This window comes from Schistocerca piceifrons, chromosome 7, assembly GCF_021461385.2.
Source record: "Schistocerca piceifrons isolate TAMUIC-IGC-003096 chromosome 7, iqSchPice1.1, whole genome shotgun sequence".
Classification (NCBI taxonomy): domain Eukaryota; kingdom Metazoa; phylum Arthropoda; class Insecta; order Orthoptera; family Acrididae; genus Schistocerca; species Schistocerca piceifrons.
In genome coordinates this window covers 163110157-163182245 of record NC_060144.1, presented here as the reverse complement: position 1 = coordinate 163182245, position 72089 = coordinate 163110157, and positions in this window count along the sequence as shown.

Sequence of the window (72089 nt, the reverse complement as noted above, 5' to 3'; positions counted from 1 at the left end):
AGACCATTCTTCAAAATTTATCAGACTTTAGATCACCACCAAGAAACTCATGGTAAATATGATTTAGATTCATATTACCTTGTCTAAGTATAGTTAAAAAATTTGATTAGCTCTTAGTAATTGTTTTGATTTCTTTATATATATATATATATATATATATATATATATATATATATATATATATATATACGAGCTAAATAATAGCAATATATCCATCACGTCTGTATCCATTGAAATGTTCCCTAACTGCATCCTGATTTTCAAGAATGAAGTTATCGAGTACTACAGATAAATTATCTCGATATTGATGTAGTGGATTAATTTCTTCGTTATTTTCCAAAAAAATTATAATATTCTCATTATTTAGAACACAGTCAGAATACAACTTAGTCTGTCACTTGGATTCCAGTTTTTAGTATATTTTTATAAATTGTTGGTAATTGTCTGATCTAAACTTTTAGAGTAAATATGTCGACAATTGATTTCATTTCCCTTCAAGCATCCTAGAGTCAAACGATTATGGTCAGTCATTAATACTGTGTTCCTACATCTGTTTGACTCTGTCATTGTACGTTGAATAGAATTGGGCCAGAGCCTGATAGAATTCTTCTCTGAAATTGTTAATTTTGGGTCCCAATTGGTTTCCATCTAATTAATAATATTTTCAATAGTAGTAAGCTTTAAATGGTTCATCTGTTTCAGCTGAGTGGTAAGACATCTGCTGTCAAGAAAACATTTACTGATCCTATACGACTAGGCTATGCTAATGTCACACCAGTAGGTTTTCATACAAAATATTAACTCCAAATATTTCATAGGAAAATAATAACTTGTGGTGTGATGGAGAGGCAATAGGAATATTGTTCAGTTTACTTTGAAGTGCTAACAAATATTTACTCATTAAGTAAAAACAAGTATTCACATAGAGTTGTTACTGAAAGTGATGTTAAATTCCACATCGGTATATGAACTGACTGATGCTCATGATGGTCCTAAAATTTTTCCATTTGAATTAAGCAGGATAAATTTTAACCTAGGTGATGGGATGTTTGTGAAACATACTGATCACTTACATTAGGAAACTAATATTTCAGTTTAATTCAAGCCAAATTCTGAATTTTGTTGATCACTAATTGATGAACCTCATTATCCTGTACATATCCCATTTCTTAGCACTATTGAGTCTTTAGAAATAACTGTAACTTATGATAATGATAATTTAACTAACTTCATTGCTGCTTGTGTGACAGTTGTTTTAGTAAAAGCACAATAAAATTAGATTGTTATTAAAAGAAAAAGATTGAGGCTTACAAATGTTATTCATTCCCTGCGAATGAGAAAAGTGGATATTACACAAATGTTCCTAACAAGGTTAGTGAAATTTACAATCATAGATGAGATGGATACCTTCACCCCAGTCACACCCAGTTGTCCATGAGCCCAGATTTTTAATGCTTGTGGATCAGATTACCCAACACATGATAGGAAATACAAAAAAAAAAGAATTCAATCGAAATTTATCTGGAAAAGCTATCTAATTTTATAATAATAAAGAAAGAAAATAATATTTAATTTTGAACTGAAATTCCCTTTATTTAATCATTAGTTTTGCTGCATTTAACTTCACCTCTTGCTAATACAATAAGCATGGAAGGTCATGACAATGGAAAAATATGTAGCAATAAAAAAAGGCGCTTAATGCATTTGGAATACTAGGTCGATATTAAAAAAAGTATAAGGAGGTCATGTTTGAGGACTACACTCCTGGAAATGGAAAAAAGAACACATTGACACCGGTGTGTCACACCCACCATACTTGCTCCGGACACTGCGAGAGGGCTGTACAAACAATGATCACACGCACGGCACAGCGGACACACCAGGAACCGCGGTGTTGGCCGTCGAATGGCGCTAGCTGCGCAGCATTTGTGCACCGCCGCCGTCAGTGTCAGCCAGTTTGCCGTGGCATACGGAGCTCCATCGCAGTCTTTAACACTGGTAGCATGCCGCGACAGCGTGGACGTGAACCGTATGTGCAGTTGACGGGCTTTAAGCGAGGGCGTATAGTGGGCATGCGGGAGGCCGGGTGGACGTACCGCCGAATTGCTCAACACGTGGGGCGTGAGGTCTCCACAGTACATCGATGTTGTCGCCAGTGGTCGGCGGAAGGTGCACGTGCCCGTCGACCTGGGACTGGACCGCAGCGACGCACGGATGCACGCCAAGACCGTAGGATCCTACGCAGTGCCGTGGGGGACCGCACCGCCACTTCCCAGCAAATTTGGGACACTGTTGCTCCTGGGATATCGGCGAGGATCATTCGCAACCGTCTCCATGAAGCTGGGCTACGGTCCCGCGCACCGTTAGGCCGTCTTCCGCTCACGCCCCAACATCGTGCAGCCCGCCTCCAGTGGTGTCGCGACAGGCGTGAATGGAGGGACGAATGGAGACGTGTCGTCTTCAGCGATGAGAGTCGCTTCTGCCTTGGTGCCAATGATGGTCGTATGCGTGTTTGGCGCCGTGCAGGTGAGCGCCACAATCAGGACTGTATACGACCGAGGCACACAGGGCCAACACCCGGCATCATGGTGTGGGGAGCGATCTCCTACACTGGCTGTACACCACTGGTGATCGTCGAGGGGACACTGAATAGTGCACGGTACATCCAAACCGTCATCGAACCCATCGTTCTACCATTCCTAGACCGGCAAGGGAACTTGCTGTTCCAACAGGACAATGCACGTCCTTATGTATCCCGTGCCACCCAACGTGCTCTAGAAGGTGTAAGTCAACTACCCTGGCCAGCAAGATCTCCGGATCTGTCCCCCATTGAGCATGTTTGGGACTGGATGAAGCGTCGTCTCACGCGGTCTGCACGTCCAGCACGAACGCTGGTCCAACTGAGACGCCAGGTGGAAATTGCATGGCAAGCCGTTCCACAGGACTACATCCAGCATCTCTACGATCGTCTCCATGGGAGAATAGCAGCCTGCATTGCTGCGAAAGGTGGATATACACTGTACTAGTGCCGACATTGTGCATGCTCTGTTGCCTGTGTCTATGTGCCTGTGGTTCTGTCAGTGTGATCATGTGATGTATTTGACCCCAGGAATGTGTCAATAAAGTTTGCCCTTCCTGGGACAATGAATTCACGGTGTTCTTATTTCAATTTCCAGGAGTGTATCTTCCTGTAATTATTCTTAGATGGACTCATGGAAACGATTCTGAACTGAAGAAAGATGTAATCTCCCAAGTGCAGGTAGAATTTCTGTACAGCCCATGGAAATTTGTGTGCCTATAGTGAAATATGAACACAGTTATGAGCTCGAGATGGCTGATATATATGTAAGAAGTACAAACTGGGGATCTCTTGCATTTAGTGGTACAAAGATTTTTGGGTTAAATATTGTGACTTCCTATAACTCACCAGTCCGCAGCTCTTGGTCTCTCGATGGCGTTCTCTATTCCCGAGCACGAGGTTCCAGGTTGGATTCCCAGTGGGGTCAGAGGATTTTTCCTGCCTCGACATGACTGGGTGGTGTAGTGTCTTCTTCATCATCATCATTCATCCCCATGACTGTCAGAGGAAGGCAATGGCAAATCACCTCCACTAGGACCTTTGAAACTCTACCCCTTGTTTATTATGCTGATTATTTGTCATGTAAGAACTATCTCCCATTAAAATAAGCAGACGCAGTGCTCCAAGGTTCCCATTTCTACTGCTATGTGTTTAATTCTTTCAATTAGGCCCGATGAATTGAGATATGGGTAATCAATCCTGCTAGGAAAAATAGTATTCTAATTTAAAAATGAAACAACGGGTAACACGACATTGGTGAATGGCCATGGAACAATATGTGCACATTAGGGACGGTAAGACATTCTTTTTTTTGGTACTATGAATTCAGTTAGTCGCATAAAGTTCATAATGCATACAATGGATACGCCTGGATTGACAATTCATAGAATATAGTCATTATCTCAGTGGTATGGATGAAGGATACTGAATAATGCTAAGAGAGAATTTCAATCATCATTCTGATTTATTTCGATAATATTTAAGAAAGCTATTACCCTCTGTGGCAAAACATACATGAAATCTATTATAATTAAGAAAACGACCACTCTCAGTGACAAAACCATCATGAAGCACTCATTATGTCTAGCAACTCGTCATACCGGAAACATAGACAACACTTCGCCGCCAGTTACATCTAGTAATGATTGAAATGAGTAAAAATGAATGTTACTCAATGATGGCCACATAACACCATTTAGTTATTGTCACACCTATTTAACGCGTAGAGTAGGGAAGGATATCACCTATCACTCTCTGAAACATTACTTGGGTTACTACACATGCAGTACCATGCGGATAAGTTCTAGCTGAAACCGCGTATTACGCAACTGTAATGCAACGTGAGCAAACCAGCCCAGACTTCATGACTCCAGATTATTCATGCTATGATTAACGAAAGGCAAGTCCAGTGACTACCGTTATGAATGCTGTAAACACGTGCCCAAGTTCGACGATAAAGAAACGAGTAAAGTCAACTGTTGAATCATGAAAATTTTATATTGCTTATATCCAGTACTAAACTATGCAACAAGTTAAACTTTAATGAACCTATCCCCTATTGACCTAAGAACAAGAACCGTTGATTCATGCCCGCAATCATCTCGCACCCATTTCTGCTAGTTGAAACACGTTAATGTAAAAAATTTCTACAAACAAAATATCGCTGAACGTTTCCTGGTATTAATTAACACCCAAACATGTTTCATAATAAATGTTACCCCAAAAACTCTACGTAATGAATAACTTTTCTCACCATCCATGACGAGCACCGCCCCCCGTGTCTGTCTCGTTCAATCGGCGGCCCCAGAGTCGTCACATGGCACGTTCCAGGACCAACCGCCAACCGTTCAAAAAAACTGGTGGTGGGCGTAGGACCTCAGTGAGAACCAACCTCACAAACTCTGCTCTGCACATCCCCACTATCTTTGCAATCACGAACTCTCTGCCGAATCAAATCACATTCTTATGTTGGTGCTAAACTACTCTACTGCTACCATCTTTGACTAACCCAGATTATTATATTCCATGCATAATTACGTTTATCCATTCACATACATTACGTGATCACAGGATGAGAGAGGAGGTGAGACACCAACAGAAGAAAAAATATACACGGAAGCATTCTTGAATCCACATGTTAATTAGCTCGATGAAACAATGAATGGACGCTCTCGGTGTAAAATGAATTATTAAACATGTAGGAATTAATCAGCTAGTTAAATGAAGTGTAAATCTGTGACCTTTCACCTTGCCTAGTAAGGCGACGTGGGTGTCCCCCGTCGTTCCCCTTCACTCTGTAACGAGGTATGGGACTTTATCATCATCATCATAACTCACCAGTATTTGATATGTCTTACTGTGTATTTGTTACATTTCAGGCAAATCGAAAAAATAGTGAGCTGTTAGATTCATCATTACTAGACCATGTTAAACTAGGCACACTTCATCTTATGAATGAAGGAAGTGAGTTACTTCCTTAAGAAATGTGGAACTTTGATCCACCAAATAATTATTTGAAGGCCTACAATTCTTTTCTGGATTTTAAATACGTAACACACCTGAAAGATTATGTTTTGATAACTCCATATAATTTGATAACCAGTTATCTAAATCACATGATAATATGACCTATAGAAGAATATAGTTAACATGCGAAAAACAATGAAACTTCGTGCAACATTTAATAATAAGATTTTAGCTTATGTAACATAACTATTAAGTATGACATAAACTAGACTCGCACATGATGCACAGCACAGAATATTAACTGGCAATATTTAAAGAAGATAGATGAGATAGCTTCCTTCACGTAGATAATGCAAACTTTTTGAATTTTTAAAAGCGGTTAATATTTGGCTGAGAAATTCTGGAGATCAGAAGCGGCGACGCATTAAATAGGTCTTGCCTGCGTGAAAGAACTGACTCAGTTGACCTATTCAGGAAGTGGGCATGACTGATGTAATCATCAGTTCCCAACTAGTGCTTTGGTCTGCCTTCTTCTCTCCATCTCGCTTGCTTAGTTCGTTTGCACCAATCATACAGCTGTTGGCAACTTCATTCATAGATAGCAATGAGGTAGATTGTATTCAACGCTGTTTATGAATGTATTTTGTATTTTACATGGAATATTCATATTCAATCTTCAATAAATCATGAAAGCGTCTCAATTTCAATGAAGCTATTCACGTAAATACCAACTACATATACAACCTTGGAGACGCTTTTTTCTGTCATACTTTAAGTGAGTACAACTCCAGAAGGGATTTGGCCATTATCTGATGGAGTCGTAAAAGCATCACATGTGGAGATAGTTTGCCATTTGACAAAAAATTTTCTACCGTCACTTCTATACGATTCATCATCATCCTGGAAAAGGTTTAATACATGTCCTAGAGAGGTGATGACGAGTGACAGCTCACTTTAAAGGAGCGCTCTTTGGTGTGCTGACTCGCGGACTTACAGAGGCTGGAACCTCTGCCTAATCATATCACTGAGTGGAATGTGTTCAAAAGGTAAGGTTAGGAACCTTTTTAGTGTATGGTATGCAGCTCTCTGAATAAAATTTTTTTCTGTATCAATGGAGCATCTACTCAAGCAGCTCGATAACGCGATCAATTTTAATATGTTTAAATAATTAGTGAGCTTCAAGTAAATGCTTTGTAGAACATTACCAGATGCGAATATTTTAATATGACATCTGACAAAAATTGTGTGGATCCTGATAAAGGCTTTAATATTCTTTTACCAGGTAAATATTAGAAATTAATAATTAAATCTGATTTTCAGATTTTTGACTATGGACCCTTACAATGAGGTAAAATGGATTAAAGAAAATGAATAATAATAATAATAAATTTCAGGGTTAGGAAATTTTAGTTTAACTGAAGTTCATTACTTTTTTATTATTATCAATATTACTATGCCTACCTGCCGCTGCACTGGCGTCCATGTCTGCCCACTGTTGAGTTAGAAATAAAAGTAACAGGTAATCTAGATCTTAATTTTTTTTAGTGTTTAATAAAATTTTATTAGGTAGTTATAAAATCTTCAGCGAACAGGCCCAAATCATCTGCAAAAGTGTAATGAATAAAATATATAAGTATATATTACACTTAGATATGTTGATTCCCGTTGTTATTTAGATTTTTATTGTTCTTAGTTTGATGTGAGTGACCTGAAAGAAGATAAGGACAGGTGAATGAGTTTAAAGGAAATTATGTTAGTACATATAATCTGTACATTTAGGATAATTTTATTATAAGAAGAAACAAAGATATCTTGTAAATAGTATAAGAAAATAATTTTTCTTTAGAATGTTTAGAAGACATCTTTACTTTTTCTTATAATAGAATGAGTATGAACCTACGAATTATGTCTGCTGACGTTGACACATATACTGACTCCATTTATACAATCCTCAGCTCCATCAGTTTATGGCAGTTGTTAACTCCAGCATCTGGAACCTGTACATTCTCTATAATACCAAATATGTGATTTGTGTTGACAAATCAACTGTAGGAATGCACATCAATATCCTAAGGTGCGAGGTGGGCTATGTCACCAGCCTTTAGGCCTCCAAGTTAGTGAACACTTTGTCTTCATACGGCGTCCTCATCCAGATAAATTTTTTTCATCTTCAAACAAATATGTCTTACTTGTTTACATATTAACCTCCGATAAGCAGAGATGTAAAATAAATGGTACATAAAAGAACAGTCAGTCTGCTACAATAGTACATTCTCAGTATTCCTGTATTCCATAGATTTAGTAGTTATGGACACAGGACTGGCAGTGGAATGTTACAGAACAGCATTTTGTCCAATACCTATCATACATACTGAAACACCGGAAACAAGCACCATCACTTTTTCTGTAAAGCAAATTGCAATCATTGTGTGATTTTTACTGAATGGAATTACGCCATGATGATCGTAAAATTAACGTAATTGGTAACTCATACCGTGAAGCAAAATATGTTCTTAATTAGAAGAGAACGAATATCTTCTCTACAAAATTGATGAAAGTATTGTAACTGAAATTTAGTGCATAGTTACAGAAAATAGAATGGCTGAAGTATTGCATTCCAACTTTATCGCTGGGGCTCTACTGTGTCATGGCTAGTTAATTAGAATGGCTATTGTTTTCCTTAGGTTTGTAAGGAATATTTTTGCGACCATGGTATACATCTGCTGCGGCAACTGACATGCAGAGAAATGTTCACCTATGTCGACCTAGAATTGTATAAATCTACTTCCTGAATCCCTCTTACTCGTATATGGACTGAAAGATTGGGATACTTGGATGGATACGTTATATTACTGAGTAAAATATTAAGGTCCCTAACAGATGTGTTTTCTCACTGTCTTGTATATCATAAATGTCGTCTTCTCAGTCGTCGCCTCGGTATCCATAGCTTGTTGCAGAATTAATCACTGTACAAACACACAGAATAATATGCTTTCGATCATCTATTGCTTGTAATTTTTGTCATTGTCTACCATAAACACAATATTTATTATTATAGTATTCATTGCGTACCCGAGTGTGAGGCAGGTCTCCATGTTGCTGAAACCCTTACGAATTCCTTTATACCTGCATAACTAATGCAGCCTACTTTAGTTAGCTCCCAATTACTATTAACCACCATTCGTCTTCCAACCCGAATTCTACCTCTCCATTTCGACCCACCAAAGCAACATCTCCCTCCGCTACCAAATGAACTATTCCTTGACGCATCAGGACGTGCACTATCAAGCTACAGTGGTACCAACAGAGCCATTTTGCGTGAAAATCCTTCCTTTACTTTCTTTGTAGTTAAACCATTTACGAAAGGAATCTTAATTTTTCTGCATACGACGTGTCCAATTACTCTTTTGTCCTCTTGTCTGCCTCATTTATCGTCGACGTATCACTTCGGTACAACTGTACACTTCATTAGAGTATGAAAAGAATTTCCTAGCACTCAAAAATACTTTCTCTGTCAACGCATTTCTATTCTTCAAATAAAATTTCGTTTATTACTAGACTGCAAGTTATATTCCCTGTAATTCACACGTTTCGGGTCTTTTTCTGCCCAAATAGTAAAACTCGTCTATTATTTTCAGGTGTCAATTGCCAAATCATTTGCTTCTTCACCACCTGAACTGACCAGACTACAGTTTTATTGCGATGTTAACCTTATAATGTTAAGCTTACAATCTCAGGAATTTTTTTTCCTTCTTTGTGTTTGTGTGTTTTGTGTGTGTGTGTGTGTGTGTGTGTGTGTGTGTGTGTGTGTGTGTGTGTGTGTGTGTGTGCCATTGACAACAATATTAAAATGGTATCGGAAAAACTTCAGACTATAGGAGAGTAAACTACAAGCGCTGTAGAACTTTAAGGCCATTATCATTCAATAGGAAATTTAAGTGAATGTTTTCGTATGCTGCATAATATATATGATAGAATACTACATTGTGGACAGTGTGCTATATAAGAATTACGTCGCTTGGCCAATTAATTCTTCAGTAAGTATAACTACAAGTTCAGTTAAGTGGCATGTAAAACAACATGCGGCAGGGCGTGGTTCTTTTCTCTTTATATTGTTATCACATTCACACGATTCAGTCCACCTACCTCGAAAGGCTTCTTGTCTGCTCGTTCTCTCCTCCTGTGTCGGAGCATTGAGATCGTAGATCTACGAACCATCGGTACAACAGTTATAAATTGTCGTAGTTTTTGCTACAAGTAATTGGTCATGAAGTGAAATTTAAGTGTATATTTCCTGTTACTTAGTATGGGTAGAGGTCATTCTTCGTAACTGCAAAAAAATTATAATCGGATCTTTTTACCGAAGTCCCAACTCAGATGATACAGTTGCTTAAAGGTTCGAAGAAAACTTGAGTCTAATATCAAACACATACCCGAATCATACAATCATAGTTGGTGGTGACTTCAATTTACCGTTCGGGATGTTGGCGGAAACACATGTTTAAATCCAGAAGTATGTTTAATACATCATTTGAAATAGTGCTAAACACATTCACTAAAAGTTATTTCCAGCAGTGAATAGTAAACGGTTGTGGAATCACAATTGACTTCTTAGCACCAAATAATCTTGAGCTAACAACGAGCATAAAAGTGATAGAAGTATTAGTGAAAAAGGGGTTGACGTAGCGAGACAGAGTGTTGTACCTCCAAACCCACCAAAAAGAAAAATCTGACGATATTTCACTTTACGCATTCCTGAGAGGCAATCTCTACGCCTCCCAAATTAACAACGTATCGATAGGTGTAGACCTTATGTGGTTTTAATTCAAAGAAATAGTATCGACAGCAGTGAGACATTTATACCAAATATATTAACAAACGGTGGAGCTGATCTCCGTTGGTACACAAAACAGGTCAGAACAATGTTGCAGTAACAACTAGATATGCCTGCCAAATTTAAACGGGCGCAAAACCTCCAAGACTGCGATCTTCTACAGAAGCTCGAAATTTATTGCGGACTCAAGTGCGAAATGCTTATAACTGGTTCAACAGCTGAACTTTATCTCGAAACCCGCCAGAAAATGCAAAGAGATTCTTGTCTTATGTATAATATGCTAACAGAAAGACACAATCACTCACTCCTCTATGCGATAGCATTGAATATACACTCCTGGAAATTGAAATAAGAACAACGTGAATTCATTGTCCCAGGAAGGGGAAACTTTATTGACACATTCCTGGGGTCATATACATCACATGATCACACTGACAGAACCACAGGCACATAGACACAGGCAACAGAGCATGCACAATGTCGGAACTAGTACAGTGTATATCCACCTTTCGCAGCAATGCAGGCTGCTATTCTCCCATGGAGACGATCGTAGAGATGCTGGATGTAGTCCTGTGGAACGGCTTGCCATCCCATTTCCACCTGGCGCCTCAGTTGGACCAGCGTTCGTGCTGCATGTGCAGACCGCGTGAGACGACGCTTCATCCAGTCCCAAACATGCTCAATGGGGGACAGAACCGGAGATCTTGCTGGCCAGGGTAGTTGACTTACACCTTCTAGAGCACGTTGGGTGGCACGGGATACATAAGGACGTGCATTGTCCTGTTGGAACAGCAAGTTCCCTTGCCGGTCTAGGAATGGTAGAACGATGGGTTCGATGACGGTTTGGATGTACCGTGCACTATTCAGTGTCCCCTCGACGATCACCAGTGGTGTACGGCCAGTGTAGAAGATCGCTCCCCACACCATGATGCCGGGTGTTGGCCCTGTGTGCCTCGGTCGTATGCAGTCCTGATTGTGGCGCTCACCTGCACGGCGCCAAACACGGATACGACCATCATTGGCACCAAGGCAGAAGCGACTCTCATCGCTGAAGACGACACGTCTCCATTCGTCTCTCCATTCACGCCTGCCGCGACACCACTGGAGGCGGGCTGCACGATGTTGGGGCGTGAGCGGAAGACGACCTAACGGTGTGCGGGACCGTAGCCCAGCTTCATGGAGACGGTTGCGAATGGTCCTCGCCGATACCCCAGGAGCAACAGTGTCCCTAATTTGCTGGGAAGAGGCGGTGCGGTCCCCTACGGCACTGCGTAGGATCCTACGGTCTTGGCGTGCATCCGTGCGTCGCTGTGGTCCGGTACCAGGTCGACGAGCACGTGCACCTTCCGCCGACCACTGGCGACAACATCGATGTACTGTGGAGACCTCACGCCCCACGTGTTGAGCAATTCGGCGGTACGTCCACCCGGCCTCCCGCATGCCCACTATACGCCCTCGCTCAAAGTCCGTCAACTGCACATACGGTTCACGTCCACGCTGTCGCGGCATGCTACCAGTGTTAAAGACTGCGATGGAGCTCCGTATGCCACGGCAAACTGGCTGACACTGACGGCGGCGGTGCACAAATGCTGCAGAGCTAGCGCCATTCGACGGCCAACACCGCGGTTCCTGGTGTGTCCGCTGTGCCGTGCGTGTGATCATTTCTTGTACAGCCCTCTCGCAGTGTCCGGAGCAAGTATGGTGGGTGTGACACACCGGTGTCAATGTGTTATTTTTTCCATTTCCAGGAGTGTAGAATTGATTACAGTGCTGCAAAAGCAGAGTTACTAAAGACAGCCTTCCTAAATTCCTTCACCATATAAGCCGAAGTAAATATTCCATAATTTAAACCAAGAACAGTCGCCAGCACGAGTAATTTTAAAGTAGATATACTCGTATTAGTGTAGCAACTTAAATCACATAGTAAAAGGAAATATTCCGGTCTAGATGGTATACAAATTAGATTCCATTGAGAGTATGGTAATGCAATAGCTCTGTACCTCACAATCCTATACATTCACTCGTCTCGACCCAAGATCCGTATCCAAAGATCGAAAAGTTGAACAGGTCACACGAATATTCAAGAAAGGCAGTAGCGGTAATCCACTAAACTACAAGCTCACAACAATAACGTCGGTACGCAGCAGGATTTTATAACATTGTGTTGAACATTATGAATTGCTCCGAAGAGAACGGTCAATTAACGTACAGTTAGCACTAGTTTACAAAACATTGTTCGTGGAAACACAGCTTCCTCTTCACTCACACGAAGTGCTGAGTGCAGTTGACGAGGGATTTGAAATTGATTCCGTTCTTCTAGATTTCCAGAAGACTTTTGACACTACTTCACAAGTGGCATGTAGCCAAACTGCGTGATTATGGAATATCGTATGAGTTATGTAACTGGAATCGTGACATCCTGTCAAAGTTCACAGTTACGGATAGAAAGTCATAGAGCGAAAGAGAAGCGATTTATGTTGTTCCTCAAGGGAGTGTTATAGTCCGTCTGATGTTCCCTATCTATGTAACCGATTTAGGAGACAATCTGAGCAGGCGCCTTGGTTGTTTTCAGATATTGCTATCAGTTATCGTCTAGTAAAGTTGTAAATAGCAGAACGAATTAGAAGAGATATTCGTATGGTGGGAAAATAGACAAATGATCGTAAATAATAGAAAGTGTGAGGTCATCCATTGAGTGCTAAAAGGAATCCTTTATAATTAGATTACACGATAGTACAGACACAACTAAAGGCGGTGATTTCAACTAAGTAGCTAGGAATTACATTTACGAACAACATGAATTGGAGTGAAGACATACAAAATGTTGTGGGGAAGGCGAACCGAAGGCTGTGGTTTATTAGCAAAACGCTTAGGAAATGTAACAGGTCTACTAAAGTGACTGCCTACACGACTCTTGTCCATTATCTTACGGAGTACTGTTGAACGGTGTGGGACCCTTCCCGGGATTAACCGTATACGTCGAGAAGTTTCAGGGAAGCGCAGCACGTCTTGTATCATTGAGAAATAGGGTAGAGAGTGTCACGGATGTGTTACAGGATTTGGAATGGACACCAGTAGAATCAAGGAGTTGTCTTTGCCTCGGAGTCGTCTCACGAAATTTCAGCCACCAATTTGCTCCTCCGAATCCGAAAATATTTTGTTGACACCGACAGATACGAAGAAACGTGTATCATAATAAAACAAGGGAAACCCAAGCTCGTACGGAAAGATATAGGTGTTGGTTTCTTTCGAGCGCTTTTCGAGACTGGAGCAATAGAAAATTAATGTGAAGGTGATTCGATGAACCCTCTGCCAGGCAGGTGTAATATACGGAGTACCCAAGTAGATGTGGGGATACATGTAATTGTAGATGTTGACGTATTCACGTGGTGCAAAACAGCGTTAAACAATTACCATTTAATACCTACAATATGCAGTCCACTAAAATCTATCTAAGAAACAGTTCCTGACAGTTCATGATAAGAATCGGGCGTTCATGGCCTACATTATCGTAGCAAGATGTTCAAAGTTCTATAAGTATTTATTGGCACTATAACTCAAGAAATCGCTGTCAGGTTGGTGTTTACGTCAGCACTAGTAGAGTCTCTTCAAGTTTATAGTTATTAATAAGGGCTACACATAGTCACTTGAAGGTAGCCAGAAATATTGCAAGTTTGTCTCGAATATTATTCACTATCTAAAGAGTCACTGACCCACTTCTTTACGCGGGTTAAACATTCTGTCAGTTCATTGGTTTTCCTTTACAAATGTGCTCGCCACACTATTCCGTCAAGAACGCTAAACATGTGCGCAGTTTTTTTTAAGTTCGACCAGAAGATATAACAACTATCTTTCACACCGAAGCACATAATACAAACGTTCACTAAAATGCTTCTCATTCAAGTTGCTTTCTGTTAGCGACAACCAAATCGAATTAATTTCTGTAATTTTTTATTTTACCTACTATTAACGAAGAGTGATCTAACATTATGTGTTCGGTACAATGGTCGGAAGCCAATCCCAAGGGCAGCGTCCTCGTACAGACAGCGTTCCTCACTCTACACAGGAAGTTCTCAGTTATGATTGGCTGTTGACCTGGATAACCAATTCTTTCTAGATTATTTTCGCGGAAAAATCCTGTCTTATTCAATTGCAATTTAGAAAGTAATTTTATGTAAGCAAACCTTCAGTTTATTACATTAGATGTAATTGTAAACCAAATAAACTATGAAATGTTTCCAAAAGTTAATAAAAAACCTACTCCGTTCCTAACTTCTTTTCCTGCTGCTTTTTACACAGCATGCTGAATCAGACTTATATCTCATGACTTACTGTTCTTCCCAGGAATTTATCCCATGATTTGGATTCCACATCGACCTTCACAAAATAAAATATTTCAAACTTTCATTTGTCTTTCATTCACTGCTCAATCAGTCCTATGCACTGACATAGAGACATATAACTGAATATTAAGTTTAAAATGTTCCAATTTCCCGACAAAAGTATAAATTTTATAAAATGGAAATTCTAGTTACTCGATTTTCAGGAGCGGAACTTTTCATAACAATTAGATATGATGTTGAAAGTTAATCTATTGCCGTTACTAGATCAGTTTTGAAATACAAGAATGGTTTTTTAGTGATTTTGCGTTAAGAGACTTTATCTTAGAAAGCGCAATGATAACGAAATGAAATTATATAAGAAATAACAAATAATATTTGAACAGAATCGGAGAGTAACTGATGTAGTTTAATTAGGTTCATAGGGAGTAAATAGTAGTGGCGTTCTACTGGCAGGCTGTCACTGAAACAGGTGACATCTGATATAGTTGCGTAGCTGCGTTGTAACTAGAATAAATAAATAAATAAAATTAAATGAAATAAAAAGAAAGAATCTCCTGCAGTTGCTGGACCAGAGGCCCTTACCGCTACATACTTTACTGCACATGTGATAACACGGAGTAACTTGCTATGTTGCATACGAACTTTTTGTAACAGATTTTCTTTTCGTATGAGTAACATGAAGCTGGTCTTAAATTGTCCAGACTCAGTTGATGAAGTAAAAGATGGGTAAATTTTTGTAATTGCACAATTCAGTTTGAAAACTACCAAAAGCTGCTTATCACAGCAAACAGAAAACAGTTCTAAGGACTTTTAAACATTCACTATAAAGCGTTGTTTCTTTTTTCTTTTACAGATTTCACTTGAGCTTCGTTTAGCAGTTGCTCTCAGTACAGACTGATTTATAAAGGCGATAGGCTACAACCGTTGTACCGTTCCACCTCTACTACAGAGTCTGTTTCAACTCCTACAACTATAGTAAAAGAGTGATAAGGACATTTTATGCACTCCAGGTACCTTCATTCGACATAGGTCTGTCAGTGCTCTGTCATACTATTCTGCTGGTGCTTTATCTGCCTTCTAATCTTTCTAAAATTCCATTCCTACAGCGTTCTACATAAATAAAAATGCAAATGTTCGTTTGTTCAAAATCTTAAATCTCCGTAAGTTATTCATCGATTGCCTAGAAATTTTGATACAACGTTTAGTTCGAAGACGCAAGTGTTTTTATATACCGACTTGCCACGTTGTGGCATACAGTCAGTTCCACAAGAAAGTGTTCGCCGTTATCTGTATGATATAAAAGACAATATTAAAAATGTATGTTTACGAGAAAATATATGTCATTACTAATTGCACAATTACCTCAAAGTTAATCGAATCGCCTCCATTATCAATTACATTTGGGCACTTTAGTAAATCACTCACGTTTCCAAACTCTATATATCATTTGGCCCATTTCGCAACGAGTGACTTTGACTTCCTAAGAATTTTAGCAGCAGCTGCATATGAAAGTTTTTGTCCCTTTGGATGATTTACAAGGGTAACTGCCTACTGACGCTTCAGATATTTGGCACTCCTTTTAAGCTGGAACCGACAAAACAAAACATTTAACTCTCACACTGTTTATGTATACACTGTGCGAAAGCGAATATAGTACAGATTCGGAACGTCGCTGTGGATATTATATTAAAATTATGGAATACAGTCTCTTGCGGAACTGACTGTAAATACGTATTGAACGTAGAAAGGTGGAATATTGTTACAAAAATCTCAAAAAGTACGTGACTGATGTCCTTCAAATTTTTACTCGATGCTATAATGAACATTCGGATGGACGTAGATCACACACTTTTAATTATATATAATACAGATATACATGACAACACATACAGGGGAAACGTTGGTACCAAAAACCTCGAAATGTTCCTCAGCGATTTACTTGGTATTTTTACATCATACTGTAATGAACGTTGTGACGGATGTATGCTATATTTTTAATAATATGTCAATAAACATGAAATATATGAAGGGGAAATGCTGCTACCAAAAATCTCGTAAAGCTCTTGACCGTTTTAATTCTCATTTTTCCACGTTATTCCAACAAATATTTGTATGGTCACAGACTACATATTTTTAATTACGTAATACGTAAATGTCTGTATATAATACAACAGGAAAACTCTGTTAGGAAATATCTGCCAAAGTTCTTGAACAATTTATTTTAAAATTTTACAGAATCTAACAAGCATTCATACTGGAATAAGCTACATGTTTTTTTTTTAAAACAACGACGTATAAATTGATCACACTTCTACAGCTTTGAATTTGTTGTCTAGCTGTTCCTGCTTTGTTACTTTTCTCTTTCCGTCGTTCTGGGTCTTTAGATTACTGTATACGAACTTTCCTGCTCCTTTTGCCGTATATGTATATACTCCATTACTCGTCAGTCCAGTTCAGTATCTCCTGTGATACCTATAATTTCAGCTGTGTCTCATCTGTTTGTCTACGGAACATCTGCTGTCTTCACTAATTTACCTTCCACAGTATTCGCCTTCTATTTTGTTCCTTACAAATCGATGGTCAAAACTCTTTCTCAAATTTCTTGAATCACCACAGTTCCAAAGAGAGTTCTAATTTTATTGTGTATGCTACTCGCATCCGAATTCGATTAGCTGAGTGGCCACATTTACAGAATGAAGTTCACCCAAAATAGAAACTCATTCCGTCAACTAATATCTGATTATATAGTTCGGTATTAGTTTACTTATAATGTGATAGGAAACACCACTGTACACCTCAAAATAGCTACACTTTAAAAAAATACGGAGTTTAAAGACCGGTAGAATGGTTTTCATGTCGAATGTGATTTAAATGAAATATATTCTCAACAGGAATACTCAGATTATTATCCAGATTTATATTCATGTAAAAAACTAGGCGTACCGCGTATAGCGTGGGACGGCGCATAGTATTTTATTAGTGTTTCTCGAGTTTGTTGCAAAATAGAAGACGTATGTTGTGCTTGGAATAGAGCACAGACATCACTCAACCATTTGCTAGAATTTGAGTGATGTAGCTGGTAATCTTGTGTCACAACTAAATTTCACTTATTTTTGAATTTCGAAGCTGATGAAGGGTGCTGTTTTAAACATCGGTTAGAACTTTAAGATATAAGCAGTAAAATTATAGGTCTAACAGTAATATTTATGCAGACTAATGTAGACTGTATAGTAATAATGAAATTCTGGTTACTGAACTCGGATTATGTTTCTGCATATTTCTTAATGCGAAAGGTCAGTCGAGTGGTGTGGGACGTACCACAGTGCGGTGGCACGTTTGTTTTATTTTTAGAGCACGATAACGAGCTTGATATAAGAAAAAGCAGGCTGACTGTGAAGAGGAATGGTCCGAGACTCTAATAAAGCAAGCAGCTTCAAGTCTTTAGGAAGAAGAAATGAGAGAAAGAAATGCTGCTAGTCGTCTTAATATTCCTAGAACAACACTGCAAAGGACGTTAATATCAGTTGTAGCGAATCTGAAGACAACTTTGACATCTCAGAAAGGTTTTTCATCGAACATTTTCAGAAAATTACGAGTAAGCGCGTAGATGTGCGTCCAAAGGAACTTTGCGTCGTATTCGGAATAAAACAGACAGTGAAATATTCTAACTATCAGCCGACACCGGGGAAGTGACTTTCAAGTAAAATGTCTCGCCTATACGGGAATATACACAATGTATGTACGAGTGTAAGTTATTAACACATGGTTGACGACATACGAAAGTTTGAGTGTGGCGTCTGAGTCATGCACGGATAGCCAAATGTTGAGGTGACCACTTGCGATAAGCGGTAAAACCGGGTTCGAGTCCTGGTCTGGTACAAATTTTCACTGTCGTCTTTCCATTCTACAAGCGATGGTTGTCCATATTCCCAATAGCGAATACATTCAATATATATGTAAATTATCAGTCGCTGATCTGGACTACCGTTTCCGGATGGCAAAACCAGCGTTTTTATTCCATTACCTTATTAATTTGGGAAATACACAGGGAACGACAGTGGTGCTGTAGCTGGTGTTCCGACACGTGATTTCAATTATAATGGGAATAATAATACGTTACCACGATGAATTATAGCATCTGGGGTGGGCACAACAATAATTTGTACACTAGGGAGCAGGATACAGGCCAGCGTAGCTGGGCACACTAAAGAATATCAATAGATAGTGCTGTAATTGAATAGTCACTCACATTTACTTACCATTTGGCAAGGACTCATATAAAACAAAAGCATTTCAAGTCCCAGAAAAAACTCTATTGTCAACTCTACAGTAAACTATCTCTCTACGTGCCCTGGTCCTCGCAGACCTAACTGTAACGTCGGCAGCCGTTGTCCCGTGAAGCTAAGATGTCGAACTGAGGACGCGATCTGCGCTGACGAACTGACGCCCGAGCGTTGTCCTCGTTATCCTTTATACCAGCGCTGGAGAGGGCGCTAGTGTTGTGTAGCTGAGGTACATCGCCTGACTTGCATATACCGCCACGCCTTGGCATCGTCAGGTACTGACGTTCGCGTTGGCGGGCTTTTGACGGCTAGCGCACGAGCGGTGTCTTACGAATTCTTAATAAGATTTCTCAATCAGGAACCCGCTAGATATTTCCTCATATGGTGAATGTAGTTCGCATTACACCCACCAAAATTTGTGCGGTTGCCCTAAAACCGTGACATATACTACACATCATGCAAGTTTGATGTTTGCTGCATGTCAACAATACTGAGTTGGAATACTAATAACACGCTGTGTATTACTGTTGTGCTGCTTGGCAGACTGTTAAGAAGGCTTGACCCACCCGTCTATATTAATATTACATAGGTGGGTATAGCTTCCACGTTGAGAGCTGTACATCAAAAGAACTCCAGCAACAACCATTCCACTGCCTCCAACATTCGTTCTCATGTAAAGACCGTGCGAACGAAGTAAGCGGGGTTAAGTGTTGTACATAATCACATAGCCCATCATTACGACCTAGCTCCATTAGCGATTGGAATAGAACGTGGAATGACTACCAGTCATACAAGGTATTCTCGTCTATGAAAAGAACAATGCTTCCGAATTATGAGTGTACAGAGGCAGATATACATTAGCAGTTTTGTAAATGTGACTATAGTCAGAAGCTCACTAATCCGACGTAGCTCAATGTTGCATAACGTTAGTGGTCGAGCAGTCTGTAACAGTGCACAGTGATCGATTTTTTAGACAGGTGCGACTCTAACGTAAGGGAACCATGAGATGTAATGGAGTGCTTCGTTATTATGGTATCCTAGTATTTCATTAGCTACGTATTGCAGATCATATTCGTAATCCGATTAAGTTATACGCAGGTCGAAGGATTTCCCTATACGCGCCTTGACTGTTCCTCACACTTGTCACTCACTGATTTGTATGTTATATTTCTCGTATTTGTCTGTGATGCTCTGAACGTATATTCATCCGGTATGTCGCAGTCATGTACCTAATATCACATCTATAAGGCCAGTAGGGTGTAAAGTACGTCTCACACTAATTCCATTAACGTCATCTGGAATCTAAAAAGCGTATCCCTCACTCAACTCCTACTCAGATCAAATCAATTTAAGTGTTCATTTTAAATTTATACTTTGGTAAGCTCTCTTTGCGTGCAGAGGTGTCTTAAATTCGATGGAGTCTGCACAGGGAAAGTCGTGCAGTATTATTCAAATTTTATTTGCTTCTTCTATAGATCTTCTGAAAAGCTTTACTCTTCCTCATGGAATATTCCGCAGCGCTGTATCTAGCTCAACATCTAATTATGTGTAGCTCTCTCTCTGTCCACCATGTATCAATAGTTTCTTTTACTTGGTGCACAAGATTTCATTTTCTAGAACTTTCTGGCACTTTGAACTGTATTTCAGGCCGCGACTGGAATCCAGAACTTTACCTTTCACGTGTGGAGCTGTCACCCACTCAGCTATGTAGACAAGACACACTACCTGCACTCATACTCACATCTTCATTTCAGTCAATAACTCTCAATTCCATAAGTTCAGTGAGGCTTTCCTGCATACCATGTTGTGCCTCTCAGGGAAGAAAGGTTATTGAGGAATCGGCTTGGCCACAGAATGGATGATTGCTTGCCGATTTAACCATTTAACAACCTATTACCTTGCTGTATGCTGTTATAGTCAGAGTTCCCAATGGCTTTTCTTTTAGTTTTACCACAATGTTTTTTTTTTACATCAACGCTGGATTTTCTCGCAATATGTCACTGCTGAATGCACTATAGCACTATTGTTCAACTAGAGCAGTGGCAGAAATGAAAACGTACAAAATGTTTCTCTCTTGCCAACCTCAGTTACATGACATTCTGGTTCTTTGGGTAGGTCTCTGAAGATTTGTCCACGAATTGACCTCTTCAGAATAACATGGCGATTTACTTATCCATTTCCTGATGTCTAGCGTGTTTCTACACTAGTTGTGGACACTGATGTAGAGCACACTTTACGTGTAGTACTCTTCCATTCAAACCATCATCGTTTGAAAATGTTTGAAGGATCGTGTGCTCTCTTTCATTGATGAAACCGCAGCTGGAGCTCTTTGAATGGCACTAACTCGTCAGGTAAATTGTCGAAGGTGCCTTTGATGTCAATAATATGTATACATTGTTTCTGTTAGTGCCTGCATCACCTGGGTAAAGCCATCAATAATTTACTGTCCAACCAAAACGTAATTTACTAGATGTACAGGTTTCCTGGGAGACTGTCGCACAGGATACACTGCAATATTTCGCCCAGTGTGCTGACTAGAGAGATAAATCTATACGTTTTAACATATGGTTGTTCGTTGTCTAGGTGTTAAATTAATCTTATTATACGACAAACACATGAAGTTTAGATTTTTGTTAAATTCTCTCCGAGTGCCTAATCTAGATATATTCCCGTTTTAAAGGGTAGCCAATGAGTACTCACGACAGTTCATCCTTATTGTGTTCATCACTTTTCCTTGGGCACAAATCATATGCAACTGTCAATATTAGTTTCAGTGAAACTCTGATCTCACCAAGAAATGTTTCAAGATTGGTTTCATTCCTTAGAGCATTCTCAAGTGCTCGTAATAGACTATAAATATATATTCCTATGCCTTGCAACTTTTATAAGTTAGACAAAATATGTTTTATTTATAATGACATGAAAGAAGGTCTCCTGTCGTGTGCGTTTAATATGTTTATCAACATAAGTCTCACTTACAAGTAGTTTGATAAAAATTTTAATTGTGACGAGTTGTCATGCAACATTATTCATAATTATGCTCTGTATCGTTAATAGTGCCTTATTTTCAAATATTTCTTATCTGTATTAATGGCCAGTTGTGGACTCTTGAGAATGGTCTAAGAGACGTAAACAATCGCGTAAAAATTCTTGCCGCAAATGGATCTATCACACAGTACAACCAGCAGATATACAACCAGCACATACAATTTGGATAAATGTGTATGGATACATTACTTGTGACACTTTAATACAGTAACAAAAGCTCTTTAGATCTTTCTTCTCTAATTTATCTCGTCGTTAATCATACGTATTTTACCGAATAGTTAAAGTTACTGATTTAATTGCTTTCCACTTTTCTTAGTGATTTCAAGTTGATTACTACCAACTGAAACTGGTAACACGGATATCGTAACTTTTTTGCGATGGAACATAATACATAAGGTTGTTACATAACAAAGCATTGAACACATTTTCACGCGATATAGATAAAAATTCGAGGTATTACAAAGCGTTGCGAACAGTCATTCACATGCGTATCACAGACATGGTTGTGACTCTTCATGTACTGTCCAGGAGTAAACGGTGCTAGTGCACGACGTCTTAAAAACACATAAGGTTTTTCCGAAGCAGAAGCTCTTGTTAATGCACTGAAAGTGGAGTAGCTTATATCCAGGGTAAAGTATAACACTGAACATTTCATAGTTGTCCTACACCGAAGTCCTACTTATATGTTAAAAACTTTATGATTTGTCCAGTATATGATTAGATCCCAAAGTAAATTAATTTTTTGGTATCTGTCACTTAGAAAACCTTGAAAAGGTCATCTCACTGCGTTAATGTGGCTGCATGTGCTGTCTAGTGTACAGGAATGCAGGTAACGAATATATTTTTTATTCCATCGACAACGCATGAGTTCACCCAAAAATTTTTATATTTCTTATAAACCAAAAATGCCGCGTGTGTGCGAAACTCGCTCTTTATATAATACGGCACATAAGTAAAGCTTTATTGTTTCATATGGAATCATACGATGAATGAAGAAGCTCGCTCAAGGGCGAGGGTATCAACACGTAAAGGTTAATGAACTCTCGATGGTATGGCTCATGCATATCACCTTTAAGCACCCTTTTTATACTGAATATACGTTTAGTATCGGGGAAAGTTTGCAGCCATGGATCAGTTTGCTCGTATTGTCCCATTCCCCTTTGTGAGGAACATTCGAATAGCTGGCGAATCGGAGCGAGTCCTTTGTCACAGGGGTGTAATGTCGTTGCTTTGACTCACAGAGGAGCGTTTGGGGCGCTTCTCTCTTTCAGTCCCTGTTCGCACGGAACATTGCAGTGGATTTAATGTTTGGCATGCAGTCCCCGATCAGACGTTGCGTCTCTTTATAAGCGTTAAACGTGCCTCTCTGAACATCTAGCACTGTTAAAATATTTTTCCATCAACTAATCAATGATTGACATGTAGATTCTACACGTTTTCATTATGTAAGAGGTTCGCGTGTTACAAGTTTTTCAAAGAGTATTCCACAGTTAAATTTGTATAATATTGGAATGAAAAGTAATGTCTAAATTAGAAGCGATACTTCAAAGGAAGTAGAAACACTAAATCCCAACAACCTCTGGGCTACTTTGCATCTGCCCAGCTTATAACTAACACGTTGGTGACAATTCCATGGTGTGAGAAATATTAGATGGGTCTATGGAGAGGTGAAGGAGGAATATAGACAATGGGATAGTAAACGGTTATAGTGGTAGATTAGACTAGTGTGTACTTCCAAGAGTCATAAAAGTTTCGATTTTAGGTAAGGGTATGTATGATGTTATTGATATGGAGAAAAGAAAGCCAGTCCTCAAGACGCCGAAAATATACTCTTTTGTAGAGCCTTGATTCGGAAGTGAGCCGAAGTAAAGGAGCAGACGTGAGTTGATTTTGAGTACCAGATTCTGGATTTTTATGCACATTTTATGGTGATACATGGCTTGGCAGTAGATGCTATATTGGGACTGGATTTCTCAAATTAGTGTGAGATGGTTAAACAATTACAGAAGAACTTAGTTACTCATAAAGTAGTAGATAAATTTATGGTTCTGCGTTTAAATAACAGTGTGGATAAGGATGGAGGACAAGGAGTCGTGGCACTGCGAATAGTAGAAACCGACATTCACAATATCGAGGCAAATCATAGCTTTGTGGAAGTCGTAAGTCGACTGAAAAGTATCACATTTCAGACTTGAAAGAATTTACGTTGTTACAAGCATTGAGTAAACTCACAGAGGCGCCCTATCTAGTCTCCATTCAGTCAAAAAATTTAGTTGTCGTATTAACATGACGTGATCCCAAGAAATAGAGAGTTATAGTTAAGGAAGGACTTATCACATGGACCAAGCGCAATTTGGACAACATGTATCAGGAGATAGAGAGAAGAAAAACAAGAATGCGGACATTGCTCGTAATTGCCCTGATGAGGAGATGCATATGAATTTGAAGTATAATTTCCTCCCTGTATGCATGTGGTGTCAGGTGGGGACCATACTAGGATGTGTACATGCGCTTAGTTACACATATGCTAAGTTGGAAAGCTCTTAGATCAGTGTGTAGGTAAGGCTGAAAACGGCTGGAAATTGTTATATGAAGGGCTCAAGCACTAAAAAGGAATAATAGTTAAGAAACTTAGGGGGAACAGAATGTCATCACTTACTCTCATTCCTATATCTTTGCACTGTACTTCGCAATTTTTCAGTTCTGCGTAAAAAAATATTTTAAACGGCATCCTTATCATCCTTTGCTGGCAATACTCTAATTTTAACACGGCACGTACTATCTGAATACAGCTTCCCAACTGCTTGTACGTAAATTTTACAAAAGTTCTGGTTGTTCATTGCTTCCCAGATCCTAGAAAGTGGTACACCGCCATAGGCTATCTGCAAATGTATAAAAAACATCTGTCTTCAAGCTATGTGTCACTGTCTTATGATTCACCTCATGCTACAGATATTGTCGCTGCAAGACCTTCCTGGCCGAAAGTCACTCTGTTCATCTACTTCCTCAGTTTCTATCTCAATTCCAGTTTTAAATATCCTACAATATGGTGTCGATGTAGATCAGAGAACACTGACGCCTCCGTAAGTGCAACAAATTAAGTGAAAACATTAACCTGTAGATGATCTTTCGATACAATCAGGTTACCTCTTAACAAGTTAGCACCCAATACCTATTATGAAATCGAAGTTCTGCCAAAAACAGTGGCCTCTGACATTACCCGTGTACCTCTCCTATGCACGCTGTAGCTCTGTAATTCCCGTGTGATCTTTTAGCAGGGGCAATGCGTTTTACTTAGTGAATTTTCTTCATTTTTGTTGAACGTAGACTGACCTGTAAGTCTAACTTACGTAGCTCTGAACGTAACATCATTTCTGGTTATACCCCCTAAAAAAGATCAAGTTTTGACTCATGTGAGAGCGTGGAGCACCCCTCGCATCTCACCCTCTCCTTCCTCGCTGCATGAATGTGATGTCAGGTGGGGACCATACTAAGATGTGTACATGCGCTTAGTTACACATATGCTAAGTTGGCAAGCTCTTAGATGAATGGGACATTAGGAGACATAACTTGAAGTGAATACATCATTAGACTTTCTGACAAATGTGCATGAACATTGATGCAGTGTCGAAGCATGTCATAACATACCAAGTCAACATAAATGCGTGGGCACTTCACAGATGAGACTTATTAATGTTCACCCAATCCCACTGAAGGTTTGACAATTTTATTCAGCATAGATATAGTTGGTAGCTCATATACTGTCAGCTTATGGTGTTAGAATACTATTTCAATTCCGAGTCACTATTTTCTGTGTCAACAGACACTGCCTTCTTTGCTTAGCGTTGTAGGTTCCACTCTACATTACTGTAAGGTAACATTTTCAGCAGATTATTACTAATGCTTTGAATATGGGGCACTGTAATATATTTTGTTTTAATATGACGATGTCCAGTTTGCTATAGCTTCGTTTGATTCTTATCTGCAACTGATTACAAAATGTGTCACTTCGTTACTGTTTTTCTGTAAACATGGTGACATGCCTATGAAGTGTCATGTAGTCTACACTGTCTGTTAGCATAAGATAGTAGTATTAATAGAAGATGACGAACGTTTTGTTCTGAAAGATAGGGTTAATACCGTTCATGGAGGCAGTGTTAGTTTGGGTGACCATGAAAGTGGAAGGAGGTGGGTACTGAATACACAGCAGCTCTTTATTTCTACCTGCACAGATGTTTACTACCGCTGTTCAGAATGTTGTTTCACCCAAATGTAATGCAGGTTGCATTACCCTCGCTGTGCACAGTTTAGCCAATAAGATTTGTATTGCCGTTTGTGTTTAGTACTATTATTAATGAAACTTTTTACATATATGGATAAATAACAGACAATTTGTGGTTCGTTTCAAGTATGGCACTATGATCAAACTACGCCTATTATCCAGTGCAACTTAACATTTAAGTTCGATCATCTCTACTGCAATGTGTATTTTGGTTAGTAATAGATTAATTTTGGAAGTGGAAACATTTAATGTAGAGCATATCGTGACCATCATCAGTGCAGTTAAAAAAGTTAACTATGCTCAGTGACGAGTGTAGTTTAAAGGGTAAGTTACATCATTAGTCTTAACATGTGAACTGGTTGCGCTGATCCTTACTGTTATAGAACAATAATTAGCAACTGTGGCTTCGTGGGTAACTTTGTGCTCGTAGTCTTTACATATTGTCATAAATAACGCAGAAAATTTTATTTTGGCAAGAATTGAATTTTCGTTCATTATCAGATCATGTAACTATTGTAACAGGACAACTGGTTAGTTTTTGAACTCAAAATATTTATGTGTTTTGATACAAAAAAATTTCGTTAAAAATGTAGCTTTTTAGAATGTTCGAACTTCCCTCTTTTTGATGAAGTCTGTCCATCATTATCTATGACTATGTATATTTGCATTTCGTATTTGGTGCCTTAGGAAGATACATTTGTGTGTTACAGAAATACACAGTTTCAGTTCTACAGTGCATTAAACATCTAAAACCTCATGTTTTTAGTGCAGTTTCTTGTGCTAAAGTGCCAGAATATATAACGACAGTGGATAAACGTTGTGGCGTAACGTCACATAAACGGACATTTCGAGAAAGGGAAAAGAAGTTTTTGTAATGCGACGTGTGAAACATAAATTACCTAAAGGCTAAGTACGTCTGCGCGGCGTATAACAAATAGTAAAGAATGAAAATTATATCAAATATCAATGTAATTAACAACGTATGGCTTTTTGTATAATCTCTGTGCAACATGGGCCATGATGGTCAGAGACGATGCTTGGATTGAACTCTCCTGTTTTTGTTTCGTCTAGAGGTAGGCCGCCACTGTAGCGCTGGACGATAATTCATGTAAGTTTTATCTGTATTTTTGCAAAATATAACACAAATTGTTATTAGAAAGTGTGTATTGTTGACTTAGTTGTCACCTCTCATGGTCGCAACCATTAATTATCACCAACAAGTTTTTTCAGAAGTTCGAGTTGCGAGGAGCTGTTCTTCCCTGGCAGCATTTGGTCGGCCATTAACGCTGACGATCTTTGATAAATAATAATTCATGTTATAATATTAAATGTAAATGCGAGAGGCTTCTCAGTTTTGATCTTTCACAAATTTCAAAGTTAAAAAAGGTAGTGATAGATTTCGTTTACAAAAATTTACAGCACTGAATGATTTCAGTTTGTTTCATTTTGGCCACTTAACGGCGGATCAGATTCTTTCCAGTTTTGCCTTGAAAATAATAAACAAGGAATATTAAAAGTCAGTCCATTGAACAAGCTCCGCAATGTCTCAGATAATCTTTGTGGAATTAGGTAAATAAATAACCAGCAGCCCCTGAGACCAATATTAATAATTACAGTTTGCGTAAGAACACGCATATTTCCTCTTCTTTATAGCAGCGCTCACGCAAACTATCTATTAGAAAGCGGTGAGTTGCGCATTGTGTTTAAAAAATACTATATCGTACGTACATCGGGACAGCCGATATCCGTACGAGTGTTATCGCTGTATAAATTAATGAAATGTCTCATGCAGGCCCACAATATTTAAAGACACCCCAGCCACAAAAAATTATAAAGTATATTTAAAAAACTAAAAATATTTAATTATACAGTTATAGGTGGCCATATATATACTTATACCGTGAGAAGTGGCGCCTAAGAACGCGGGACTCGTATTTTTATGGACCAACATTGTATAAAGAAAATTCTACCAAAATTTTAGTAAACATTTATGTGTATGTAATAATGTGTTGGATCCCAGAACTAATACCATATATGTAACATTGTTCCATGTACCCAATATCAAAACATTCATCTGTATGAGACTGAGGCAGTGACGATTTGAGGACCTGAAGCTGAATCAATATATACAATTGTCTCAGCTGAGATATACTCAGCAGCAGCAATACTAATTACTAAAGCCAACGGTGTAAGTACATGTGCTTCTGGGCTGTAACGAAGAAGAGAAAGGAATCCGTGGGCCATGCACTGTGCTGACTTTCAGGGCACAAATTTGTCATAATTGCGTAGATAAAGTGAATCGCGTTCTTTTGCCACAGTGAGAGTTTGGTCTGATTTATTTACTGTAACTTAGTACTTGTGTGTCACATAGTGCTTGAATTTGCTAGACACTGAATAGTATTTGACATAGGGGCCACACAAACAGCTGTGTGCATTTCAGATAAACTCAAGTGCAATTAACTATAGGTCCACTTGTGTGTGTGTGTGTGTGTGTGTGTGTGTGTGTGTGTGTGTGTGTGTGTGTGTGTGTACTGTTACCAAAGCAATATTTCCGTAGAGATAGATTTTTTGTACTGCACATTAAGTATTGTGTTAGGATTACGTCATAAGGTGAGTGTTAGACGATTGGTGATAGCTTCATTAGTAGTTATTAGTAAGATTTGATTAGATTATTTCAGTATTTTTGTATATTTTCTGTATGTGACATTTTGGAGGACAGAGATTTCTGCGTATATTTGTGTCCAGTTAGTGAGAGTAAATTTATGCAAACATGTTTTAAAACACGAAAGGGAAAACTAGTAGAGAGCGAGAATATGTTTAGGTATGATACAGATGATAATGTACAGGAATTTCCTGTAATGAATCCACCCGAAATGTCTGGCTCTCAAATTCCTAGACAGGAAGGTGAGCAGCATGTGTCAGACAACGTATCAGGCAATGGTGAGGATCAGGCTCAGATGAGCAGAGAATTTCACTTAGTTCCTAGGACAAGGAAAGATAATGCTACTGCATCAACAGCTAATGTTGTGCAAGCACCTGCACCAACAGCTGATTTCTCGACTGTCCGTATGGCACAATTAGATCTAAGAGTGAATCAACGGGAGGAAAATGAACGCGAACGCAGGAAACACAAGCGAGATGCTCAGATTCTGGCAAAAATGAATGAAATGTTTGAACAACGTGACATGGTGTCATATTTGTTACAGGAGATCGAAGTGATATAACGAGTCGCAAAATCGGTTGAACAGAAACAAAGACATTCTCAAAAGGTAACACAATTAGACGAACGCGTAGATCGATTAGACAAGGCGCATAGCGTCTTACAATACCAAGTGAATAATGTTGTTTAATTGGTAGATAAAAGTTCAAGCAATTTAGAAGTAAATGTTGATGACACTGTCATGGAAGCTGTGCGTAGATTGGAGCTCTAGGCGTAGTGACCGACATGCGCATCATCTGGCTAGCAAACGAAGATTAAAAATGTGCCATATAATATATGCGAGTTCAAAAAGTGAGGCTGCGAGAGAATGCAACCGCTCTAGCAGATGAATTATACAGGTTTTGTCGCTGCAAACGAGGCCGGAATGCTACCTATCATAGCACAAGTAAAACATGAAGAATCGTTAATCAAAAACCGGCAATTTTAAATATTTAACGATGAAAAGAAAAGTGTACTTCCCGTGAGTTTCGTAAAGAGATTTCGAAACGCGTTACCTGTGTCATAGACTGAACATCAAAAGATTCACTTCGTTATCTCATTTATTACGGGTGACACGGCACTGTGGGTGATAGAAATCGCGGAAGTGTCAGACGTTCTCGGTATCTGGAAGCAAATTCCTAGCCGGGTACTGGTCTAGATACGTCCAGGAGAGTCTACGTAAAGGTGTACAACACTGAACCCTTTAACCCTCGCTGTGGTAATATATGGTCGCAGGTTCGAATACTGCCTGGGGCATCGATGTGTGTGATGTCCATAGGTTAGTTAGGTTTAAGTAGTTCTAAGTTCTATGGACTGATGACCTCAGAAGTTAAGTCCCATAGTGCTCAGAGCCATTTGAACCATTTGAACGAGATGTTGGGATGAACCCATGCCTGCGAGAGGTTTTACAAATACTAAAAGGCAAATTACTAATAGCTATTAGGGAAAAATTAGTGCACATACCTATTACCGACCTGGAACTGTTCATGGCAACAATAGATTCTTTGGACTTAATACATGAGGATGACCGGCAGAATGAGCAAAGGAACTCAAAGAACGGTCAAGGTAGTAATCAAGCAAGAAATCAGGGTAATGAGAGCCCTCGTAAAAATTGTTGTGGCAAAAACAACGAATAATCGCAAGGAGAGAACCTCCATAAGAACTGACTGAATAATGGTCCGGCTGCGAATAACAACTGGAGTAGCAATGTTTATAATGCGAACCAGTATGCCAATAAAAAGGGGGGGAGACAATTATAACCGAAAGAGATGGAGCCAAGAGGGGGGAAATTCCCTCGTCCATGGTACATCGCAAACTGTGACTGATGGGGTGAGAATCACAGACGTGGCAGACGAAGTATCGGCAGTGTGCGACAGTCCGTCAAACACTGGCCGAACTCTGTAAGTCATCCCAAACGGTTGGCAAAGTTAAAGAGGGGGTCAGGCAGAATGTGGGTGTGCATTTACTCTGTTATAACGACAGACACGATAAGAAGGAAGAATTAGTAGTTGATCCGCAATCGGCAAAACAACAGGAGGTAGTACATGTGCAGGCTGCATTCAAAGCAAAAATAAATGGCGTAGAAGTGACAGTAATACTTGATACAAGGGCGAGTGCCTCTTGCGTAAATGAGCAGTTATTTAAATTTATAGATCGTTAAAGAAATTACACAGTTGGCCAGTAGAAAATTGTATGGTCGTAGTTGCTCTACGGTTCAGACTACAAGTGTTAAGGAATCAGGTGCAGGCTGAGATTTCCACAGAGAAAGAAGCCGTATTATGCTCACTCCTTGTGGCTAAGTATCTTACAGTACCTTCCATACTGGGACTTGATGCGGTGCGGGAATTGAAGGCTAGAATTGACATCTCCCGGGCCAACTGCACTTTATCCTGAGGAACCGGCGATATGACCTGGCACTCATAAGGACTCCGGACGCGCAATAAACGTCTGCCGAAATGTCCGTGTAACTGTAAATGATCCAGATACAATTAATATCAATGACTGTATCATTAATCAAAACAGCGATGAACAGAAACCCGTTTGGGAGTGGGAAGCTGTCACTATCAAACAACAACTTGAAGAAAACGTAGCCGAATCAACGTGAATGACTGTGGAGTGCTTAAAAACTAATAACATTTCTTTCAGCACTTTCGATATGTGTATTTGTCTTTTTTTGCTGATGAACTGATACCCAGGTGAATATTTACATGTTGTGCGAGGCGAGCTGCCGGCAGATGTTTCTGACTGCACAGCTGATGCGTGTGTCACAACAAGCTGACTTAAGGCAAGTATTAAATCAATTGGTAAAAGTGTTCTCAGAGAAACGAGGAATCATTAGGGGATATGAATTTGACATGCAGGTTAAGCCCAATCAAACATTCTGTCGTGCTACCTACTCTATACCGTGGTGTAAAAGGCCAACCGCAGGGAAAGATACAGAACTAGTATTTATTTAATGTATTTTGAATTTTGTGTATATGCTCATTATATATGTGGTAGTTTTTAAGTATGTGTATGAGTGAATTGCTTGTGAATGAGGGTCATGCATTTAAATATGTGCAGTCAAATAAAGTATTGGAAAATGAATCCGCATAATAACACTTTGCACGAACGTGGAAATGGCAGAGGGGCATTGTGCATGGTTGTCAGAAACGTATACTAGCCGCAGATCATTGACATAGAAATAGGATGATATATACTCTGAACAGTATAATACCTGAAGGTATGACGGATAATTAACATCTGCACAGATTCCAGCTTGGAAGCGCTTGCAGTTGCACCAGCACGAGCAAGGCAATAGCATACGCAGCAACAATAAAAGCAATGAATGAGTGTCGAATGAATATAAATAACATAGGTAAAAAACCTACTGAACGAGTTGGTCGACACTTTAAATGAAAGGTGCCAACTAGATCAATCACTTCGTACAGAGTGATAAGACGTATCTAGAAGTAACTCTGATTTGTGTAACGTATGAAATAAGATCACGTAAAGAGACAGCCGTATTTCCTATGTAGCTCAAGTATTAGGTGTTAACATATGTTCTAATTTACAAGTGAGACTATCCGGACACTTAGTGCAGTACGGATAAACTGAATAACTAAGTGGAATGTGATGGAAAGAGTGAACAGTGAACTGTATGGAAGCACACTGAGTGTTGACTGTATTTGGTAGTGAAAAAACTGTTGTTTATGTACAATGAACTAAGATAAATAAAATTAACAGCATGCATGGTGGAGCCTTCCGCAAGAAACAATTTAACATGAGAAATAATATTGATACACATACTGTGGAAAAATGTGTCTCTGGACAAGAGAAACTTCCTATGAACGGAATATTCTCAGTGGGCTGTGAATTGACGCTACAGGTAGCGCACAGCGAACTGCGGATTCCGCGGCCGACAAACGCACGCTAGAAGTGATGCAGGCCAAACATAGTGAAGTGAAAAGTGTCACAGCAAGGTTCTCGCATGAGCACTCACCACAGTGACAGTGTGTAGTGCTGAGTAGTGATCAATCAGAAAAGAAAACAATGATTAACTGCGAGTAGTGAAACGTGTGAGTTCAAGCCAGAACCTTATTTAAAGAAGTGGACCTCGTACGTTCGTACATTATATCAGTGCATGCAAAAACAGTAAGCACGAATGACTGTGGAGTGCTTGAAAACTAATAACATTTTTTCAGCACTTGCGATATGTGTATTTGTCTTGTTTGGCTGATAAACTGACACACGGTTACATGTTACGCTAGGCGAGCGGCCGGCGGATGATCTTGACTGCACGGCTGGTGCGCCGCGCCTGTCGACTGGTCGTCAGCTGTCTGCGCGGACGTCACAGCCCAGGTCAACGAACTATCGCTCTGTCACTTACTGTGGCAGGCTGCCGTACACGCTTCTGTCGTTGCCAACAACGATTCGCCGACAATTCAACAATACACCTGCGTCAGGGAGTCTTACTTCGATGCAGTTTCGAAATGTTTTTATGGTTTACGCCGAATTAATAAATACCGACTACAATGTAAATTTGTAACAGACATGTGCAAAGGACACAGAAATTGAAAGACTGATAGCATATTTCAAATCAAACGTACTGTGTATGTAATAACAGTGACTAATTATGATGTACTGTATATGTGTACGTGAAAAACAAGTGTGCCAAGACAATTACAAAGAATACAGGGACAAACGAATATTGCTCACCAAGATGAACTTTAATACTATATGACAAACGTACTGTGTACGTAGTTTCAATTAACATCAATTTCTTGTTGTAGTGTATTTGTTGATTAATTCAATAGACATATTATCAGCATAAATGATATAAAGAGAGACTGAATGTCAACAATCCAAAGACTCCGGGAGAGGTTTTTGATCCGTTTTTCCTTACGCCTGTAACCCAAATGAGGAAACGTAAGCTAATTCGTACAGGATCTTTAAGATTACACTTTGTTAATATTCCTCGTGGGAACAAATAAATGTATAACACGAAAGAATGAGATAGAAACATATTTAAAACACACGAACGATATAGTACTAATATAACTATACATGTGACTGTGACTCGAACACATATGTACCTACCTTAATCGTGCAAACATGAACACTTAAATAACTATGTAAGACGGTAGTGAGACTGTACATAAAGTAGTAAACAACATTAAGTACACCCTGCTATGGGGCCCAATTGACAGTACGTCATATAAATGGAAATTTGGGGAAAGGGAAATGTAGTTTATGTAATGCGACGTGTGAACCATAAATTATCTAAAGACTAAGTACGTCTGTGCGATGTATAACAAATAGTAACGAATGTAAATTATTATTATCAAATATCGATGTAATTAACAACAAACCGTTTTTGTGTAATCTCTGTGTGGAAGTTGGCATTAAGCATGTAGTATTCAATCGCGACGCTATATCTCTGTCAAATCGTGAATGTGGTAACATGGGCCATGAAGGTCAGACACAATGCTTGGATTGAACTCCCTCTTCTGTTTTTCTTTCATCTAGAGGTTGGCCGCCATTGTAGAGCCGAATGATAATTAATGTATTTCTTTCTGTATTTTTGCAAAATATAACAGAAATTGTTATTAGAAAGTGTATATTATTGATTCAGTTTTCACCTCTCATGTTTGCAACCATTAATTATCGTTAACCAAGTTTTTTCAGAATTTCGAGTTGCGAGGAGCTCTTCCCCCCTGGCAGAATTTGGTCGGCCATTACGCTTACGATCATTCATAAATAATAATTCATGTTATAATATTAAACGTAAATGTGAGAGACTTCTCAGTTTTGATCTTTCACTAATTTCAAAGTTAAAGAGAGTAGTGATGGATTTCATTTACAAAAATTTACAGTACTGAATGAGTTCAGTATCTTTCCTTTGGCCACTTAACGGCAGATAGATTATCTCCAGTTTTGCCTTGTAAATAATGAACAAGAAATTTTGAGAAATCATTCCATTCAATAAGCTCCACAATGTCTCAGTTAATCTTTGTGAAATTTGGTACATAAATAACCAGCAGCCCCTGAGCCCAGTATTAATAATTACACTTTGCGTAATAATACGTATATTTTCTGTCCTAAATAGCAATGCTCACGTGAACTATCTATTAGAAGGCGGCGAGTCGTGTGTTGTGTTTAAAAAATAGTATGTTGTACGTACATCGGAGCAGCCGATATCTGTATGAGTGTTATCACAGTGTAAGTTATTTCAAAGTCTCATGCTGGCCCACAATATTTAAAGACACCCCAGCCACAAAATATCACAAAATATAATTTAAAAAATTAAAATATATACTTATCCTGTGATAAATACCCCATATATAGTTATACTGCGATAATGTTCTACTCCATATATGGTCTTGGTCAAAAGTAGTAAAAGTAATGCTATGTTAGTGAGTTAAATAAAAATATTTATATTTTCTTGAGTCATTATCTTCTCACCCAACTCCCTCTCACACTTGTATTTGTTCGGTTTTCTTTTTACACTAAAAATAACATATTGTAGTATCACCTAGGCTAAGACGAATTGTTAGCTGGTTCTGCCACATTTTATTTTAACAGAGCACATTAATTTTGTACTGTTACACAAGATTTGGGTATCGGATTGTGGCACTTAATATGAGACTCCAGAATCATGTTGCCGGCATCAAATGTAACTTACAGATTAAATTGATTCGTCCTGTAGCTGGCAGCTACAGTTTACTTCTTTATTTGGGTCAACAATAGCTGCTCACATGCTTAGCACTTATGTTTTGCAGAGTTATAGGTTAGTTCGAGTTCCCTTTTCTATATAGCATGATTTAAGCCGAAGATGAAGTTGTAGCTGCTGCTTAGCATGATATTTTAGTCGATTGTTTTGTTTATTATTATATCAGAATATTAAAGATATAAAAATATCATTGTTACGGTTAATTTTTGAGTCCGCAGCTATGTTTTAGACATTAAGGTCAATTAGGGATTAATTGAACTCTTCCAGTATCTGACACGTTGTTTGCCAACATGTGTGCTGTACAGTTTTCGTTCTGAATGTATTAATTTAAATGGGCACATATTTAACTTGAGAAAACATTGTGCTTTACACCAAGTGTGGTACAATGATTGAACTATTCTTAGTTACAACAGCTGCATAAATTCTAAGTTGCATCTGAATAAATGCCATGTGCATTTTTATAAGTAATACTGATATTTGACATGCAGAAATACTTAAAGTTATCGTCCACTGTCCATGGCACCTGGTGTGGTACCATGACCTATGTTCATTGATCATAAACATAGACCATAAATATTCTGTTCTGCGAAGTATGTTTTGCGAAGTATTTTTTGGACCTAGATGTATTATAAACTACGTATTTTAGATGTTTTTGAAGAACAGTAATTTTTTTTTAAGACGTGAAAGATAAGCCAGATCATTAGTACACATCTCTTGTCCATACAGCTTCATAAAGCATTTTCTGTTTCTTGGATACCCTCCAAACACATATCCTACACAATCCTAGGAGCAGCCTTTTGTTAACTCCACTTTTATTTTACCCAGGGACATCGATTTCTAAGTTTTCATATGCTTCACGCCCTTAAAAATTTCTTGGTAGTTAATTGGCCTTGTACAAGAAAGTTCGTCCTCGTACATCAAATTTAGCAGCCCTTGTATGAATTCATTTCAATTTTCCGTTAGCCAGATTTGGTAAGCTTCCCCTGGTCCTCCTCGTATATTGTAGTATTCTTAGCGCGATCTTTCTTTTCCACACACATCGTCTTCAGTATCCTCCACGCTTGGCCTGCTGTAGCACCACCAAGGTTATCTTATATACCCCTCTGACATTCTGGGATGCCACATTTATGTTATCAGTAATTGCTCTTCGTGATTATTTCGGTTTGGCTCAATCCAGTTTACGATCCGCATCGAGCGGAATTGTCAATAATTTAGTACAGGCCCCCTTTCTCGTCTCAGTCAATTTCTTTTCTTCTTCATACCACTACGAATTCCGCTTCTCTTTTCTGAAACTGGTTTTCTCACCCAGAGCTTCAATGGGCGCCTCACGTATCACTACTTTGAATGGTTGATACACAGTCTGTATAGTATGATTGTTGATGTGTGATGCCTTGGTTGCCAATCTGAGTTGACAGAGGAAGCATACTGAAACCTCCTAGAAACAACAGATTATACCAAGACTTCACACCTGCCAACTCTTTACGTCCTACACCGTTCCTTCTAAAGAGAAAGTAGATTCTTGAAACGAGAGTGTAGTGGTCCGATCGACATTCGGAGACCCATAGAACTCTCATGCCCCAGTGATTTCCGAAAACTGATAAATCGGAGAGGAAAGTTGACCCACATCAAGGAAGTCCCAAAACTGCTTCTGTGGATGTAAAAAGGGAGAAAGTAAAATTACGTATCAGGAGATTGACGCGACGTGCATCAAACATTTGGGGTTGAAACATGTTGGTCACAGAATCTTTATTGAATATGGACTCTCATTTTTTTTTTATTTCTGGCTGCACATAAACATGGAGACCAGTTTCTCAGTAATGCATAGCACATGTTATAACAGATAGGAACCATCCGTTTCGTACAGAATAATAATAATTGTGTATATACCATAACATACCCGTTTGAAAATAAGCTGTGGGTAAATGCCAGTAGTGCTGTACAAATATACGTGAGGTGGAATTTGTCTGCTGGAAAGCTTGTGGCGAGTGTTTTAAAGGATTCAAAATGAATTCTTAGTTATTCAAGATTCAAAGAATATTAAAAGATGTTTCTTAAAGATTCTACAACAATGAAGGTAGCAATTTGAGGTGGATATTAACCTACGCATGGAAACTTCCAGTTTTATTTAGCACCATTTCACTGTTGCTGATTCATGTGTTTGCTGACACGAGTCTCCAAGATCATCTTGCTCGTTCGTAAGATTGTTCATTTCTAAACTAAGATGACTTGCAGAAAAATCTTGTATTTCAACAGCACAGAACACAACCTACCGACAACTGAATGAAAGAGTGTTTCATATTGACGACATGTATCAGCGATGAAATGATCGCAACGGACGTACTAATCTTGCTTCGCACCACTGGCATCCAATATTGTCTGGTAATGGAAATAACCTGGTTTCGTTCATGCTTTTGAAATAATACGTCTCTGTATATTCATTTCCAACAATCTTGGCTGAATTGCGACGCTGTGATGCAAAAGCAGCTGTTGGAACTTACGTTAGGGGTAATCAGAAAACTTCCTTTCGAAACGTGATTTCAGACAGTTGTTTTGTAAATAAGGACTTTGCTGCCTTTTTCGTATGTTAAGATTGATACTAAGATTCTAATTTGATTCTTGTGGAGAATGTAGTCTATTGAAATAGAATGAATCTATTTGAAGTACATTGCCACTTTCTGGTTTCCAGCACATTCTATATATTTGATCACGAACCGGCTATCAACTCGAAGGCCATTGTCAAGAGACAAAGAATGATGGCATGAGAAGCCGAAGGCCTGTTCTTAGTCAAATCAATGGATGCTGGATGACATCTGGAAAGAGAATGTACTATTCACATTCGGTAACGACCCGATAGAGAATTAAGTTAATGTTTAACATAACGCCTTCCAAATGCAATACAATCCTCTTGATCATAATGGATGTAAACAATACGTGAAGCAATTTTACTAACGAGAAATGCATTTCTTCAGGACGATGCTCTTATCTGTGAAAGTGATTATGCAACTATGCGACATTTACTTCAAATGAAGAGTTGCTAGACTACGAAATCCTATTCGTCAGATGTAATGTCCTCTGGATACCACCAGCTCTCGTATCTAGTGAAATCAATTATCTGAATTCGTATTGTGGCCAGTGGAATGGTAATTGAAGTTGTAAGCGATTTTGTAAGCCTTTTAAAACAACGCTGATTTTGTCAAATAATTGCCAAAATTTGAATAAAGACATTCATTCACTACTAGGCGCCGACAGTCCATTAATTTCCTTAAGAAAAGAGTTATTGTTATTAGTTTTAGAGCTTAGTTATATACAACAAATGTGGAGGTTTTGCAGTCATTACGAATAGAAAATAGTGCGAAGTGTAGCTTACAAGAGAACTGGCTTTGAACATTTCCCACATCTCTAAAATATTTCATGATTGAACTGTGATCTGACGATATCAGTCAGACCATAAGTAAGTTGTATAATATTGATGCCATATTTTTAACACGTTCGAAGGATAGCCGCGATCACTACAACTGTTATCGAATTGCAACTTTTCGCTCTGTAACTGTGTCGACTGTGTTTGGTAATGTCCACAGCGTTGTAAAGTTGATTATTAGTTGTCGACTTTTGTCCTTTGAGTCTTTCATGGTTGCATCGTTTATTAAAATCTTCTCGGTTTACAAGTCTCGTTACTTCCAATGAAATACTATAGATTCCGAAACCTCTCTCCGCCATCCTCATCTGGTGTAAAAATCATTGAGTGCTGGACTGGCATGGAGCTCCATTTACATATGCTCCATTTACATGTATTATTTAATTGAAGGTGGATGGGGGAGATAGAAAAGAAAATATAGAGAACTAGAGATACCAACTCCATCGGGACTTAATGAGAAATTAGAGGCGACGAGTGAAAATGTGTGCCAGACTGGGACCCGCACCTGGGATCTCCTGCTTACCATGCAGTAGCGTTAACCACTACGCCATCCGGACGAAGTGTGTGTCGTAAAAGCACTGACTATCTCGGCACGCTCCAGGGATGATCACAGTCACTCCTAGTGCCACCCAGCCGCAGTCTCTGTCCATGTCCAGCATGCTCGCTAATGTTAGATTCCCATTGGAGATGGAGCGCAATGTGCATCCACTTGTAATATCGTGGATTCATTGCCCGTAGACGTGAATAAATCATGTGAGTGCCACAGCAGCGTCAGGGACCTTCGAGAGATGACCAACGTGACGCATGGGCGGAAGGCATGTTGGCCAGCTCATTGCAGATCTTACCTCTACTGCAGAACCGAGATAAAGTCACTTGTCACCTAAGGGCCTTCACAGGGTTGCCATCTTTTGGAAGAATCTGTAAGGTCTAGGAATAGGCAAACCAAAATCTTCAATGAAACTCTAGTTCCTAATTAGGATCTGAAACACTGTTTTGCCATGCAGATCTTTACAAACGCAAACCATCTATTCCCTTGAAGAATCAGTGGTAGGTACAAACGAAATTATTTTCTGTTGCCGGTAAACCCTAACATAGTCATGAAGTCAACTTCAAGAATTCGCACAGTGGCTGTAGTGCATGATAGTATTACTTTGCAGATGATCAGTTTCTTCATTTGTCGACTAGTAGTCTAAATAACAGACATTTGTAACGATACTTTGCTCCAAATAACGGACTTTTTTAACGATTCTCTGACCTCGAGTACCTTCCAAAGATCCAAAAGTGGGACTCATGAACCCATTACCCAAGAAGGAATCTGTAAATCAACCATCCGACTACAGGACAATTTGTATTCTACCTGCATTAATTAAGGATTTAGAATTCATAGCTCATTAATGGCTCACTGATTACTTAACGTTAAAGAAACTTTTACATCAGTATGTCTGATTTCCTGTGAAATCACAGCATGACGCTGCTCTTACAACAGTGACTGATGAATTGAAACCAGCTGTGGACATACAGGAGGCTACTCTTGCTTGAATTTTAGAGTTCAGCGAAGTTTTCAGCACTGTTGATTATGACGTTTTAGTAGTTTAACTCACCTATCAAAACTTTTCTTGAAGTGCTGTATTGTGGTATGTGTATGGTCATGACGTGTGTCCGATCACAACGTAGACACTTTTACTTGCATGTTGAAATTCTGTTAATGCTACCCACACCACGAACCACTACGAAGGTGTTGTGTTGTACAGATTTGCACTGATACTATTTGTGGCTAGGCTTTGTTTGTGCCTAGATATTGTTTGTGGCTAGTTGTAGCTACTGGAATATAATAACGATGACATTAACAGCGCTCATGTCTGTCAAAAGATCTACAAGGTTCGCACGATTAACTACCACCAACAAAGATCTCAGCTTCATTGGAAAATGCTATGAACTGTAGTAAACCAGATACTTGACCTAATCACTCACAGCCACAAATTAAATCTTCCAGTATGTTGGTAGTACAGTATGTAGTAGTACACGACAACGCACCTCGCTAGCCAACGCCATAACAGAGATGATCAGCTCGTTTGTGAAGTACTAGGTGTTGGCCTCGATGATACCGTATATATATATCTATGCAATTCGAAACCACACCCACATTACATAGAGCCAGCAATGTGCCTGTCTGCTCTTTTAAGTAATATTTATCTTACATGCACTTTCCGAGGTATAATTTACTGCCTTGTTTACTTGATGATATTAATCAGAGATAATTTCTTTATGTAGCAACCACTCTACAACAATGTTGATGAATGACTCAAATACACACGCGTTAATTCGTTTTAAATTCTCACCCTCTCAGCCATAAATAAATTCTCTTCCTTTCAAGAATTAATCATCTTCCACTTTAAATAAGTTCCTGGAGATAGTTTCTCTTCTTTTTAACTTAAGAAGTATGAAATACGGTCTCTCTTTGGAATTTAACAAATCTGTAGTCGTATTCCTATTTCTCTGGAAATTAAGAGTATCCTTGCTTTTTATGTTGCAGTTGTTTCTTTATCTAATCTTTGACTTCATTTTCTCACTTTGCGATATTTGCTAATAATTTGTTTGCTATGAAACTGAACATTGCTTTAATAATATGCTTGAATGTTAATTATGGGACAAATGAGACTTTGGACACTATTTTCATTTTTTTAAAAGAAACTATTCTGTCTTTATTTCTTGTCATCTTTCATGTACAGGTGCAAGTCAGCTTTGTTTTTACGAATGCTGGCAAATCAGCAAACACGTCTCAGCGAAAAAATCAAACAAAATATCCTGTGCGTCACCGTCACTTTAAAGTGCATGAACTTTAAAACAGATGCAAAACGATCCCTAAAACACAGCACTCGCACAATAGGAGAGACAAATAGCGTGTTCTCAACAGTAATGGTTCTTGCTTTGTTGCTTAGGATTTCATAGGAACAGCTACTAAATTCAAGGTCGCGTGTAAAAGTCTCCTACTAACTTTGATTGGTTCTCGCTGTAATCCCATGCATCAGTAGGACTTCAGTTCTCCTTATTACAAAGATAACACAACATCGCAAAGTCACTATTTTCTAAGTGCTTGCCTTCGTCTTGAAATACACTAATACAACAACCCAGAGGCATTATTTCCTTAGTACGTGCTTTCTCCAACTATAAATTCAAATAGAGACTTCACGTGACAGCGTCACTTATCTCCCACAACAAAATGGAAAATCTCCAATCTAATCGAGATACGGATCGCGTGAAAACGAGTGGCTTTCAAGCTACACTTAGGTCAGTAACTGTTTTGGCATAAAATTATCAATCACGAGAAATCAGTCATAAACTACAATATATCGTAACCACTAATGCTACCTCAGACAAAATTCTAAGATTCCACACAATTCAATCACTTAACGCTTTTCGCCTCACAAAGTGAGATCAAAATACTCACAGATCGGCGTAAATATCTTTGAAACAAGCCGATTGTAATTGCACTCTAGCGTTTGACTCAAATAGTCCCGAGTGTAGCCCCGATCCGGATTGACCTTAGTCCGGCTACCAACCAACAACGACTAACTGAATTTCTCATGGAACAAAGCAAGAACCTTTCTGAAAGGTATAACCGCCATTTGGCTGAAACGGGTTTTATCTCACAATTTAGATTTCGGCCTTAGTATTATAGATAATTATACCTGAGAAGAATCCAAGTCATCGTCAAAAGCTGCTTCGACACAGTGTAGCAAAGTTTAAAACCAGTGATGTGCTTATCTATTTTTCAACAACCATATCAACTGAGTCTTGCTAATTGCCAACAAATTCGCAGTTACAGAAATGTTCTCGGAATATTTTTACATAAATGGTTTATATAACCTAAGATACATGTTCTGATGATGATTTATAACAGTTATAACACTTGATAAGGGTCTAAGGCCGAAATCTAGATTGTGAATAAAACCTGTTCACAAACAAATGGCGACTACACACAAAAATTTGCAGGTACTCATGTATCCGAGCTCGCTAGAAAGGTAAGTCCCGAAGGCCACAAGGAAAAAAAAAAAAAAAAAGGGACTGGTCAGACATACGAAAACCCCACTGGTGGTAACTAGTCGATAAATAATAACGCACATAAGCTAAATACACTAAAATATACGAATCTGCATATAGATTACAATGAAAACTCTATAGCACTTCCGCATTATCTATAACTGCCCCTGCCCATCAGCACATCTCTAAAAGAGAGCGCTTTTCGTAACTTATCTCAAGCTCTTAGAGAATATTTACGAGGATGTGATAGGAAATCAAAACTCCCACATTGCGAGAAATTATACCCTTAACGACTGCGAAGACGGGCAACCGGATTATAAACTACACAAGTTTTAGAGCCGGCGTAAATCCTGACGCCGAGTACGCCGTGTGCGCTCGCTTTAATAGCGCACTTGTCAGCGGTTTATGCGGCACTAAAGCTGCGAGCCTGCCCTGGGGCAACCGGGGCGCCTGAATGTATGCAACCTGCAGCACTGTGCTGTGCTGCGGCTGCAGCTCGTGCACAGTTTGATGACGAGTTACGCCACCGAGTGACTACGCTCATGAGGCAAAGTATCCAAAGTTACTAAGTTTCAAGTCAATGGCAAGCACAGTTTCTCTCATATAAGCGTTTATATTAGAAAACAAAAGTATTATACCATACATCGATAGCGTCGCTCAGTTTTCCAACACATTTTGGCTTTCTTGGTCGAGTCTTCATTCCACAGTAATCAAAACCCATTTTATTGTATCGCTCCTATGACACTGACGTCTTCGATGCTCCTTCGTTTGCTACGAAATGCTGTCGGAGAGATATTGTCTGTTCAGCCATTGTCCAATATTCGTCGCTAAACAACATATGTTGCGTAATAACAGCAAAAATGACAACGATACTGCATGCTGAACGTGTCTGGAGATTTACATCTTATGGTCTGGTTTCACAATCATGTAGAATTTTTAGAAAGAGATCATGTTTTCCGTTGATAGCAGAAAATTATTTATTACACTTCACTGTTGCAGTTTCGGCCTTTGAGACATTATCGAGTGGTGCTGCATGTGTTTTTGATTCAGCGCAAGTCGACTTCAAAAGTCTTTCGACATGTATTTGTGTAATAGTCAATGAAAAACCTTTCACTGTAGAAATAATGGAACACAAATAGAATCCGAAGTACATCGCGGAACGACGTAAATTACACAAACTTTTACCAGTGAATACATCCTTAACATGAATCGCCACGAATCAACATTTAACACACTGGTTAAATGTGAACTGAAGCAGTTGGTCTGAAAATACGCCTTCGAAAACATGTGTTTTACAATTGCATGTGTACGTGTGCTGATGAAAAACCTTTTGCAGCAACGCTTGATAATGACCCTAAGGCCCAAATTGCGATACGGAAGTGAAATAAATAATTTTCTAGATTCAACGCCTAACATGTTGTCTTTCACAGAAATAAGTAACAAATAACCAAAAATCTGGAGGTATATACCGTCTGCAGAGGATGCAGGAGTCAGTGTGTCACATACCCCTTATATTTCAACGAGCTTGAATGAAAATTACGCAACACTGATATTGATGCATTGACTGACTCACATACATCAACTTGCACTGTCAGCGTTCGCAGAAGCAGCTCTATCACTACACTTTACCTATATCATTTAGAAAGTTACTCAAGGTTCTATTCTCTGTTCCCCCGAAAATCTCACGTGACTCATTCTGTCGTGGAAAAGCGTGCCACCAGTGACATGTATCACATTACGCAGTGAGGGAATGCCCCCTACGCCTCCTGCTTGACCTGCAGGAGAACGTGGCACAGTCTTCGAAATTAACTATTTTCCAGTATCACGTCACTGAAACTGATACTGAATATAAGTATAAAAAGCAATGCGATTTGTTCTTAAGTGCAGCAATGTAAGGCTTATGAAGTGCAAAGCTACAAGAACTATTAATTTACGAGATAATTCAGTTCTGTTAATAACTTTTAGTTGCACCAAGAAACAAAACCTTCATACCTGTAGCTTTAGCAGCAAGTGTATTTGGATAAGGAATCATCTAACGAATAATGACGCAAAATGTTTTCACTGCTTTCTAAGTAATTTAATGAAGTTATTATTTGTAACTAAAAAGTAGATCATCACAAACTGCCACCCATTGTCGGTTATGTGATCATTTTGAAACTTCAGCGACGTGTTTCTTAAATTGTAGCTACGTTTAAGCACTTTTAAGATTTAAATTATAATAGCCCAGAGTACAGAGTTTGTTTAACTATTATTGAATTCATCTTTTTTAGGAGCAGAGGAATTTAATTGCCTTCATTGTATTAAGAAAACTTCTTCCACTAAGGAAATTCCGTTTTACTTTGAATTCACAATTCTGAGGGCTATTTAGATTTTAGTGTGATGTCGGTGAGTTTCTCTTCGAGCAGAGGGCTAGCTGTGAACAGGTGGTGAGTTCCACGCCCACGACCAATGTCCAAATCATTTTGGAGCAGTCCGCGTGTGTACGCCAAGTGATGAGTGTGTACAGTCTATGTGGCGAAATCTGCGCAGTCAGACGATGCTAGTCTGCCCAAAGCTGTCGTTGTAGAACCCGTAGACTTTTCTCTCGGATGTCTGTGTTTTAATAAACGACTGTTTGTGGAAAGGATAATAAGAGTATTTCATAGAGCTTAAGGAAAATGTTTATTTGAAGCCATATTTTTATAACAACACTGAAACTTACTAAGAGAGCAACGATTTAGCAAAAGAGGTTGTGAGCTATCTGCATAAATTCCGCATGGGAAGCGATTTTACTTTCGAACTAATCGGTGTATAATTATTTTAATTTAAAGAGTGAACACTTGAACATTCCCAGCCTTGCATATCAGAAATCTGAAAGGTGCTGCTTGTTTTTGTGTTGTACACAAGCTTGCATTTGATGTTAATTTTGGAGATTCAACATATTTCAATTCCCTCAGATTCAAATATCTGCTTCCCCAAAACCATATCCCACTATTCATTACCAGGCTGCAGGCAGTGTTCCTCAGCAAATGGAGCAGTAATGTTAACCAGTAAATCGAAAATACAGGTATTTCGTTCAGACTTCTCTCATGTTACTAATTTAAGTGTTGTCCAAGCACTTGTTGCCAGGGTGGCAAATTAAAAAAAAATCCGCTAGTTAAGAGAGAATGCTTAGTACTGTTGATTACGTAAAGTATTTAAGTTTTTATTTGCCATTTCCTTAACAGAACCCTAAAAATTTTACCGACACCGCACAACGCACTGGCGCAAACAGCTGTTATTTATTCACCGAAGCAAAGTTACATTTATGGAAGCTAGGCTTCTGCGGCCGTTGTAACTGTCAACAAAATTCTTCTGCGATATTGACCGCATTGTCGATATATAAAACTGTCCGACGTTTAGGCCACTATTTATAAGTGGTGTAGGACACAAGACATAAAGGGAGGGAAACGAAGGAGGCTATAGCGATTGACAAACGGAAAGAGAGAGACGACAATTCTACTTATAGGAGAAAATATGAGTACTTGCTAAATTGGATGAGAGAGGGAGCCGGCCTTAGCTGCCGTGTGGTTCTAGGCGCTACAGTCTGGAACCGCGTGACCGCTACGGTCGCAGGTTCGAATCCTGCCTCGGGCATGGATGTGTGTGATGTCATTAGTTTAGTTAGATTTAAGTAGTTCTAAGTTCTAGGGGACTGATGACCACAGCAGTTAAGTCCCATAGTGCTCAGAGCAATTTTTTTGAGAGAGGGAAGTGACTACAATTATTATCTTTTTGGGGGGACAGATTATGATGTTGGCTACCAGAAGTACTTCAGCTCTTTCTTAAATCGAACATGGAACAAGTTCTGCACATAGTGTTGAGTAAGTTACTGCATAGAAGCACAGTAACAGCTTTGATAGGAGATATGTGAGATTTTTCGTAGGCTTTAGGTCTGACGACAGTTGCTTGATGTCCGCTGTCAGATGTTAGACAACATGTATACTAAGAAGCCGATAAAGTCGATATAGCTTATGGTAGTCGTCAGGTTGCAACCACACTACTTTCGACCAATGACCCACTCACATGAACATAGAGACGGCTATTGCATACGTAATGTTGATAGCATTCAGCGTTCAGTCTACCACACCGGGAGTTTTACTTGGACGTGCTGGATTACACGTCAATGGTAAAGTTCCAGCAGAACGGTGAACGCACAAGTTAACTTTTCACATCCGGAAAGAAATGGGTTCTGAACCTTCTGGAGGACTTACAGGACACAGTATTTCCTACTCAAATTATGTCATCAACCAGTGTTACATTTCAGATCTGCAAAGTTTCTTATCGTTTACAGTAAACAGTCGACATGTACAAACGTATTCAGTTGAGGGTAGTCCATTAGGGAATCCAGAGAAGTATGTTAGTTAGGGGACATAGCTATTGACGAGAGCCGTCTTGCTGGACCGATTTTTCGGAAGTTGTTGGTGAGAGTGTGGAGAGAGCAGTCGTAGACGTAGTGTTTGGAGAGAGCCTCTAGTCCACAGCTGCATAAATTGCTAATTTGAAGCGGCCAAGTATGTTGCACATATACCCCACTTTCACGTGTGATGTTGCTCGTATATTATACAGTTATTTAATAGACAGCCTGTATAATGATGAAATGGACATCAAGAAGTGGTGTGGTCTGGTAGTTAGCTAACTGTAGAAAAGAAGCAGCATCTTGTATGGAATCTTACCTGCTTGGTGGAGCTAAATGTGTAAAACGCTGCAGTCGGCGGAATTATGTAGCATCACGAACTGTGGCGTGAAACTGCTTGCTAAAACGGTTCCAGCATTAAAGTACTTCTATTGCAATGGCTGCCTACAGTGAAGCCGATCACATGACACTGCCAGGTGAAGTTAAGTGTTTTAGTCTTGTGAAACCAAACCCTCTCTATAATGTGATAATAACCTGAATAAATACTTATACAAAATATGCTTATGTTGTTGCGTAATTCATGTCATAAGATGTTAAGAAGTATCATTCCTATGTTCAACACTCTAAAGCTCTTTCGTATTTCTCAGTCATATACGCTAATACTGGTATAACTTAAATAACACATTCGGTATGCAACACATGGAACTAATTAAACGGTTAGAAAATCTACTGTCTGTCCGTGCTGTATGACGTGCTACGAGTGACACGCTTCGACTTCCACAGGTAAAAGATCAAACGATATACCATTAAGAGGATCAACTATGGATAAAGTAATTACATCTTCCTCCTTTGTTGCATTTGATGAAGTGAAACGCTTCGGTGTTCAACTTCTATATGCTAATACAACTTTCAGTTACCTTATATTTACTACAATAACTATATCAGAAGGTCAAAGTCAAACACCGTATTACCTATCGGTATGCTGCCGATACAGTTACACATTTAATAAGCCACCACAATACGCATTGTACCATCAGTAAAGTGCAAGTTAGTTATGAATTAATATACCGTACGTCTTTTTACGTAACTTTTTTAGTACTGGGTAATGCGTATTTTGAAATTTTGTGAGACAACAAAAGATATCTGCTGGAGTTACTAATGTGTCCTATTTACGGTAATGTTACCAGATCGATCCATGTTATCTTTACATTGAAGTTTACAATACAAGTTTTTCAATCTTACCATTAATTCTCGATATAAAATTTTCAAGTGTAGTTGCGTAAATAGATTATTTTATCGTTAGATGCATGTTGCAGAACTAGTTTCAGAGGTTCATCAAAATGCGATTGCTATAGTTTTAGTTAGATGGCTTAAGGTCAACTAAAGTCTGTTCGTCATAAGTACGGATAATGAGGCTGAAATGAAATGGTAGCACAGCAAAATACAGCTAAACATTCCCCTGCAGTCCTGGTATAGCCGATTAATAAATTTATAACTGCCTCATATTGTATTACATTTAGTAATGACTTATTCCCTAGGATCGTTCCTCAGCCAGTTTCATCGCATAAACGTTCGAGATAATCTTTATTGTGTATGTGATGGAATAACAGTCAGAAATATCAGTCACAGTTTTTTGCTACGTAAACTTTGTGCAAACCAACAAACTGGTTTCATACAACACTTAATAAGTTCTCGTCAGCCATGAACAACTAACATAGCAACTGCCCTCCATGAAATTAATGTATTAATATCAAAAGAAGTAGTAACATTTTAAGGTAAATGTAGCCTTACTGTGTTCAGCTGCAGATAACTAGGAGACGGCTGTAAGGACATTAGGACAAGACGAAATTAACATTCGCATGAAGAGTTACTGCCAAGTAACGTAGTTGAAAGAACTTTGGAACCTATGTAGAAAAAACTCCAACTGTATAACGCAAAAGGTAATTGAAAGAAATAACCAATGAGACGAACAGAAACGACAGTTTTATTAGAACGTTCTTAATTTATTTGTGTTTAAACTGCTGAGTTAAACTGAACGTACTGTCACTTTGCTTTATTATTTCATATCTGACCTACAGAATTATTCATGACAAACACAAGTCAAACGCAATCTCACTGCTCAAATAATTAACACAAAAGAATGGCCCTGAATTAGAAGAAATCGTAACAATAACCTATACATTGCATAACACACTTACCTCTTAATTACACGAACTACAGTGATACAGCAAGCACCAAAACAGTTAGCTAAACAAATGATTCTAAGTACTGTAGGCTCTAACTACTAATAGGTATGTGGTTAGCAAAGAAAAGATTTTGGCGCAGTGCCTACAATGTATTTACCAAATTTTACGTTAATAATGTATCCTGGCATCAAGTTCCAAAAAGATTATATAATCATCGAAACTCTTACGTTTCCATGACGGACACACGTCCAGACCATCCGCTCGCGCTAACACTTCAGACCTCTGACCTACATCACTGCTAACTATTAACTTCCATTCCCGATCACTGCTGACTATATACACCCAACTGCCAGTCCGACCAGTCACAGAGTCTCTTACAGAGGGCGCACAGCGCTGTCAGAGTTATTAATGAAGTCTATCGCGCTGCCAACATATAAACAAGTTAATTTCGTAAAAAATTCACCTTCCCAGTTATTTCAGCTTAAGTGAAAATAAATTAAGCATTTTCACCTGTCTACCCTTAGCCGAGACTACCCCACTGGAATATTCAGATTTTGCTTGTAGTTTGAATAATTAGTGCTCGATTAGAAATTACTTACTGTTTACTGCTAGCGCGTAATTGCACATAGAAAATATCTTTTGTAGTTGTAGTTTCTTATTGTTGTACTATAATATAATGAACAAAGCAGTTGTGACATTCACTTGGCTTCTCACTAAGTATCTCGTAGTCGTGTTTGCGAATAATTAGATATTTATTATTTTCAGTGCTACTTTAATGTGTTCTCTTATTGTTTTTTGCTTTTCAAATTGTGATTTTTCTGTGTATCGTATGAAGTAGTGTGATAAGCATGGCGTGTGAAAAGCCTAACAGTAGGCTTCAAAGCAAATTGAGAAATGACAGTGAAGACGAGGGTAGCGTGTTAGCATCACCTAGTAATGAATTAAAAAGTGTTCGACACAATAATTAGTTAATTATGCATAAGGACATGGACCAGGCAATACATAACGCCGTAGATAGTGAAACAATCAGTGAACAGGGAAGTATTGTCGATGATCGGTCGGTAGCAGTTCGCCTAAGGAATGCGAAATAAGAGAACCAAATCTTCCATATGCCGTAGATTAAGGTTTTGCGTCATCAACCTTTTCTCAACTAAGTCAAGACTCTCTCTCTTCTTTTCAAAATCCGAGTATTGCCGGTGCAAATGTTCTGCCGAAATGCACAAAGGAAGATGTTTCATACACTAATACATTGTTATTGCGATTAATGCAACAAACAGAACAAAGTCTTCAAACTTTAAACACAATAGAACAAAATCAGATACAAGCACAGCAACAAATGGAACGAACACAGCAACAGCTTCAAAAGTTAGACACAATTGAAGAAATTAAAGGAACACTTGAACAAACACGTGGAGGTTTAACTGCTGATATACTTAAAATCGAATCGAAATGTCAAAAAATTTGTGAGCATTTTCAGCCTAATTTTTTGCGACATGAAAACATATTACAGAATAATGAAGCAGCCATAAAAGAACTGAAGATTATTGTCCACGAAAATCACGACACGTTGCACACCAAAATTAACTCAGTTGCCTCTACCGATACGGTTACGCAACCTGCAAAAAGTCAGGAAAACTCAAAGGACACAGTAGATACAATTTCAACCCAAATGGACACTCTAAAATTTGGTTCAGAAATCAGCACATAATCGGAAAAAGTAGCCGAACTTTCGGATCAGTTAACAAATTTATCTACGAATGTAGATGAGGATTTGAATCATACAAGACCAGTAGCCTTTACTGACGCAGAAGAGTACGAAGAAATTAGAAAATTCAAACAAAGTCAGAGACAAATCAATGCGCAACACAAAAGAGAAATGTGGCAAGTACAAGATCAATTGGCATAGGTCATACAAGAGTTACACATTTCAGAGGATGCTAGCGCTCCGACACGTTAAGAGGGATGTAAAAATAAGGAAGAGTCTGAGCCGTGGTAAAACTTGCTGTTTTGAAGAGCGCGCCGCAGCGCGTAGTGTGAAGCAGTCGCCCTCCGTTTCTGGCGGTGGCGCCGCTGTGGCAATCGTAGCTGTGGTGTCTCCCTCTGGTGGGAAAGGGGATAAGTTGCCTGTTCACGTGCATGTAACGGGCGCTATGAGCCCGCCAGTTGGTCAGTCTCGAGTCAGTCTGGGTCTGTCTCTCGTCCGCATTTGTTAGGCAGTTAGTGTCTGCCTGTCGATCGGAGTGCTAGTATGTCCGTCGTTCGGATGAACCTTTAAAGCCGGCAAAATTAGAGTCTTTCCACACCGCCAATAAGAGAACTCAGCGAGTTTTCGCCCAGTCGGGGCTTAGTTCCTGCATCTGAGTATGCGCGTTAGATCGAGAGTCTGCTCGAGTTTGCTCAGGCAATGGTCACTGGCGGTTGGATCGATCGGTTGGTTGGTCGCGCACTGAGACACGAGATGACGAGTCCGTCTTGAATGTCGGCGCATGTGAGGTCACCACGTGAGTCCAGTGGGCCGCGACGTATATCGAGGGGTAGTGGCTACGCGGTTGACACGAGAGCAACTGGAGTCAACCCACGATATCAGTCTGCCCGGTGCGAGCTGCGACGCCGTAGTGTAACTGGTTCTCCGAGCGCTTCTGGGCCCCTCAAATTACCATCTTGTGGAGGTTGGCTCTGTCCTTTCCTTGTGCAGGGATGTCGCTTTGCCAGTGGGCGTGTTCCCTCTGCATGGTTGGGTCCGAGCCGGTATTTCCGCCTTCGTGTGTCTAAAAGTTAGCGGGAGACGCACCAGCAGGGCAGTCGCGACGGAGCAGCAGTCGCGGACGGAGCAGCGGGCAGTCGGTCGGTTGGTGCGGACCAGGAAAAACGGGAGATCGGCGCGCCTTCCTGCGTCCCTTGAAGTGGCTGGCAGCAGACGCTTCGGGAGAGCGATTTGGGGTGGGTAAGGGGCGTGGGGGGGGGGGGGGGGGTTGCTGCGCCAGGTTTTCTCGAGAAATCGCCGTTTATTAGAAGTTAAGTGATTCGTTATATGTTGTGTGATTACTGTTGTTAAATTCCACTAGTTTTCTTGGTCAGTCTCTCGTCCCCAGCTTGCTCGTCTGTCTCTCGTCCGCATTTTTTAGGCAGTTAGTGTCTCTTTGCCATTTGGAGCTGCCTCTGTCATGTTTGTCGGATTTGGTGTGTGAACGAATTTATTGCTTGGAGTGTAACCACCTAATTCCTGAAATATGTTTTGATCTTCCCTATCATCTTGAGAGGCGGTACCTGTGTACTGTGGAGCATGTTAGCTTGTTTGGCCAACCATGTATAAATTTTATAAGATGGGATTTCATGGGATTTCATTTAAATGGTCATTTTGGTATATAAATTTGCCACCCTTCCACTATAAGACTTTCCTTAGAAGTTAAAATCAAGATGCACCTTCGGTGGTAAAGTTAATTTTTTAATTTTAGTGTTTGTACTATTTCCATCCCTCCTACAGGGTGCATAGTTTGTGTGCTTGTGTGAATTGTTAAAACTTTTAGTTTAAAGTAATCTGGTGTGTTGCAGATTTGTACCAGTGTAGGCTTTCAGAGGTTGTTGTGAGCGGTCTTAACTAAGGCCGTGTCTAAAGGGAGCGGCAAGGTTCTCAGTTTGGAAGCTCACACAGTCAGAAATTTGTTTCTTTCTTCCTCTGAATAAATTGTAACTTGATACTTAGAGGGTGCTTTCTGATTTTAATCTGTTTGTTTTTAAAAAATGCTTTAGGCACCATTAAAGTCAATAAATTACCATTTGTTAAAAAGCAATTTGGTTATGATTTCATCAGTTACTTCCTGGCAACTACTTCCAAGCTCACATGGTGTGATTAAATGTGTTAATGTTCTTGATGAATCGCTAGTAAATAAAATAAAATTTTAACAATATTCTTTGAAGATAATTAACGGTTCAGAGCCACAAACTAATAACACAAAGTATTTTGGAGATTATGAAAGGAGTTGGCAAGGTGCAGCGAATCTTGAAATAGAAACGCCGACACGATGTAACAATGACCGATTTGCAACTCGCCGTCATGATGATTCTGACTATACGCTCTTCATCACTACCGGTAAATTTCAAACATTCAAGTAGTCTGGTAATAAATGTGAATGTATGCTTTCCCGGCGTATACAGCTCGCGAAGAGTTCTCGGGCTTCCAGCCGGGTGGCGGTGTCTTCAAACAGCGACGTTTCGACGAGTGACATACTCATCATCTTGTGGCGAAGTGCCGAGACTTTGCGGATGCCGGTCCCTTTATACCTGCGGTGTGCCCCCCACCACCTGGCCGCGGGAGGCTCCACCTCGCCCGCCGGCTCCTCTGGACCCAGCCTCCCGCGGCCAGGTGGTGGGGGGCACACCGCAGGTATAAAGGGACCGGCATCCGCAAAGTCTCGGCACTTCGCCAGAAGATGATGAGTATGTCACTCGTCGAAACGTCGCTGTTTGAAGACACCGCCACCCGGCTGGAAGCCCGAGAACTCTTCGCCAAGTCTGGTAATGACATTCATCCACAAGGTTAGCTTGATCAGTTTTTTTCCTTTTTTCCCTCCTAATTGGTCATTAGATCACAGATTAGAATTTATGCGTGGAATCTAGAAAATGAACCAGTGGTAAGAATGCGATCGGTTATTCGCGACTGTCACAGTAAAGGAGATTTCTATTATGCCTTCCTTTCTGCATATTGGTCTCAGGCTACTCAACATCGAGTAAAACACAGCATTGTAATGATGAAACATTTCGAGCATACTGAATTTTCGAGTGCTGTAAAATTTTTTGAAGGTATGTTGCACAAAAATCAGTGTTTGTCTAACCCATAGAGCCCTTGGAACTCATCCACATTTGCTTAAATAAGTTTCCTGAGAATTAAGGCATGTTACTTTGGCTGGAAGTTGTGAGGATAATATCGAGGCTTTTCAGGGACTTTTACAAGAATAGGAAATTGACACAGACAGTCGCAGAGTGCGAAAAAAGGAAAACACTAACAATTACAGATCACACTTCCGTGACGACAGAAATAATAACCGAACACGCAAGGCTTTTACGATAGCGGAAATCGTGACCAAAAGGGAGACCACCCACATGACAAGCGTTGGAAGAATAACAACAGTTACAGGGATAGATCACTTCTCTTTGGTAACGAATATGACAGAGATAACTGTAGAAACAGAAAATATAGGAACAGGAACTATTATTATCGAGGGAGAAAAAGTAACTTCAGACGTAACGGTCCACCTCGCAATTACGATTCCGGGAGAAATTCTCCATCACATAACAGACAAGAAAGAAATTACACAAATTACCCACAAGACGAAATACGCTATAGTCATGACGACAGACCTGAATTTAATGAGAACTGGCGTGATTCAAACAGGGTATGGCCCTCTCAACGAGTTGAAATTTTAGAAGATAGATCTCCAAGTCCTAGAAACGACGTGTGACAACAGAGTTAACAGACAATGACTAGCACCGCAGGCAGTCACAAAACGTGCTTATGAAACTGACAACGTACCTGCCGTAGCTATCAATTACGTGAAAATGGAAGACATTACGGACATATTACTCCAGGAACATGACATTAAACAGAACAATATTGTATCTCCTGTAATTCACAACACAGCAAATGACATAACATCTACGGCAGTACTTGCCTCTGGTATTACTATTTCAGTAATTAGTGAAGCAGCTTTGAGTAAATATAACAAATCTAACAATTCCCCCACAATTCCTTTATCTAAAATTACATTACAGAGTGTCATTTTTGGAAAAAGTGTAAATTTACGCCAACAAACTAACCTATAATTCTTTTATTAAAGTCACAGATTTACTATGAACTTTCTTATTGTTCCATTATTGGGTGTAGATTTTTTGAATGACTATAAGGCAATTTTAAACTTTCACAACGTTGAAATAAGTTTAGAGCCACAAGGTAAGTCAACAGCTTTGAAGTTTGAATATTGGCTTTCAAAACCATGACGAGGAAATTAATCGGCTTTACGTTTTGTTAGATCATAGTTTGAAACTTTCGATGGAACTTGACACTAATTACCACTTTGCAAGTGCTGACAGGCACGATATTGATGACGTGTTAGATACTAATGTTTAAATTTAAAAAAGTTCAGATAATTGAGAACTGTAATAACACTCATAGGCAGGACCTTTTTGACATTTTACAAGCACATTCCACAGTTTTTACCCACAAAACACGAACAATTAAAGGATTTCAATACCAATTCCGTTTTCGTGAGCATACTACATTATGCGTCAGACCATACGTAACTCCGGCACATGACAGGGACCGTGTTAGAATGGAAATACAATCTATGCTTGAGGAGGGTACTGCAGTAAGGAGGACAAAATGCTACAATACCTAATGCTGTAGCAAATGAAAATAACAGGCATGGCGTGGAAAACAAAATCCCATCGATGAGGAAACTGGCGCTCAAAAGGCGGTAACAGTAACACAGCCAGTAACAAATACACAAACAACTGTCAGCCAACTTACACGGATAGCACACAGGAATGGTGAAATAGGAGCAGTAAGTGCCAGTGATGTGTTAAACCACTGTCACAACGTAGTGGACAGTATTTTGGATACGCTAGGAAATGGATCAAAGAAGAACAGAAATACACTGAATCTTAAGCCTTCCAACTATGTACACACCGACAGATAAAAAAATCACAACGCTAATAATAGGTTGTGCGACATAAACGGAAGTTGGCAGGAGTTTTTACACACCTGAGAAATGACATCTATAGAGATTTCGTGCCAGCAGCTTAAGAGCAGCACTAGTAGCACCTCTACGAGATTCGCTTTAAATACACAGTGTAGCGGTTGTAAGCGTTACTTGTCTTTGAGATTATACGTCGCCAGATGATGTTAAAGTTTTTAACGCGACAGAAACGCGATAATCAGCAATTCACGGCGTATGAACGAGATCGTGTAACGGGTGAACGAGAATGTGGATGTTCCTTCTGCCATACTGCACAAAGATTTGGCAAGAAAGTAGTTACCGTACGGGATTACTGGCAACGGTGTTCACGAGAATGTACGGTAGCAAGAACACCGGACTCCGGACGGCCACATGGCATTAACGATAGTTAGGACTATCGTGTCTGGAAGACGGCTCTGGCGCATAGAAATGCATCTGCATCAGCAGCTTGAGCAGCAGATGGCAAACACAGTGACACAACGAACTGTTAAAAAGCTGTAACATTAAGGAGAGTTCCGAGACAGACGCCCTCTAGATTGCATTCCTCTGACTCAAAACCAGTTTAGCAGTTTAATTAGTGTCAAGCGAGAAGTTTCTGGATGGCAGGGTGGAGGTCTTTGGTATTTTCTGACGAAAGCTGGTTCAACTTCGGTGCCAGAAATGGTCGTGTGTTGATTGGCAGGAAGCCAGTCGAGGGCTTGAACCAACCTGTCTGTCTGCTAGACACAACGGACCTACATCTCTAATTATAGGTTGTGGTGCTACTTAATATGACAGGAGGAGCTGTCTCATTGTTATTTCACGCACGCTGACTCCAAATTTGTACGTCAGTCTAGTGATTCGATCTTTGGTACTGCCATTCATGAACTGCATTCCCGAGGGTATTATCAACAGGATAATACGCACCCAAATACCGCTGCTGTAACCCAACCTGCTCTACAGAGTGTAAACATTATGTTTTGATCACCAGATTTCTCCAGTCGTGCAACTGTTAGACATAAATGGATGGCAACTCCATCTCATCCACAACCAACATAACCTACATAAACCGTCTCTGTATTGACCAGTTAACTGCAACAGACATGCACCTCGCCCCAAAACCTGCCATCCGGTATTTGTACGACACAATTCATGCTCTGGCGGTTCTGTCGGTTCTGTCGGTTATTACCGTATCAGCATTTCATATCTGGTATGTCTTATATCGCCCTTATTTATTCTGTTTTTTCATCTTAAATATATTATCAACGTCGGCTGGAATGGCCGATCGGTTCTAGGCGCTACAGTCTGGAACCACGCGACCTCTACGGTCGCAGGTTCGAATCCTGCCTCGTGCATGGATGTGTGTGATGTCCTTAGGTTAGTCAGGTTTAAGTAGTTCTAAGTTCTAGGGGACTGATGACCTCAGAAGTTGAGTCCCAAAGTGCTCGGAGCCATTTCAACCATTTATATTACCTATACACGTGTATTCCAGAAATTTCATTTACATTACTTACGTTTTGAAATATATATAAGATTAAAAATGCACCGCACGGGGTAACCACGCGGTCTTATGCGCCCTGTCACGGTACGCAAGACTTCCCCAGTCTGACGTTCGAGTCCTCCCTTGGGCATAGCTGTGTGTAAGTTATTTTAAGTTAGATTAAGTAGTAAGCCTAGGGAGTGATGACCTCAGTAGTTTGATCCCATAGGAACTTACCACAAATCTCCAATTTTTTAAAAATGTGATAAGCCCAGCTGCATAACAAAGAATATTTTTTTTAATTACTTTCATACTGCGTTTGCCACACAAATGGCAGTCGGTGTTTGACCTCACCAATCAGCCTCCTCCAGCGTCCTCGGTCCATGTATTCTTCTTCAGACAACCCCACCGCACACATATCCACTCTGACCTCATCAATCCATCGGAGTCATGGCCTTCCCCGTGGTTTTTTGCCTCTAATATCTTCCTCCACTACCTGCCTCATGATCTGGCCTTCTCAACGCATTACGTGTACTTCATTCTTCTTTCTTTGATCACTGCCACGCTGTCCATCGACTTGTATAGCCCCTCTAATTCACAGTTCTTTCTTTCCCTCCATTCATCTCCAACCTCCACTGGCCCAAAAATTCGTCTGAGGATGGCACTCTCAAATGTCAAGAGTTTTCTTTCCACCTTTTGGGAGATCGTCCAGGTCTCTGCTCCATATAAAACTGAAGGTTCCCTTATTGTCTAGTAGATCTTTGTCATGGAGGATCTCGATGAAAGCCGGGACTTTAACAGTATTTCCAGAGCAAACCTTGACCTGATTCCTGCTTGTATTCGTGTGGTAATTTCCTGGTCTGTCTCATCCTTTCAATGAGTATAGCCCCAAAATATTTAAAGTATTTTACCCTTTCAAAGACTTAGTCCTTCATCTTCAGGAGTCGGTCATTATTTTTTCTGTTAGCTATAAGGTATTTTGTCTTATCCATATTCAACTTGAGGCCTGCTCTGATTGTCTCTTCCATTAATGTTCTTGTCATCTGAACCAGGTCTTGCTCTTCCTCTGCTATTATTACTACATCATCCGCATAGGCCAGGGTGTTTCATCCTTCTTCCCAGCTGTATTCTTGTCGCTAGGCATGCTACCACTCTCAGGGCTGTCTCCAGTACCAGGTTAAACAGTAGAGGAGAGAGGTAGTCTCCTTGTCGCACTCCAGTCCTCACCTTGAACTTCTTTGATATGTTTCCATTTACTTTCACCACGCATGTTACCTCCTGGGTGTAAACCAGTGTCATTTTTATGAGTTTTCTGGGAGCTTGAGCCCCTTTCCAGTTCTTGCCATATTGCTTGTCTATTCACACCATCATATGATTTTGGAAGTCCACAAGAGGGAAGTGTATATTTTAGGGGAATTCCTAGCTCTTTGCTAGCACTGGCCGTATTGAATGTAAATGGTCTACAATTGACTTTCCCGTTCAGAAACCTGCTTGTTGGAATCAAAGTACTTTCTCCTAATGTGTTGTAAGTCGCTTCAGTAACACCATGGGGGAGGATATTTTTTAAGTTATCTTAAAATTATTTAGCCAAACTGGCGTCGTAATGAAATAAAAATTAAATTCAGTTGGCGTTATCGAACAGTTGCAGTGCAATAACACGTTAATAAGCCGAAATATTATGACCACTGCCAAAAACCATTTCCAACCGTGACACTGAATGCCACCAGGTGACAAAGTCACATTATTATCACGCAGAACCTTTGTACAATTATCTCTAAAACGGCGAAGCAGGTCGAATAATCACAAGCTACTGCCGTGAGCATCTACGGAAAGAGGTGGAAGGACATTGAAATTACCGCCAGGCGCTAAATGGTTGGTCGTCCACGATCCTTCACAGAACTTGGGGTACGGGAGCTCGTTATCTCTGTAAATTAGGATAGATGATGATATGTGCCATCTCCTCCGAAAGAGCACAACGCTGGTGCACGCACAATTGTTTCGCAGTACGCCGTTCACCTACATTGCTCAACATGGAGCTCCGCAGCCAACCACCCCTATGTGTTCACATGTTAACCCAACGACATCGTTAATTAAGATTACAGTGGGCACGGGACCATCGGGAATTGCCGTCGATCAATGGAAACCTGTCGGCTCTTCCGGTGAATAATATGTCTCTTACGCTAGGTCAGTGGTCGTCTCAAGAAACGCCGTCATGGAGGTGAACGGCGTCTCGAAACGTGCAGCACGCCACGGAAGCAAGCTGGTGGGAGCAATATTATCACGTTGGAGACATTCTCCTGCGCTTGCTTGTTGCATGGGACCTGTGGTAGTATTCTATGACTCGCTGACAGCTCTGAACCACATGCATCCCGTCATGCTTAATATCATCTTTCAGCCGTATAACTGTCCTTGACTCGGAACCAGAAGCGTGCTACAGTGGTTTGAAGAGCTTTAGAGTGAACTCACGTTGATGTTTCGGTGACAAGTTCGTCTGATGTAAATAATATGGGACCCATCTGGGTCGCTATTTAGCGCCATCACCGTACACGAATGTACGCAGATCAGCAGCCGGCTATTTAAGAGAATTATAGGATCTCTGCTGAGACATCTAATGCCACATACTTCCACAAACCCGCCAACAAACTTTGGGGTTCCTGATACGTACAACCAGTGATCTATTTCGTTTCAAGGACGGACAAACAACATGCTAAGCAGGTGGCCGCAATGTTTTGGCTCATCAGTGTATAGTGCAGGGGAGGCCACAGCGCCGGAACGAATAATACGAATGACATTCATGTTCCCAACTAACTAGGAAGTAGATGCGACACGAAAAAACATGACCGTGACGTAACACCTACATTTATGCAAGAAAGTTACACTTCACAAAAAACTATTCTGGAACTAAAATAAGTTTTACTTTGTCAGAATAATAAATGAAATACAGTAAAGCTTGGTAAACGAGATACTATCTCCCTTTTCCATTTATTGAAATAGGTGAGTGATGATTGGTGATGCCGAAAGACTACACACTGATCAGTTTTGCCTTACCTGTGAATCCCTAGCATGGACATTGAATTGGAGATTCTGGAAATAAACATTTCTCACGGGAGCGTTTTATGGAATATAGTTGATTTAAATACAGCTTAGTTCCTTGCAGTATATGGATAAGAAATGGAACTGAAACTGCTATACAACTACCTTCGACATGTTTTCTGCGACCCTGTAAGCACGTTTCTACTAGATGTATGACGAGCCCCGACTGCCTTCGTTGAATGGCAAGAAACAACATTCCTCCAAACCGACATAGTCCAGGTGTGTCTCGAATTTCACACACTCGCGCAGTTTACGTGTGGACATGCGTACTGAAGCAGAGGAATGGATATTGCTACACAGCAGAGTAATTTTATTGTCCACCTAGAATGTACATGTAAAAGTTCTACCATGCGAGCTCTGAACAGAGGAGGCTAGCCATGGGTCTGTGTGCCAATCGGAATGTCAACATTGCGTACTGCTACTGTGATGGTTCAGTACCGAGATGCAGGCAACCTGATGCATTTCACAGCCATCGTTCGCCGTTGCCTACTTGGACTTCATGTATGAGAAGACTCCACTACAGGTCATCGTTGATGATCTGCAAATGTCATCTCCACCCTTACCAGGTTAAGCACATTTGCGCAGCCACCTGTCTGACTCTTGGACGTTCACTGTTGACTAGGATGGTCTGTGGTCGATGATCAAATCCCAATCTTCACGGTAAGCGACACTGTGCACTATAGTGTGTTGTCCTGACCTGAGGAGGCGACAGGCTCTTAGCGATAGGGCTAAGGTGAAGCCGCACTGTATCACAGTGTATCACAAAAATTCATAGCTTGCGATGCCTTCTCGGCCTCCCGCTGCCGGCAGAACAGCTTCAATGTATAACTCCCTGGCCTTTACGTCAACATCCCATCTTTCTGGTAAGACATTAGCACTTCTTCGTGGCACACTCTTATGCCTGGCTACAGACTGTCGTTCTGAAGACACTTAATAGCTTCTTAAACTCAGCACAAGGCGTGATTGTTATTAAGATACCACTGTGTCACTGACGACTCCAGGCATAAAATACTCAGAAAGTGAATCCAGCTAGCTGGTTCGCAACAAAGCTGTCTGAATTGGCTGCGACCTCAAGACCCCAGTGCCTCTGGAGCTACACTTAAAAGCACCGACAGTCAGTACCAGCACAATGTCGTGTGGTGGGTCAGCTATACATTTTTATGGCCTGTTCAGAGTATATATGTATATATTTATGCCACTCAAGCTACAAAGATATCAACAGCACCCTTATCGTGTCATTTGTTAAAACACAAGAGCCTACAGGTTTGTCATTTTCTGGGATAATTGTTGGGAAAACGTATTTAACGTCAGCTCATTTTAAGTTTTCTAACCGGTCGGAGGATCATTTGCTATGAACCAAGAATGTACCATTCACGTTTAATACTTGTAGTAGATTTGAGCCTTTGGTATAGCGTTCATCCGAGACCTGTGGGGCAAAAAATGCTGACGAACGTCTGTCTGGCGTTTTGCGTAACTTACCATTGCCGTTTACAATCAGTAAAACTAGGGAAAATGCACACCCAACACATAAGCAACTATTCTGTTCGTGACCATGTCGCTACTGGTGAAACAAGTGCCACCTCTTGATTGTCACAGAGACAAAAGGCTCTGTAAACAGAAGCAGCAAATCAGTACCGAGATCTGAAGATGGTCATTGGTGACAGAAACCGGTAACCTGAGGGCCTAACAAATTTTTGAACATAAACGGAAATAAAGAAATTTATTGAAAATCTAAGAATAATGGTGCAGAGTTAGGAGAAAAAAATGCACAATTTACGTAAGTTAACGCTCATAAGGCAAAGAGTGAATGCTCTGTGCATAGCGTACAATTATGTATACAGGGTGGTCAGAAACAGTCTGAAAAGCTTGTAAGGCTGTTGCAGCGTAGGCTGTGATGAGAAATCACTGTTACGAAAAAAGTAGGATACGTAGCACCACTTCTATGTTATTTAGAATTGAAGTTAGCGAGTCAGACCATTGAGTACACAAATCCAAGTGTCTCACCGATACAGTTAGTGTTAGCTGGTTTCATCGCGTATAGCTAACTCACGAGGCTGCTCAGCCTTTTGCTCTGGTTTGATCTCCACTACCATTCCATGACGAATTTCTGTATCACTCGGTTTTAGGAAACCTAACGAAGAACGCATTTGGCGGCCATAAATTTGTGTAATCTACAGCCTGATTGGCTAACTTAAATGCTAATTAATTAGTAAAAGTTGTGAAGCAACAGTTTTTTAATCAGTAATTATTCATCAGCGCTAATTATCTTTCAGCAATGCCAAAAGCTTTTTAGACTGTTTCTGAAAGTCCTTTATAATTGTATAGCTCTGATCAGAAGATATTTTAAGATAGAATGCAGGAGGAGTGTTACACAGCAGAATAATTTTTGTTGTACACTTTTACACTTCTTTTTAAATTTCTGCCAGACGAACTCAGAATATATAAGGCTAGCTCTGGGCTGATGTGTCAGTCGGAATGTCAACAATACATACCACACTTCTGACGGACGTCAGGGCAAGAAGTGAGCATAGCTGCACACCCTGCGTGTGAGGATGCAGAAACGTAACTGCCGAAGTGCTACTTAACAAGACAGTGCGAAGTAACACCTCGTAACCTCAGCACAGTAACACCACTGCAAAGTCAAATGTATAGAGAAAGACCCGACTCAACGACACGAATAATTATTGATTTACTATGGTAACGGGATCGATAAATGAGGGCACATTTGCCCACACACCTAAACACACTGGGCCTGTGCAGAGATACGATCCTTTAAATAATAAAGCTTTTGCTGATCAAAGACCCAATCAGTCATGCTGCCATTCTGTCCGTGACACTAAAAAACAGAATGGCAGTGTACTGAGTTTCGAGGTAACCAAGACATGCTGATGGGTGATGGTCTGCCAACTACCTGAAACTGACTTCAATACCAAGACGCAGGCAACCTGGTGCATACCATAGTCGTGGTAGGCTGTTGCTACCTACTGAGACATCAAAGACGTTTCTCCAGCCAGCTCTTTTCCAATACAGGTCATCGTAGATGAATCAATTATTCAAAAACAATCTTAATCGCATTTATTACTATTATACCGCCAACTGGTTTCAACCCGACTTAGGGGTCATCTTCTGGGCGTTTACACCATTGGTCGACTGCTGGTGGTGTCACTCCTGTCTACATAATTAATTAATCATACTAATCGCTGCTTCACAACCATGTTGTCTAAAAATCATCGTAGATGAGCTGTAAACCGTAATCTGCATGCAAACCAGGAGTAGTGCGGTCATGCACCCACCTTGGTTGGCTTGTGTAACCATGTGGATACCCAGCTTCTGGCCTTCACGAAAACCGACGTCCTGCACCACATGCGGTAGCCCTCGGAATGGGCAAATAACACCCCAGATAATTTCTAAGAAAAACAATAACATGGGAAGTTTTGACGCCGAGGTTGTTCTACAACATTCACCGCTTAATTTCACACCAAATGCATAATTACGTATTATAACCATTCAGAAGTCAGCCAATTTAGTTAAACAAGTAATCAATTAAAGAAAGGTACCTTAAGCAATAAGTTAACCCACAATCTCGAAACGATGCAATAAGACTAATTACTAACATCAAAGTCAAAATTCATAGGTAGGTTAATTCATAGGCTGGTTAATTCTTAGAATGAAACTGTACATTAAAATTTCCTTCTCTTTAAAGGAAGTCAGATTCATTTACTGCAGGAAACCAGCCCCTGAGGCACAACCATACAAATAAAAGTTGTACATTTCATGAAACTTAACTGGATCAAATTTTCAAGGATAATTAATATTTGACCATCCTTATTAACTCTGAGAAATATGAGTTAGACAAACATGTTTCCTGGAAGGGCTCGGTGCATAAAACTATAAATCAACAGAGTATGAGACACGATACAAAAATGTGAAACAGTGCAGTAAACAACTTCATGGAACATGATAAATTAAATTCAAATGGTTCACATGGTTCTGAGCACTATGGGAAAGTGCTGTGGTCACCAGTCGTCTACAACTTAGAACTACTTAAACCTAACTAACCTAAGGACATCACACACATCCATGCCCAAGGCAGGATTCGAACCTGCGACCGTAGTGGTCACGCGGCTCCAGACCGTAACTCCTAGAACCGCACGGCTTCTGCGGCCGGCATGATAAATTAAGTTTTAGTTATTACACGAATTATTGAATGCTCTGGGCCAGTTTCAAACCACAATTAAGAAAAACTTAACTTTGCCCATAGTTTCGAGGACTAATTGCAACAGTACAATATGCAGAGGGAGCCCCTGGGATTGTCACATACAACAAGGAATGTCGCCTGATGTATAGGTATCCCATGCGAGTGGTGGTTGTGCGGACTGGCCAGAGCGATCCTCTCAGCAACCTAGCGTGGACGGTTGACGCAAGCAAGTAAGTACATACAATTGGGGTGGGATACGGATCTAGGATACAAAAACTTATTACTCGAGCTACCAGAGGAAAAATTCATTTTAGTTGCACACTGGGGTTGGTCTACTCTGAGGTATAGTATAAAATATTAATTTTTATGAACCAAACCTTGCACAAGGCCATTAGCTTGGGACTGACAGAAGTTTAAGCAATCGCCCTAAATATCTGGGTTGGTATCTTCAAACCAGCATAACGTGAATAAGCTCACAAACAGAACCATATGAAATTAACCTGCTCACTAGACAGCACAAGATATTTACAGAACGAAACTTAAATATATATTATGCAGTAAAATGTTAAGTAGGTTACAAATTTACATTAGCAATACCTGCAATGATGCCCAGCATGCCACACTATTTCCAATCTTAAAACAAGGAATATTAAGCTTATATATCTTAAAATTGACTACTATCCCAGCGGTGAACACACGAGTAAATAACAAATCAGATACAGCCAGCAGAACAAACGTACAGTAGCGTAACCTTAGATTAAACTTAGCAGTCTACGTGGGCAACACTAGGACACGCCAAGATTTTCATCAGTTTCATCATAAATACATGAATCTAAAACATGCAGGTGTAAACCTCTCACAGTGCGCAAGGCCGCACCCAAAGTAGGCGAGCCCGCATTCACGCTTGCAGTTCACATGCAGCAGGAAGCAATTGCAATGCTTGGATCCAGATTTCAGAACAAAAAAACCATTGCTTTAAGAATGTCGGCTTCCTTCTCCGAAAATACGGTTTTAATGGACAAATGAAAGGCTGCCGAAATCTGCCCGTCGCTTAAGCGCAACGAAAATACGGCACAACCACAAGGATAGACACCTTGCACAATGCTGCCATGCCCTACAGCTGCAAAGCTACCACCGGCCAAACATTGCACACTTTCTTGTAGACATTCTCGCCAAGCTCAGTGCAATCGCCTCAGTGACGCTACGCCAACTCACCTTCGCTATGCTCGCCTTCCGTCCCGGAGCGTTACCTAGCAACAGCCGGCCGCTGTGGCCGAGCGGTTCTAGGTGCTTCAGTCCCGAACCGCGCTGCTGCTACAGTGGCAGGTTCGAATCCTGCCTCGGGCTTGGATGTGTGTGTTGTCCTTAGGTTAGTTAGGTTAAAGTAGTTCTAAGTCTAGGGGACTGATGACCTCAGCTCCCATAGTGCTTAGAGCCATTTGAACCATTAGATTTTGGACATCTAGCAACACCACGCGGCACCGAACCAAAGATACGCAAGCAGTGATGGATCAACTCGAGAGACGCCGCCATGGCCCAGTCCTCAGCCGAGCGCACGATGGGCTGTCAAAGGGTACTGAGGTGTAAGTCGCACTGTGGCGACAAAGGTCGGGGCAGGCGGCGCCTTCTCGGCCGGCAGCTGCTACCAGCATAACACTCAGCTGTGGCGCACTGGCCTGCAGGCCAACACTGGTCCTTGGCACCTGCGTACGCCCGTCACCGACCTCCGCCCTGGGGACAGTATTTGACTCTCAAAACTCAACGTAAGGAAAAAATGTTTTTGGAGATACCACTGTGTCACTGACGCCTCCGGGCATAAATTAGACTACTCACCATCACTCCGTGCCCAGCCCCCAGCGAACAATGGGACTTTAGCTCCCCGTGATGCGACCGTCTGATGCGATATGGCCTACGACGTTCAATCAACACTCGATCGATCTGCGACGCTCAGCGTCGACGGAAAACGTCGGTTTGTTTCCCGTTGAAAACAAAATGATACTGAAAACTTGTATTTACATGTTCATAAGAAAAATTGTCTCAAATGAATCCAGTGCGAGAGTAGGATAGTTAATCTTCGATCTCGGATCGGCGTGAGAAAGAAAGTGAGAAAGTAGAAAGAATAAATTAGTAGTACATTGTCCGGAACAGAACACAGAGAAAGAGGAATAATTTATAGGGCTGATGAAAAAATTGGAGCAACGTAATCCACAAGTTTAGCGCAAGAAGCTACTGTACATTTCAAAAGGTATGCTTTGGTTGAACTAATTAAGAACCAAGAAGACTCGTGAGTTACGCAGTATAAACAATAACCATAGTGCTACCACAATCAGAAATCGTAGATCACATCATAAGTACGAGGACGTTCATAAAGCAAGGGCTCCAAATATTTTGTGTGAATGATCATAATACTATCTAAATAACACAAACATTAATATTCTACAAATCTATTTCTGCCAATGAGAGACCAGTTTGTTGGAAAAGTCACTCTAGAATGTTTGACTTTGTTGATGGAGCCACAACTTCACCTGTACTTGTAAATCAGTGTCAGAGCGTAGATCTTGAGGGTGTTACTTAATCTTTTAAAACAGATGAAAATCTGACGGGGCTCAGTCGGGACTGAAAGGACGATGATCGATGACAGTAGGCCGAAGGCGACAGTTTGTTGCGGGTGTCGCAGTTTCTTGCATGATCTTGGCACAGTCATGTTCAAACTGAAGGTGCTCCATGTATGGAAGAACTATAATTCGGAACTCGTTTTCAGAATGCTGTTTCTCTCACAGCGCAATAGCTGCGTTACACACCGTCATGCTACACTCTACAATTTTGAGACCTCTCGCGGTAGAGGGCATCTAGTGTGTAGACGTGAAGAATAAAGATGTAGAATGTTAATAATGTTTGTCTTTCAAAAGCTGTAAGAAATTATGAGACATTACTTTTCAGGACGCCTTCGTTAATAACAGTAATAGAGACACAACAAGGACGATGTGACAAGGAAAGAGAAGAAGGAAATCACAGGTAATGCAAATACAACGTATTTTTCAAAGAATACCTGATATCTCACTTATATACTAACAAGGCAAAATAAGCAGTTTTGTGTATACGCTTTGGTTAGTGCTGTTGTTATTTCATCCATACTATGATGACACTGGGCGATCATAATACAAAATTTCAACGAACTTTAGATTTGCGTGAGTTTTAATAGTCAAAGAATGTTTTTCTATTTTTGTCAGTGCTACTGTTGTACTTTCTAGTATCGTCGTCTGCTTGTTTGTGACTTTTATATGTTGCTCAACATAGTTGAAGACTTTGATCACTGAAAGAAAATATTACCCGGACTTTTCAAAAATCGTGTTCAAAGAATGTGATTAAAATGTTTTTATTTTATGTTTTACAATAACATTATTTTTGCTAACTGCATTCTTGGTGAGTATTCTGCCATCTTTGCACTGATGGTAAAGGCCGAAATAGATAATGGGAAGTTCAAAATGCATCCGATCTTCTCTTTATGGGATCATTTTTTTCGCTGAATTTTGTTTCTGCGGGCTAAAAATCTCTACCGTATTTAGGTATTTCACGAACTTCGTAATCAATGGCTTACACTCGGTAGCACCTGATACTCTTTGTCCCATCCAAACACTCCTGCCAGAATCCAGCACCATCTTACTAATAACTCTTGCCTAACAGATGTGAGTAGATTGTCTGTGTCGCCTGCCTTTCATCTCTCTCGCCCATAATCGTATGCTTCTTCTTTGAACTGTTAGCGTTCGTTTGTCGTAATAATTTTCCTTACAAGTCCCGCATCCATTTTGCGTACCCTGACAGAATACTATTTTAAGACTCACTGTTTGCGACAGTTTCACGGACGTTTGTTAGGACTGCTACAATTTCGGGGTCTGCTATAGCTAGCAAATGTATTCCGCGTAGCTGGGTACTGACGTCAGCGCGATCCTGTTCCGCTATAACTGGAACCGACGGGTTGGCTTCCGCCGCTTTTTCGCCCACGCACAAGAAGCGGGGCGTCTTCCCAGTTACCGTTTTTCCAAGTGTAGCTGTTGTTGGAACTAGGAAAGTATTCGGCAAACAGGAAGTACACCACTGTTAACACAAGTTCCTATTGCACAAAACATTGGCACTCGGAGACATATCTTCGGTTTCTACGAAAATGTGTGAATCTAGCTTAATACTCGCTACCTCGTAGTTGACATTTAACATTACATCTATAAGCATACGTTAACAGTTGAAAATAAGCGTCTTTCGTTTGCGGACGAATTGAAAGCTTGGAGCTTTAATTTTGCTTAAAAACGCGAAATGTGGTGTTAGTTTTGCTACACATGTTCGCTTAGAAACATTCTTTTTAGATCTGTAACGTAAATGTAACGCTCACTAACTTAATTATTTGCGCAATGTCGACAAGTGCTATGTTACAATTTAGTCCATCCATGAATTGATCTGATGTTCAACACTGGGTTCCAGTTTCTCACGGTAACAGCCACGGTTTAGATTTTGAATAAAAATCATCAGGAAGAGAGGTCAAAGGTTCCTGTTACAATGAGACCCCCTCATTTACCCAATAGCCTTATCAGGCAGGGATAGCAAGCGGATGTATATTGATGGCTCCGTTTGCCCTTGGGGCGGGTAACTGCCCCTACAGTCGGAAGAACCAGTAATCACAACGGTTAGGTGATGCTGAAGACTGTACAAACGTCAGCATTAAAGAGTCATAATGGGTATGCACAGTAGTTGTGACCTGCTATTGGTAGTCATGATGATTTCCCACTGAAAAACTTTTCCCGAATATTACAGCGTTAATATTTCGCGGAAGAGACTGTCAAAAGGCCAGACGCAATTTGAAAACATTGAAAAGTTAAATAAACAATTTCCGGGTGCGCCGAAACCTAAAATCAGTGACTTCATAGTGCACTAAATAAATCTCCTACCATTGCTTCATCTGACTCCTCAATACAGTGATCCTGATTTGGTATCTTTTGCATAGTACAAACACCTCACATACACTTCTTCGGCAGTCCAATAATGTAACTGCATGATCAATACTCCCTGTTTCAACGGGCTCCGAATCAAAAGACAACTCACATCTGGTGAGAAGCGTAACTCTTAATTGTTCTGTTTTTCGCTCTTGCAGTGCACAGGTTGAACTGAGCACTCTCTGCTGTCAGTGAGGGTTTAATAGTGCCAATAACTTCTATTATTTCATTGAATGCAGTTCCAAACGGTAAGCAGTAAATGCGACCATGCTTATGAATTTTGCAGAATTAGGAAGATACAAATTATTATTTCCAGAAAAGTAAAATACTTTTTAAACGGATTTCCTGTATTTTTGACCAATCCGAGACGTGAAAACAATTATTAACGTTCATTTATAAAATATTATCAACGAGCAGCTGTGACAATGGCTTCAACTCTTCATTTAATTAAATGCAATGGTCAAGCCGCAAGGATGCTGTTAACTTAAGTCAGAAATTCTAGTTTTAATGTAGTCACAATTTGAATGAAATGGTGAACAGATGTTCCATCAGCATTCAGCTTACCTTCTGGTCTGAAAAGCATGCGTGGGTGGAAGGAGAATGTTGTTCACCGTAGTGACGAAGTAATTTGGCGCTGAACTTAGAAACCATACCAGAAACTAGCTATCTTTGCTGATGGCTCAATGAACCCTATGTTTACTGGTTTAGTACTGATGACGAAGTACAACTCCGTAAATTCATGAGAAAACGAAAATGATAGCAAGGAATTTTTTATGATTACAAATATATTCGGATATAAGAAGACACATAATTATTGCTAAAATATAGTCAAACCAAGATGGCACGCATAGCATCAGTGGACAAAAAAAGTGATACAAAATGCTGGAACACGTTAAACATACAAGTCAGTCCCTCTCAACTCCTACGAGTAGTTTGGCCTGCTTTCTCTGGTGTTTCGGCAAGTACGTGCAGTTTCGTTTATGCAATCGGTAGCAAGAATCAGAGATAAGCTGCTTATCACGTCTATTGTTCGACTTCCAGCATCGACGGAAAGCACTGGTTTGTTTCGTGTTACAAACAAGATGATTATGAAAAATTGGAGTTTTACTGTACCACCCGATAGACCCATTCCAAACTAGGATAGTGTAACATTCTTTTCATTGTTCGGTATTAATAGGGAGATTTAACGGGCCCTTTATTTGCGCTGTCAGCTCCCGCCGTTCAGCAACACTGCACAATCGCTGAGAGGGTACTGGTTATTCTTCGTGTATTAATGTTTTTGTTAATATATACTGATATTACATATTTCGCACTGGATTCATTTGAGACACTTTTTCTTATGAACATGTAAATACAAGTTTTCAGTATCATTTTGTTTTCAACGGGAAACAAACCGACGTTTTCCGTCGACGCTGAGCGTCGCAGATCGATCGAGTGTTGATTGAACGTCGTAGGCTAGGCATGTGATGAGTTTAAATGCTTTTATACTCTGTTGGTTTAATAGAAAACCAAACGTCCACTTTGGATCGAAGACAACCCTTCCCACAAAGCCACAAAAGTAACATTTTAAAAATATCGCTCTCTTAAGCCCAGGATGATTCCATGAAACATTTCCTTTTCCAGTCTTCGAATATCAAGCAGGAAAATAGGTACACTTTAACGGCACGATAAGTGAGAGTGACCAATAGGCCCTGGATGGAAATGTTCTCAAGTTCTACACAGCCGTAACGCTTCTTACCATACCATAGCGCCACAAAACATTAAAACCATATGGTCAGTTGTGAAGGAAGTGTCTTGTCTGCAGCACAAGGTCGACGATATAAAATCGGTTTGCAGTAAAAATATTTCTGTTACTGATAAATCG